This window comes from Hemitrygon akajei, chromosome 18, assembly GCF_048418815.1.
Source record: "Hemitrygon akajei chromosome 18, sHemAka1.3, whole genome shotgun sequence".
Taxonomy (NCBI): Eukaryota; Metazoa; Chordata; class Chondrichthyes; order Myliobatiformes; family Dasyatidae; genus Hemitrygon; species Hemitrygon akajei.
Window position 1 is genome coordinate 57,620,323 of NC_133141.1, and position 72,089 is coordinate 57,692,411.

The 72,089-nt window shown below is 41.7% G+C and overlaps 1 long non-coding RNA gene across 1 annotated transcript; it reads right to left on the reverse strand.

Annotated features, from left to right (window-relative positions):
• Positions 1-28,903: 28,903 nt before the first annotated feature.
• Positions 28,904-43,573, reverse strand: LOC140741609 (uncharacterized). Its single transcript, XR_012102093.1, has 2 exons — positions 43,292-43,573; positions 28,904-29,149 (listed from the first exon to the last, which is right to left on the reverse strand). It is a non-coding gene; the product is annotated as an uncharacterized lncRNA (long non-coding RNA).
• Positions 43,574-72,089: the final 28,516 nt, after the last annotated feature.

Sequence of the window (72,089 nt, forward strand, 5' to 3'; positions counted from 1 at the left end):
TGGCCCCGAATGAGGTCGGAGGTCAACGAGTACTGCAAGTCCTGCATATGTTGCACATGCCGGAAGACACTGCCTGTGCAGGCTGCTCTGTTGTCGCACTTGCAGGGTGCCGGGCCTTTGGACCTGGTGTGTATGGATTTCCTGGCCATAGAACCTGATACCAGCAACACGGCGAATGTCTTAGTCATCACGGACCATCACACCAGGTATGCTCAAGCGATCCCCACCAAGGATCAAAGGGCGACTACAGTGGCAAGAGTGCTATGGGAGAAGTATTTTGTGCATTATGGCCTTCCCCGGCGGATACATAGTGAACAGCGGCAGGACTTTGAGAGTAAGCTCATCTTTGAGTTACTGGATATGCTGGGAATTGAGAAATCGAGGACCATGCCCTATCATCCGCAGGGCGACCCCCAGCCAGAGAGGTTTAATCGAACCCTGCTAGACGTGCTCGGGATGCTGGAGATCAGCAAAAGGAGTCAATGGAGTCAACATATTGGATATCTGGTTCACTGCTACAACTGTACACGCAATGACACTACTGGCTACTCGCCCTATTATCTGATGTTCGGGCGTGAGGCAAGGTTGCTCATTGACCTCAGTTTTGGGACGGCCGCAGGTGAAGTATCGCCGAAACCTTACTTGAAGTGTGTGGCTGATATGAAGGAGCTGCAAAGGGCTTATGAGTTGGCTGGGGAGGCGACTGCCAAGCAGAATCGGGGAAATAAGAAGAGGTATGACCAGAAAGTGAAGTTCTCGCAACTTCTACCGGGAGATTGAGTCCTCCTAAGGAATCTGGGATTGCCTGGGAAGCACAAGCTGGTTGATTGCTGGTCGGGCATGCCCTATGTGGTGGAGAGTCAGTTGCCCAGCTTACTGGTCTTCCGAGTGAGGCCCGAGGATGGGAAGGGGCCCGTCAAGATTCTCCACCGGTATCACCTGTTGTCTCTGGGGCGAGACGTACAAGTTGAGTGGGAGCACGAGGTGCTGGCTCCACCTAGTACCAGGACTTTGCATCCATGCAAGGAGGAGGAAGAGCCCACACCGGGAGAGGCGGTCTCGGGCCCAGCCCCTGTGAGGGATACTGACTCGGAGGAAGATGACTTGGATGACTGGTACATGCTGCCGTTTGCTGATGCCCCCGTGGTGGAGGAGGAGACTCCTGGCCCTTCCCCCGCTAGGTTAGATGGGTTAAGGGGGGCTAGTGATGGGCAGCTCAGGGTACCACAGGGCATCAGCGGGAGGATGTGGGGCCTGAGCAAGAGATGGAGGGTTTTGAGGTGCAGAGGGGTTTGGGTGACCGCTCGCGGGAGTGTTCGCCTCATAGTTTCCATGAGTCTCCTGTAGTGTCCAAGGTGGAGGAGTTAGAGGAGGGATTGCGCAGGTCTCAGAGAAGTAGGCGCTCCCCAGATAGGTTGGCCTATGTAGCACCCGGGGAACAGGGTTTGATCTCCACTGCTTTGGGGAGTTATGTCACTGCTTTCTGCACTTGGGTTGGGCTTTGTGTTTTGCAGGAAGGGTTGGCAAATTATCTGAACGTCATGAGGGCATGACTAAATTCAGTAGGGGGAGAACGTAGGGTTCTCAGTACCAGTAACCGTGGTGTTAACTGTTCAGGCTAACAAAATGACTTCTCTGTATTTTATAATGAAATGGCTTCTCTGTAATGCTGTATTGGGATCCTGTGTCTCATATGTTTGGGTTATGGGTATTGATAAGGGGAAAACTAATCAATGGAGAATTGTTATACTATCTTGTCTGTGTAAGCTGAGCGGGAGTTCGCAGTCTTTTTCGGGAGGAGAGCGAGGAGGACGGATGTGTGTGGAGCGGGCAGCGATTCCAGAGCAACGGATGCTGGATGTTGGCGGTTCGGACGATGGCCAAAGGCTCAGAAGGTCATTATGGAAGGATCCGGAGGCGTGAGCTCCAACGTATTAAAATATGTGTACAAACTGACAAACTTATTATTACTTTGGTGCCTTTAGGTTATCTGTTTCTACTAACCCATCACTAAGAAATTACTATAAAGTTGCAATTATTTACTCGCTTTTGGGTATTGTCTGGTATTTGTATTGTGAGCGTGTACTGGGGGGGCATTACACCGTATTTGCACAGAAGTATTGCACTACTAGTGGGGCGACGGCGGTTTATCCTAGGTGAACGGGGGTCAACTGGGGGCACGGAGGCTACATAAGCAAAAAGCTAATAATGAGAGAACTGATTTAGTTAATCAATTAAAACAATTAGACCAGAAATATGCTTTGGCACCAGACCCTGAACTATACAAAAGACATATTGAAATTAAAACTAAATATGATCTTCTTATAACATATCCAATTGAAAGCCAACTTTTAAAAGATAGAAGCCAATTCTATATACTTGGAAAAAAACTGGTAAACTATTGGCTAATCAATTCAAGACCATTATATCTAAATGGCAAATAAAAGATATTTGTAAAACCAATGGTGATATGACAACTGACCATTTTGAAATAAGTGATACTTTCAGAGAATTTCATTCTGAATTATATAGTTTTGATCTTATTAAAGATAATACAGCAATGAACAATTTTTTAGATCAATTAAATATTCCTAGACTTTCGGTTGATAATCGAAAGCAGTTGGATCAACCTATTTCTCAGGAGGAAATCACTGAGGCTATACATTCATTGCATTCTGGGAAATCTCCAGGACCTAACGGATTCTCTGGAGAATTTTATAAGGCTTATTCTTCATTGCTTATACCTTATTTATGTTCTACCCTTACTGATTTCTTCAAGGTCGGTAGGTTGCCACAGTCTTTTTATGAAGCTTCCATTACGCTTATTCTTAAAAAGAATAAAAATCCCACTGAATGCTCTTCATACAGACCAATCTCTTTACTCAATGTTGATGCTAAGATCCTATCTAAAGTTTTGGCCTGTAGACTCAAAAATATTATACCTTCTATAATATCTGATGATCAGACAGGATTTATTAAAAATTGATATTCCCATTTTAATATACAGCGACTGTTAAATATTATGCATTCTCCATCCAAGGAAATATCAGAATGTGTGATTTCTTCGGATGCGGAGAAGGCTTTTGATCGAGTTGAATGGAATTACCTATTTAAAACCTTAGAAAAATTTAATTTTGGGCCCACTTTTATTTTACTTTATTTATCTCCCTCTGCTTGGGTCCTTACTAATTTTCAGATTTCTAAACCAATTAAATTCCAACGTGGAACCAGACAAGGATGTCTATTGAGTCCTTTGCTTTTTGATTTGGTGTTATAACCTTTAGCAATTGCCTTTCGAGAGTCTAAAGATATCACCAGTATCTTAAGGAAAGGTACTATTCATAAAGTCTTTCTTTATGTTGATGACCTATTGCTTTTAATATATAATGTTACAACTTCTTTACCCTTTTATGTTTCATTTACTGACTAATTTTAGTCAGTTTTCAGGATATAAATTGAATTTACAAAAGAGTGAATTGTGTCCTTTAAATAATTTGATGCTAACAGATATTAACCTTCCTTTTAAAATTGTAAGAAAACAAGTTACCTATTTGGGCATAATAATCACTAAGAATTACAAAGATCTATTCAAAGAAAATTTTTTAACCTTAATGAATTATGTGAAAAAGACACTTTCTAATTGGTCGCCTCTCTCTCTATCATTAAATGGTCAAATTAATTCTATTAAAATGAATATTTTACCTAAATTTATATACCTTTTCCAAGCCGTACTTGTTTTTATTCCTAAGTCTTTTTTTGATTCTCTAGATTTGATTCTTTCTTCCTATATATAGAAGAACAGAAAACCCTGATTAAATAAAGCCCACCTTCAAAAAAGCAAAAAGAATAGTGGCCTTGCTTTACCCAATTTTAGGTTATATTATTGGGCAATTAACATATAACCATATAACCATATAACAATCACAGCACGGAAACAGGCCATTCCGGCCCTCCTAGTCCGTGACGAACTCTTAATCTCACCTAGTCCCACCTACCCGCACTCAGCCCATAACCCTCCACTCCTTTCCTATCCATATACCTATCCAATTTTACCTTAAATGACACAACTGAACTGGCCTCTACTACTTCTACAGGAAGCTCATTCCACACAGCTATCACTCTCTGAGTAAAGAAATACCCCCTCGTGTTTCCCTTAAACTTTTGCCCCCTAACTCTCAAATCATGTCCTCTCGTTTGAATCTCCCCTACTCTCAATGGAAACAGCCTATTCACGTCAACTCTATCTATCCCTCTCAACATTTTAAATACCTCGATCAAATCCCCCCTCAACCTTCTACGCTCCAATGAATAGAGACCTAACTTGTTCAACCTTTCTCTGTAACTTAAGTGCTGAAACCCAGGTAACATCCTAGTAAATCGTCTCTGCACTCTCTCTAATTTATTGATATCTTTCCTATAATTCGGTGACCAGAACTGTACACAATATTCCAAATTTGGCCTTACCAATGCCTTGTACAATTTTAACATTACATCCCAACTTCTGTACTCAATGCTCTGATTTATAAAGGCCAGCGTTCCAAAAGCCTTCTTCACCACCCTATCTACATGAGACTCCACCTTCAGGGAACTATGCACTGTTATTCCTAGATCTCTCTGTTCCACTGCATTCCTCAATGCCCTACCATTTACCCTGTATGTTCTATTTGGATTATTCCTGCCAAAATGTAGAACCTCACACTTCTCAGCATTAAACTCCATCTGCCAACGTTCAGCCCATTCTTCTAACCGGCATAAATCTCCCTGCAAGCTTTGAAAACCCACCTCATTATCCACAACACCTCCTACCTTAGTATCATCAGCATACTTACTAATCCAATTTACCACCCCATCATCCAGATCATTTATGTATATTACAAACAACATTGGGCCCAAAACAGATCCCTGAGGCACCCCGCTAGTCACCGGCCTCCATCCCGATAAACAATTATCCACCACTACTCTCTGGCATCTCCCATCTAGCCACTGTTGAATCCATTTTATTACTCCAGCATTAATACCTAACGACTGAACCTTCTTAACTAACCTTCCATGTGGAACTTTGTCAAAGGCCTTGCTGAAGTCCATATAGACTACATCCACTGCCTTACCCTCGTCAACATTCCTCGTAACGACTTCAAAAAATTCAATAAGGTTTGTCAAACATGACCTTCCACGCACAAATCCATGCTGGCTACTCCTAATCAGATCCTGTCTATCCAGATAATTATAAATGCTATCTCTAAGAATACTTTCCATTAATTTACCCACCACTGATGTCAAACTGACAGGTCTATAATTGCCAGGCTTACTTCTAGAACCCTTTTTAAACAATGGAACCACATGAGCAATACGCCAATCCTCCGGCACAATCCCTGTTTCTAATGACATCTGAAAGATCTCCGTCAGAGCTCCTGCTATCTCTACACAAACTTCCCTCAAGGTCCTGGGGAATATCCGGTCAGGACCCGGAGATTTATCCACTTTTAAATTTCTTAAAAGCGCCAGTACTTCCACCTCTTTAATTGTCATAGGTTCCATAACTTCCTTACTTGTTTCCCACACCTTACACCATTCAATATCCTTCTCCTTAGTGAATACCGAAGAGAAGAAATCGTTCAAAATCTCTCCCATCTCCCTCGGCTCCACACATAGCTGACCACCCTGATTCTCTAAGGGACCAATTTTATCCCTCACTATCCTCTTGCTTTTAATATAACTGTAGAAGCCTTTCGGATTTACTTCCACCTTATTTGCCAAACCAAACTCGTAACTTCTTTTAGCTTTTCTAATCTCTTTCTTAAGTTTCCTTTTACATTCTTTATATTCCTCGAGCAATTCCTTTACTCCATGCTCCCTATATCTATTGTAGACATCCCTCTTTTTTCGAACCAAGTTTCTAATATCCCTTGAAAACCATGGCGCTTTCAAACCTTTAACCTTTCCTTTCAACCGAACAGGAACATAAAGATTCTGTACCCTCATAATTTCACCCTTAAATGACCTCCATTTCTCTATTATATCCTTCCCATAAAACAACTTGACCCATTCCACTCTCTCTAAATCCCTGCGCATCTCCTCAAAGTTAGCCTTTCTCCAATCAAAAATCTCAACTCTAGGTCCAGTCCTGTCCTTCTCCATAATTATATTGAAGCTAATGCTATTGTGATCACTGGACCCGAAGTGCTCCCCAACACATACATCTGTCAGCTGACCTATCGCATTCCCTAACAGGAGATCCAACACTGCCCCATCTCTAGTCGGTACTTCTATGTATTGTTGCAAAAAGCTATCCTGCACACATTTCACAAACTCTAAACCATCCAGCCCTTTTACAGAATGAGCTTCCCAATCTATGTGTGGAAAATTAAAATCTCCCACAATCACCACCTTGTGTTTACTACAAATATCTGCTATCTCCTTACACATTTGCTCTTCCAACTCACGCTCCCCATTAGGTGGCCTATAATACACTCCTATCAGTGTTACTACACCTTTCCCATTCCTCAATTCCACCCAAATAGCCTCCCTAGAGGAGCTCTGTAATCTATCCTTCCAAAGCACCGCCATAAGATTTTCTCGGACAAGCAATGCAACACCTCCTCCTCTGACCCCTCTTACTCTATCACACCTGAAGCAACTAAATCCAGGAATATTTAGTTGCCAATCACACCCTTCCTGCAACCATGTTTCACTAATAGCTACAACATCATAATTCCAGGTATCAATCCACACTTTAAGCTCATCCACCTTTCTTACAATGCTCCTAGCATTAAAATAGATACATTTAAGATACTCTCCACCTCCTCCTCTCTTTTCATCCCTAGCAATGCATTCAAATTTATTATCCTTTTCTTTCTTCTCCCCTACAACTTCGGGCTGAGCGCATCCCTCCTCCATCACCTGCCTGTCCTCCCTCACACACGGTCTACTTACTTGCTCTACTGGTGAACTAACCTCCTCTCCCATAGTTTCCTCAAATTGATTTCCGCCCCCCCATCTTACTAGTTTAAAGTCTGCCCCGTAGCCCTAGCAAACCTCCCCGCTAGGATATTGGTCCCCCCAGGATTCAAGTGTAACCCGTCCTTCTTGAACAGGTCACGCCTGCCCCAGAAGAGGTCCCAATGATCCAGAAACTTGAATCCCTGCCCCCTGCTCCAATCCCTCAACCACGCATTCATCCTCCACCTAATTCCATTCCTACTCTCACTGTCGCGTGGCACAGGCAGTAATCCCGAGATTACTACCTTTGCGGTCCTTCTTCTTAACTGCCTTCCTAACTCCCTATACTCTCGTTTCAGGACCTCTTCCCCTTTCCTACCTATGTCATTGGTACCTACATGTACCACGACCTCTGGCTCCTCACCCTCCCACTTCAGGATATCTTGGACGCGATCAGAAACGTCCCGGACCCTGGCACCAGGGAGGCAAACTACCATCCGGGACTCCCGATCACCTCCACAGAACCGCCTGTCTGAACCCCTGACTATCGAGTCCCCTATTACTATGGTCCTCTTTCTTCTATCCCTACCCTTCTGAGCTACAGGGCCGTCCTCTGTGCCGGAGGCCCGGCCACTGTCACTTCCTCCAGGTAGGCTGTCCCCCCCAGCAGTACTCAAACATGAGTACTTATTGTCAAGGGGTACAGCCACTGGGGTACTCTCTAGTACCTGCCCCTTCCCCTTCCTGACCGTGACCCACCTATCTGCCTCCCGTGGCCCCGGAGTGACCACCTGCCTGTAACTCCTCTCTATCACCTCCTCACTCTCCCTGACCAGGCGAAGGTCATCGAGCTGCAGCTCCAGTTCCCTAACTCGGTCCCTCAGGAGCTGCAGTTCGACACACCTGGCGCAGATGTGGACGTCCGGGAGGCTCGGAGACTCCAGAATCTCCCACATCCGACACCGAGAACAACAAGCTGCCCTCACACTCATACTTCCCGAATAACTGAAAATAACAAGAACTAAAAGATAAGCCTACTGTGCCCTCTTCCGCCTAAGCCCTCTGAGCCCAAGCCCTACACTCTGCTCCCGGCTCACTCCGCTGCCCGCAAACGAAGCTGCCCGCTGCTTAAGGCTGCGTTCTTTTTATATCTTCCCTCCTTCCCAGGCCTCCTTCACGCGCCTGCGCAGTCCCGCCTCTCAGAACTCCGATCTGAGAAGCAATTTGAAAATGGCCGCCGCCGCACTTCTTCTCAAAGCCTCGCTGTCCTCTTCCAAAAGAGAACTGCCTCACTCCTTCTCTCCTTTTGAAATCTTACATATGAAATCTTACGTTCTGGTTACATTATATTAATCGTGAGGAATGTCCAATATGGGTCTTTTTGGAAGCTAATTCTGTTACAAAATTTTCTATTATTTCTCTTCTTGGATCATCTCTTCCTTTATCTGTAAATAAATTAACTGACAGTTTGGTGGTTAAACACACTTTGAGGATCTGGCTACAGTTTAGGAAACATTTTGATTTATTGAGATGTTCTCTTTCCAGTCCTATTTTTTCTGATTTTTTTTAAACCATCTACGACCGATCTGTGTTTTAGAGAATGGGATAGGTTAGGCATTAAACAATTTCAGGTTCTGTTTGTTGGAGGGAACTTCTCTTCTTTTGAGCAGCTTTCAGTGAAATATAACCTATGAAATACCCACTTTTTTCAATATCTACAGATTAGAGATTTTTAAAGATCTAAACTACATATATTTCCTACTAGCCCGGATAAGGACATAATAGACGTAATTTTTAGTTTGAAACCTTTTGAAAATGGCTCAATATCTTATATTTATGGTCTGTTGTCAGGATTGAGAATGGCTCTTTTAGATAAAATTAAAAAAGATTGGGAAAAGGATTTACAGACTTCATTATCTGATGAGACCTGCAGGGTTATTTTTAAAATGGTTAATTCTTCATCATTATGTGCTCGTCATTCCCTCCTACAATTCAAAGTAGTACATAGGGCTCATATGTCTAAAGACAAGCTCTCTCGTTATATTGCAGATGTATCTCCTTATTGTGACAGATGTAATAATGGAGAGGCTTCATTAATTCATGTTTTGGTCATGTTCGAGCCTTGAAAAAATATTAGAAAGATGCATTCCAAACTTTTTCTGTACTTTTTAAAGTTAGTTTTAAGCCCAATCCTTTGACTGCCTTATTTGGTATTGAGGAAAGAGTTATAATTTTGGAGCCTTCTCATTTGCAGGTACTGGCTTTTATTTCTCTTATGGCTAGGAGGGCAATCTTGCTTAAATGGAAGGAGGTTGCCCCCCCTACACATGCTCAATGCTTATGTGATGTTATGTCATGTTTCAATCTAGAGAAGATTCGTTGTTCGATTTCTGATTCTAACCGATATTTTCAAATGTTATGGGGACCCTTTCTGAACTATTTTAAAAATCTTTGAATTGTTATTAAAATATAGATCTGGGCTATTATTATAAAACACTATATGGTAAAGTACTCTTTTTTTCTCACCAAACAGCTTTGTCTTGGTAGAGGGTGTAGATTTCTTTTACAATATAATTAGCCAGACTATTGTATTTCATAATTCAATTTATTTTATTTGATTGATCATGAATATGGGATACCGTGATTGTATCAGTATGATTTTATGTAGTGCATTTTGTGCTATCTTATTTTGATTTATAATAAGTATCCTTATGAATTCTGTATTTGTGCATATGAAATTCAATAAAAATATTGGAAAAAATACTGGGTCCGTATTTTATTGGCTCTTTTCTCTCAATCCCATTATTTTTTATATTGCTGATCAGCTTGCCATGAAGGAACTTGCCAAATTCCATATTATTACCTACTTGCACTGCAACAAATGTTCTGTAGTTATCAACCTTTCTGGTATTCGTCTCAAAACTTTAATAAATTCATACATACAGTTGGTGTTGGGATTGACCATGAGCCAGTAAGATAGACCAGAAGAGGGGGAGGGGAAGCCGTTAAGTGGCTGTAGTGACGTCACAGAGAACTTGCTTTGTGTGCCGGCAAATGGGACATGTAGCAAGGAACTGCTGGAATAGACATGGGAGGGTAAAGGGGATGATTTGTTACAGCTATGGCCTCTCAGGCCATGGTTGGAGAGAGTGTCCTGAAAAGAGAGCAAAGTGTGAGAATCACTCTCCAAAGCAGGCAGAATCCACAGTAGAGAGAATCCTCTCTTTCTGATCTGACTGCTGACCGGATTATGGAGCTGGTGAGGTCAGACAAACAGCTGATGGCAGCCGCTATGGCCAGTGGTGGTCATCCACGGATGTACACAGGAAGTTTATCAGGGAGCGAGCAATGTGAGATGTTAGTGGCCACAAGATCATCAGTATCGATAACTGATATACCCTTGGCCACGACTGGAGAGATGATGTACATTGCCAGTGCAGGAGGTGAAACAATGAGGGTGGAGAGAAGTCAGCTCCAGGTGCTTGAGATTGAGGGAGAGCAGCTTCCTGTCGATTTCTGGGTGAGCCCAAACAATGAAGGTACTATCCTGGGGATAGACACACTGAGTAAAGCAGGTGTGATCATAGACTCAGGAAAAGGAGAAATAACATGGACAAGACAGGGACAGCAAATGTGTGTGACCCGCAAGCCAGCTAATATGGCCCACAGAGAGACAGCAGCCCCAAGCAGAAAGGAGAGACAGGGCAATGTGTGAGAATCATGTCAGGAGGTCCCAAGGGTTGGGCCAGGCACAGTCAGGAGCTGTTAGAAGTAGTGCAGCTGCCTGAGGAGGGAGCAGTGATTAAAGTAAAGGCTCACCAGAAAGGGGATAGTAAGGAGCAGATAGGGAATGACTGGGCAAACATCAGTGTGAGGAGGGCAGTGAAAGAACAAGCAGCAACAGAAATTACAAGTATAATTTCTGCCAATTTAGTAAGATTACATGAAGACATGAAGGACCACTGTAACCAGGGTAAAGTGTTGAAGGACTGAACAAAATAACAGCAGCAAATCGCTGATCAGAGAGAGCCAGAGGGAAAGGAGATGGTCCTCCCACAGCCTGGTGACCAAGTCATGGTGAGGGAGCTCCCTGAAAGGGCAGGGTTTGCTCCCAGATGGACAGGAGTACAGATGGTACTTTTAACAAATGACACTTGTGTCTGGGTGCAGACTCAGCGAGGCAGTCAGTTAAATTGCATGAATCACCTTCTTGTTGCCCTCACAGACAGAGTGGAAGACCAAGAGTACCCAATAACAGTGTAATTACAGAGAACCCAAGAGATGAACACCAGCCGGCTGCACCAGACCTGACCACAGATGATGGAAGCAGACCCACAGGAAATACAAAGGCAGAGAACACTGAAAGAGCGTGACAGAAAGCCGTGACTAGCATGCTAAGGTGCAATGGTAATGGAACCATGTAATGGAGGCTGGTTGCTGAAGGTGGATAATTAGTTGTATAGCACAGAATAGAAAAGATAGATGGGAATGGATCCAACTTGCAGCAGGGATATCAGGTTCTACAACTTTGGCATGGCAGACTGAGAAAGAGAAGAAATTGCACATTGCATCTGAAGGCAGTCACCCCCAGCTCAATGGGGATTGAATACTAATGAACTGGGCCCTTTCAGTGATTCAATCATACATTTACCTTGCTGGTGCCCCTGGAAAGAGAGATTTTAGCTATCAGAAAATGAAGGGGTGAAGATAAAGAATGTGATTAAACTGCAATCGGCCAGCAGGGAATGCGACAACAGGCATACAAATGAAGCTACATTTTTAAAGACTGTTGTTCAGATTTTTGGAACAATCTCTCTGCTTTGCGTCTTGTAGGTAGCCATTAGGGATGAGAGGGTAGATGTAGATGCACATAAAATAATTGGGAGGAATTCCGAAGCAGGATGTTTTTGCTGCCCTATTTGAGTTGATCCTCCTTTAGGTTGTCCATTTCTGGTACAAGTTTATTTTTGTCCAGGAGGGCCAAGAGGAAGGACTGTAAGAGTAATTTTTGGATTAGCAAATAGCTTCAGCTATCAATCTTCAAATATGAATATAGACTGTAGATTAAATTTAAAATGCAGCTCTGAACAGTGAGTTGCTAAAAGCCACGAATCACAGTTAATGGGAAGACCAGTCAATGCTGATTAAAAGTGCATTTAGTTGTTTGTGGTGTGGGTGAGAATAGGAAGTTGTGAAGTTTGTGTGTTGTTCAAAAGAAGCATTATGGATACACTGTAAATGTGGAATTGTCCTTTGATCTTTAGCACATAAAATATCATGCAGTGTTGGGTAAGGCAGGATTTTTTCCTCCAAAACGAGTCTCAATATGACGCCTGTTCTGTCTCATTTTGTCGAATAAAGAGACTGCTTCATATCTACCAGCACTTTGGTGATTTCATTCATGTGACAACAATACCTTCCTTGTGATGGCACTTACGTGCTGGGCCCAGGATAGATCCTCTGATACATTAACACTAAGGAATTTAAAGTTGCTGATGCTCTCCACTTCCGATTCCCTAATGATAACTTTAAGACATGGATGTCTTGCGTCTTCCTTCTGTAGTCAGTTTTGCTGACATTGAGTAGGAGATTATTGTTGTGGTACCATTCAATCAGATTTTCAATCTCCCTTCTGAATGCCAATTCATCACCAACAACAGTAGTGTTGGCAGCAAACGTAATTATGATATTGGAACTGTATTTAGCCACTAAGTCTTAAGTATAAAGTGAGTAGAGCAGAGGACCAAGCACACAGCCTTATAGTGCACCTGTGATGATGGTGATTATGGAGAAGATATTGTTGCCAATCCATACTGACTGGGTTCTGTCATTAAGGATATCAAGGATCCAATTACACAGGGTTCTTAATACAACAAATTAACTTATAACTAGGTATGGAATTTGTCTTCTTTTAAGTATGCTAAACCTCTTAATTCCCCTCTCATGTTTTTTACCAATGCAATATTTAACACGCCTTCTTCTTGTATATAACTTCTGCAATGCCCCATGCATTTCCAAAGGCAGAGTCAAAGAATTCATTCGGTATAGACTCAATGTCATTCAACTCTATGCACACCATGCATTTTGAGTCTCGAGTAGATCCATTTCTTTTCTGCTTACTCTCTGGAAATTTCTGCATTCATACAAGCTTTGAGTGATAGTTGATTTCATCTGTCAGTACTTTATCAAGCTTCATCTATTCTCCACTAACTGATATGGGTTCTAAATTTGGAACTCTCATATACTTTATTTGTGGGAACATACCATTCTATGACTCCCTCTCTGTCTCCTTCTTGGAAGCTTGGAACTCCACTGATGCTGATATACATTGAATCATTTGTTTCCAATGCAATTTTTTCACAATCACATCATAGTCTGGTAAAGTTGGACTTCCGCTGTTGAGATAGCCAACCTTTATTTATTTCCAGTACTATGTTAAATCTAATAGAATTACAATTACCACTCTCTGAATGCTTGCCCACTGCCAGCATTTCCACCCCAAAAAAATCCATTCCATAAATCCAAACCTAGAACTGCCTTCTCTCTTTTTGGACTGGTTAAAATGTTCTGTTGAATGCAGTTCAAAATTTCTGCTTCTTCGAAACTTTCCACATGGATTTTATCCCAGTTAGTGCTGGGATAATTTCAATCCCTCATCATCACAATCCTATTGCTTTTGTACTTGATCCCTCATATTTGATCTTCATACTCTCTATGACTATTGATTCTTCCCAGATTGTCTGGTTAGCCATATACAATAGTCTAATTTAATTATCCTTCCAATGTATCATCACAGATGTAATAGTGTCCTTAATCATTTTTATTCACTCCTTTTTATTCCTGTTTCCATCTCTTCTGAAAACTCCATAACTAAGAGTTCTGAGCTTTCCCATCATCACATTTTAGTAACAGTTATGAAATCAGAATTCTGGGGTCTGCCATAATTAACAGAATTACATTGAAATTGGCATTGCCAAACTCCTTGTTTGAAAGTTTTCCGCCTTTAGTTTTTATGTTCCAAAATTTCTAATTAAGTGAATTAATTTGTTTTTCTCCTTGGAAATTTACGCACAGTCATTGCATTGCATTTCATTGCACCTACTTCCTGATATGTTCTGCAGCTCCCCAACTAATCTCTTCTGTTGTTCGTCACTTATTCTCAAATGAGACAATGACAGTGTTGCAACGTGGTTGGTGATGGCTGATTAGACTAATCCAGGTTTAAGAATTCCTTTAAGACTTTACAGAGGTGTAAAGATGCTGTGCATCAGTAGATCTAGAAAATAACCCAGTGACAACATTGACTCTTGCCTTGTTCAAGTACAACCTGTCCAGCTTTTACAGGTTTCATTTCCCTTAGAAATGGTTACATTGTCACAGCAATCTAATTGCTTCCCCCCAGCCTTACTACACTGCAATTTTCATTCTATGCTCTCTGAAGTGTGTACTGTAGGTCAGATAGAGTGTAATAATGCTCCAGCTCTCTCAAGTCCACATGCAGCAACATTTTTCCTGATCTGCCCTTATCATTGGTACTGAATTAGACTACGATTTTTGGGAGTTCATCCTTCCACTCACAACATTCTTCAGCCTCTTTGTAACACCCTTGAACCAGAAGTGTGTTAAGCTTATTGGATTTTGGTGAAGCAGTTATTTTCCTTCTTTTCCGATGACATAGCAATTTGAAACTGGTAAGTGAGAGAGTACTGTGAACACAAACTCTGATAAAGACTCCTGCAACTGGGATAGCTGAAGAAAGTTTTGTTCACAGCTATCATGTTGAGTTCAGTCTCTTAACTGGAGGCCTTTATCTGTTCTCTTGGCATTCTGCCAGGAATGCTTAACTGTGATTCAGGCTGATCCTGGGGTCCTGAGAGAGGGAGGCACAGCTCCAGATCAGCCTGGCATTCTTTCCACAATTGTCTAATCGGAAGAGAAGAACAGTTTAGTCTAACACTACTAAGCAGATTAGAATGTGACTGGGTAGAGATAAATAACTGAACGAATAAGCAGTCAAAATACCATTAACATTTGTTGTACTTCATTGCAACATAAGAACTAACTACAATAATATCAATAAGATTAACTTCAAAGTTAAATATATAGCTGCATGAGTACTATAACCCATTAAGTACTCAGGATGTATGACACTTAAAAGCATGACACATTCTCTATCTAACCTGGTTATTTTTATACTAAAGTTATAACTAACAAATAAACATTTTCAATATATTTATTTTCTAATTCTACATCCCCTTCTTACTCTCCTTGTCACTTGGGCATGTCCTTGGAAGAGATACCATTGCTGTCTGGATTTAAATTAGATACAAAGTTTGCCTTTGCTTTGAAAAGCATCCTTGTCTTCTCTTGTGATCATGTTACTTTTTTCTTTTTATCTTTTAACCAAGCCACTCCAGCCTCAATGCTCGGGCTATGGAGGAACGAGATAACAAGATCAGCAAGATGAGCCAATCAATAGCCCATACCAAACCCAATTGTTCCAAATACTCCTGTTTGAAACGCAATAGAAAATCTTGGAAAGACTCAGCGGGTCAAGCAGCACACACTTGGAGGAGAAACAGTTTGAATATTTTAAGTTAGCAGCCTTTCACTAAACTGTTCTTGCTCTATTACGGTGCAGGAGAATGTTAGAACTACTTTTGTGTTTAGCACATTTCCCTTTAGCAAATGGCTTTGTTCTACAAGTCTTCACATTTGAATATATATTGTGGATTTAATTTGGAGTACAGCTCTGAACAATGGGTTACTAAAAGCCGTGAATCTCAGCTCAAACAATGCTGATTAGAATTCATTTGGATGTCTATGGTGTGCGTGTGAATATGGAGGCGTGAAGTTTGTGTAGTTTCAAAGCAAGCATTGTCCATACTTTGTAAATATGGCATTGTCCTATGATGTTTTGCACATAAAATACCGAGTGCCATGTTGGGCCAGCCAGACCTTTCGACAGAAAGCGTCTCCGTATGATGCCTGCTGTACCTTGTTTTGTTGAATGAAGAAGCTGCTTTGTATCCACCAGTAATTTTCTCCAGTGGCTTCATTCACGCAACAACAGTGAATATGATGATAAGATTGGAACTTGCAATGCTTAATTCTAAAAATTAAACTCTTCAAAAAATTACGGATGTAATAAAACCACGATGCAAACAGAGAAGGGTCAAACTGATTATTATGTCTGTATTTCCATTTAATGGAATAAAATCTGAATTTACAGCATGAAATACTTAATATTTTAATAAAAAATGTGCAATAATTAGGTAAGCAACATCACTGTTAGAGAAGGAATGCATTTACCTTTGTTAATCCTATGGAAATTTGGAACTCAGGACAGAATCAGAGTCAAGCACCATGTCAATAGGCTCATTGCTCTGACAAGAAAGCACCTGTGCATACTAATTCGACTCTAATTCCATTATATTCTCCACACAGTCCCTTGACCCTCCCCACAGATAAGTTGCCACCAACCCTGTGCAGTTTAGTTTTATTTAATAATCTTGTATTGCATCATCATATTGAAGTTCTTCTGAACTTTCAAATAATTCTTTTTCTATTACAGTCGGCCCTCCTTATCTGTGGGGGATTGGTTCCGGGACTCCCGCGGATACCAACATTCGCGGATGCTCAAGTCCCTTATTTAACCTGGCTCAGTGCGGTGGTCTTTAGGACCCAGCAGAACCCCAGACTTTATTTAACTTGTCTCAGTGCGGTGGACATTAGGACCTGGCACAGCTCTGAATCTGCGGTGTTTCTGTTCACGAAAGTAATCACGATCACGATTGAAAATAAGGTGGAAGTAATAAAGCGATCAGAAAGAGGTGAAACGCTATCAGTCATTGGAAAAGCATTAGGCTACAGTCCGTCAATGATCAGAACAATTTTAATGGAGCATGTGAAAGGCCCTGCCCTGATGAAAGCTACAATTATTACTAAACAATGCAAAGGTTTAATTATTGAAATACATATGTTTCTTAAGTGTTTAGGGAATACTTAAATTGTATTAAATTGTTTAGGGAATAATGACAAGAAAAAATAGTCTATACATGCTCAAACAAGTGCTGGAGAGAGAACTTCCAGGTTTTCCTGATCCACGGTTGGTTGAATTCGCGCATGTGGAAACCGCGGATAAGGAGGGCCGACTGTACTTATTCTGCCAAGAACAATTTCAAAAGATCCAAAAGATATGTCAGGCTTGGTTTCCTTTTCATCTTTGTTGATTCTTCCCATTACTACTTTAGACTACATCTAAACTGGACCCCTACTATTCGCCTGTTGACACAGCTGATTGATAGTTAACGCAATAGCCACAGCTCTACACATCTTCCTTACACATGTGGAGAAGAAGGATGCTAATGTGACAATGCTGTTCTTGGACTACAGTTCAGCATGCAACACTATATTCCCTCCAGGCTCAACAAGAAGCTCAGAGACCTCGGCCTTCACCCTGCCTTGTGCAGCCGGATCCTGGACTTCCTGTCAGATTGCTGGCAGGTGTTAAGAGTGGCAGGTGGTAAACTCTGCCCTTCTGACCCTCAACACAGATGCCCCTCAGGCCTGTGTCCTAAGCCCCCTTCTTTACTCTCTGTATACCCATGACTGTGTCACCACATACAGCTCCAATCTGCTAATTAAATTTGCTGATAATATTACATTGATTGGTTATATAGGTAAGTGTATGGTGCATGGGTAGGTGTGTGGATATGAAAATTGGCACGGCAGGGAAATGGTTAACAATTAGGAATCTATGGGCCTGTTATGTTGTTGGGCAGATTCACCCTTGTTACTAGATAAGGGGAGAACAATATGTGACTCTGGTCTACTGGATTACATGCCTGAGAGCAAGCTAAAAGTGCTGATTTGTGTAAAAGAAATTTGTGTCTCTGAAGAATGTTTTTTTTACATTGTTTGGTTGTAAGATAAATAGGATGCATTGTAACGAAACCGTGGCAACCCACTTTCTGTGCAGGCGAACCGGCTCACAAATAGCCAGCGCGCGGGGGGAGACTTTGGTAATGCACATCTGATGTCATTTCCGCCCGGAGAGGGCGAGCGCTAGGGATTAAATGCCAGCGCCTTGAAGTTTGAATAAACTAGTCTCGAAACGACTTACCGACTGCGTGTCATCTCTAGCTCTGTATGTAGTAAATCGCTACACTGGTGACCCCGATGGTCCAAATGGGATTTGGACCAAAGATGACCGACTCTTCATCTGTTCACGCAGTTTCACTAAAACTGCCAAATTTCTGGACGCTGCGACCACGCGTGTGGTTTAGCCAAGCACAGTTCCAGATTCGGCAGATATCCTCTGATTCCAAGCGTTACTACCATGTGGTGAGCACCCTTGACCAGGAGACGGCCGCCCAGGTTGAGGATTTCATACAGTCGCCCCTGGAAGAAGGCAAATATGAAGCATTCAAAGCGCTGCTCATTGGGACCTTTGGCCTCTCACGGTGTGAGCGGGGTGCCCGCCTGCTTCACCTGGACGGTTTGGGAGACAGACTGCCGTCAGCATTGATGAACGAGATGCTGGCCCTGGCTGACGGACACAAGCCCTGCCTCATGTTTGAGCAGGCATTCCTAGAGCAACTGCCCGAGGACATACATCTGCTGCTGGCCGACACAGATTTCAGCGACCCCCGGAAGGTGGTGGCCCGGGCAGACGTGCTGTGGAAAGCCAAGAGGGAGAGCGTGGCATCCGTCGGTCAGATTACCAGGCCACGCGCCCAACAGCAGACCAGACCAGGCCCAGCAGGGGGGCGCACACAACACAGAGGCAGGAGTGAGGAGGCCAGTGAACAGTGGTGTTTCTACCACCAGCGGTGGGGCACAGAAGCCCGCCGTTGTTGCCCAGCCTGCAAGGGCCAGGGCCAGGGCCAGCTGCCGCTAATGACTATGGCGGCTGGCCACCAGGACAGCCTCTTGTATGTCTGGGACAAACAGTCGGGACGCCGCTTCTTGGTCGACATCGGAGCGGAAATCAGCATCTTGCCCATGATAGGGTACAACACCCGCAACAGGAAGCCAGGACCCACCCTGACGGCCGCAAACGACAGCACAATATGGACCTACGGCACCCGCACAGCGTGGCTGCAGTTCGGCGCCAGCCAGTTCACGTGGGACTTCACACTGGCCGCCGTGGCCCAACCACTCCTGGGGGCGGACTTCTTGCGAGCTCACAGCCTGCTGGTCAACTTGCAAGGGAAAAGACTGATACATGCCGAGACTTTCCAGACGTTCTCCCTGGGTGAAGCCAAGTTGCCGGCCCCAAACCTGGACTCCATCATGCTGTCGGACAACAGATTCACCAGAATCCTGGAGGACTTTCTATCGATTCTGGCACCGCAGTTCACGGCAGCCATGCCCAGACACGGGGTTCAGCACCACATCCCGACCCAGGGACCACCCCTCCACGCCCGTGCTCGAAGGCTTCCCCCGGAAAAGCTCTGCCTGACAAAGGAAGAGTTCAAGAGGATGGAGGAATTGGGGATCGTACGGAGGTCCGACAGCCCATGGGCCTCCCCCCTGCACATGGTGCCCAAAGTAGCCGGGGGTTGGAGACCATGCGGCGACTACCGCAGACTGAACGAGGCTACCACTCCAGACCGCTACCCCGTGTCGCACGTACAGGACTTTGCAGCAAACCTGCATGGGGCAAGAATATTTTCCAAAGTAGACCTCGTCCGGGGATACCATCAAATCCCGGTGCACCCTGAAGACATCCCCAAAACAGCAGTCATCACCCTGTTCGAGTTCCTCTGAATGCTGTTTGGCCTGAAGAATGCTGCACAGACGTTCCAGCGGCTAATGGATGCGGTGGGACGTGACCTGGACTTTGCGTTCATCTATTTGGACGACATCCTTATAGCCAGCAGTAGTCGTCAGGAGCATCTGTCCCACCTCCGCCAGCTCTACTCCCGCCTGAGTGATTTCGGCCTCACGATCAACCTGGCCAAATGCCAGTTCTGTCTCGATACCATCAACTTCCTGGGCCACAGGATTACCAAAGACGGGGCAACACCTCTGCCCGCCAAGGTAGACGCGATCTGCCACTTTGCCCGGCCCAACACGGTCAAAGGCCTGCAGGAGTTCGTTGGTATGGTGAACTTCTACCACTGTTTCCTCCCCTCAGCAGCCCGTATCATGCACCCTTTGTACACCCTGATGTCGGGTAAAGGCAAGGACATTACTTGGGACGAGGAGGCCGCGGCCGCTTTCGTTAAAGCCAAGGAAGCCTTGGCAGATGCCGCAATGCTGGTGCACCCCAGAATGGACGTTCTGACCGCACTCATGGTGGACGCATCCGACACAGCAGTCGGTGGGGTGCTGGAGCAGCTCATCGAGGGGCACTGGCAACCCCTGGTGTTCTTCAGCAAGCACCTATGACCACCCGAACTCAAGTACAGTGCTTTCGACCGGGAGCTGTTGGCACTGTATCTGGCAATCCGGCAGTTCAGGTACTTCTTAGAAGGCAGGCCGTTCACCGCGTTCACGGACCACAAACCGTTGACCTTCGCGTTCACGAAGGTGTCCGATCCCTGGTTGGTTCGCCAACAGTGACATCTGTCCTACATCTCCGAGTACACGACAGACATCCAGCATGTCTCGGGAAAGGACAACATCGTGGCGGACGCACTCTCCAGACCAGCTATCCAGGCCCTGTCCCTGGGGGTGGACTATGCAGCACTGGCAGAGGCACAGCAGGCAGACGACGAGATGCCCAGCTACAGGACCGCAGTCTCGGGTTTGCAGCTGCAGGACTTTCTCGTAGGCCCAGGTGAGAGGACCCTCTTGTGCGACGTGGCTACCAGCCAACCTCGCCCCATCGTCCTGGCAGCCTGGAGGTGGCGAGTTTTCGACTCCATACACGGTTTGGCGCACCCATCTATCAGGACAACCATCCGGCTGGTCTCCAGCAAGTTCGCGTGGCACGGACTTCGCAAGCAGGTCAGTGAATGGGCCAGAACGTGCGCGCAGTGCCAAACAGCCAAGGTGCAGCGGCACACTAAAGCCCCGCCGCAGCAGTTCAAACCCACCCACCGGAGGTTCGACCACATTCATGTGGATATCGTGGGCCCCCTACCAGTGTCCCGAGGAGCGCGGTACCTCCTAACTACGGTAGACCGGTTCAGGAGTTGGCCAGAGGCGGTCCCGCTCACCGACACATCTGCCGATTCCTGCGCCCGAGCACTGATTGCAACCTGGGTAGCACGCTTCGGGGTATCGGCCCACATTACCTCCGACAGAGGCGCCCAGTTCACCTCCAGCCTGTGGTCGGCTGTGGCCAGCCTGTTGGGAACGCAGCTACACCACACTACTGTCTACCACCCACAGTCGAACGGACTGGTGGAACGCTTCCACCGTCACTTGAAATCGGCTCTCATGGCCTGCCTGAGAGGACCTAACTGGGTGGACGAGCTTCCCTGGGTCCTGCTTGGAATTCGCACAGCGCCCAAAGAGAATCTGCACGCCTCGTTGGCCGAGTTGGTGTACGGCGCACCCCAGCCGTCCCAGGAGAGTTCATACCAGCCCCAAGAGGGCAAGAGGAAGAACCTGCAGCTGTCCTGGACAGACTACACGAAAGGCTCGGCAACCTGGCCCCCGTACCAACTTCACAGCATGGATGGACCCCGACCCATGTACCCAAAGACCTGCAGGACTGTAAGTTTGTGTTTGTATGAAGGGGCGGTCGTACGAGGGGCCGTTCAAGGTGATCAACAACAACAGGTCCACGTACGTTCTGGACATTGGGGGGAAAGAGGAGGTTTTCACAGTGGACCGACTCAAACCAGCCCATGTGGACTTGGTGCAGCCGGTTGAGGTTCAGGCACCGTGGCGCAGAGGCAGACCTCCCAAACAGAGGCTGATCCAGACTGTGGACATTGGGGGGTGTATCGCCGGTTCTGGGTGGGGTTTATGTGGTGACCCACTTTCTGCGCAGGCGAACCCGCTCACAAATAGCCAGCGCGCGGGGGGAGACTTTGGTAATGCACCTCTAACGTCATTTCCGCCCGGAGAGGGCAGGCGCTAGGGATTAAATGCCAGCGCCTTGAAGTTTGAATAAACTAGTCTCGAAACGACTTACCGACTGCGTGTCATTGTCTCTAGCTCTGTATGTAGTACATCGCTACAAAACCCAATTTCCCTCGGGATCAATAAAGTATGTTTGTCTATCTGTCTGTCTGTCCCTGAGGGGGCAAAGGAGGGTTGTTACAGATCACCTGACCGTGTATGTGCAGGTATGGAGGATTATGTTGGCTTAATACGGGGCCAGGACTTGGACTGGCCCAAGTTAGGGTTGTGTAAGCATCTGATTGGATGCCTAGCCCCTTCCAGCTGGACTGGGAGGTGGCGATAGTGCTATAAAGGTGGGAAAGCCCATTCTTGGGCAGACCACTTGCCTGGGTCCCTCCTTCAGGTCAAGCAGCTGAACCAGAACCAAGGACTCCCACCTTAGCCAGTCCACAGTCGATCGCCTGCTTCAGGGACCATGCAGACATTGCTAAGTATACTCAGCGGTGTAGACTACTAGGGGCTGCTTAAGTTAGCACTACCTGTTAGTGGTGTAGGTGGTGTATAATATAAAGCATTTCTCGCAACTCTCTATTTTCTTCTCTGTATTAACAATAAAGTGAGTCTCGGAGGAACTAACAAGTCTGGATCCATTTGTTCTAGCAAAATCAAATAGTCGCAGCATCCACCCGTCATGGTTATTCTTATTGGGTATCAGTTTTGTGGAACATTGGCCTTATCTCAAACAATAATGAGACAGCCTACCAAGAAGAAGTCATCACAGAGATGTCAAGGAAACAACCTCTCCCTCAATGTCGCAAAAACAAAGGAGCTGATTGTGAACTACAGGAGGAATGGAAACAGGCTAATCCCTTTTTGATATCAGTGGACCTGGGGTTGAGATGGTAAACAGCTTTAAGTTCCTTGGCAGACACATCACTGAGGATCTCATGTGGTCTGTACATACCGGCTGTGTGGTGAAAGAAGTTTGGTATCGGGCCTCAGGTCTTAAGAACTTTCTACAGGGGCGCAATTGAGAGCATCCTGACTGGCTGTATCCCTGTCTGGTATGGGAATTGCAATTCCCTCAATTGCAGGACTCTGCAGAGAGTGGTGCGGACAGCCCAGCGCATCTGTAGTTGTGAACTTCCCATGATTCAGGACATTTACAAAGACAGGTGTGTAGAAATCATTGGGGACCCGAATCAGCCCAACCAAAAACTGTTCCCACTGCTCTCATCTGAGAAACAGTACCGCAGCATAAAAGTCAGGACCCACAGGCTCCGGGCAGCTTCTTCCAACAAGCCATCAGGCTGATTAATTCACGCTGATACAATTGTATTTCTATGCTGCATTGACTGTCCTGTTGTATGTACTATTTATTATAAATTACTAAAAATCTGTGATAACTCACACACTCTTGATCTTTTCAATGATTTCATGTTTCCTGGCTCCAGTCATCTTATTTTCGCCATGGACATCCAGTCCCTATACACCTCCATCCCCCACCTGGAAGGCTGCAAAGATCTCTGTTTCTTTCTGGACACCGGACCCAATCAGTTCCCCTCTGCCACCACTCTCCTCCATCTGGCAGAACTTGTCCTCTCTCAATAATTTCTCCTTCAGCTCCTCCCAGTTCCTTCAAACAAAAGTAGTAGCCATGGGTACTCGAATGGGTCCCAACTACACTTGCCTGTTTGTCAGTTACATGGAACAGTCTACATTTCAAGACTACACTAGTATCATTCCCCAGCTTCATCTACATCAACAACTGTATTGGTGCTGCTTCCTGCACCCATGCTGAACTCATTGACTTCATCCACTTTGACTCCAGCTCAAATTTATCTGGTCAAATTTCGAACACCTCCCTCCCCTTTCTCAGTCTCTTTGTCTCTAACTCTGGAGCCAGCTTACCTACTGATATCTTTTATAAACCCACAGCCTCTCACAGCTACCTGGACTATACCTTGTCCCATCCTGTTGCTTGTAAAAATGCCACCCTCTTCTCTCAATCCCTCTGTCTCTGCCACATTTACTCTCAGGATGAGGATTTTCATTCCAGAACTAAGGAGATGTGCTCCTTCTTCAAAGAAACATGCTTCCCTTCCTCCATGATCAATGTTGCCCTCACCCACATCTCTTCCATTTCATGCTCATCTGCCCTCACTCCACCCTTCCACCAGCACACTAGGGATAGGGTTCACCTACCACCCCACCAGCCGCCACATCCAGCACATAATTTTCCATGGCTTCCGCCATCTCCAATGGGATCCCACCACCAAGCACATCTTTCCCTCCCTCCCCCCACTTTCTGCCTTCCACAGGAATCACTTCCTACAGAACTCCCTTGTCCATTGTTCCTCCCCACTGATCGCCCTTCTGATACTTATCCTTGCAAGCGTAACAAGTGCTACACTTGCCTCTGCACCTCCTCCCTCAAGTGGTCTTTGTAGGTGAGGTGACACTTCACCTGTGAGTCTGTTGTATCTGGTGCTCCCGGTGTGGCCTCCTGTATATTGATGAGACCTGATGTTCATTGGGAGACCACTTCGCTGAGCACCACTGCTCTGTCTGCCATAAAAAGTGGGATCTCTCAGTGGCCACCCACTTTAATATCACTTCTCATTCCCATTCCAACATGGCCATCCATGGCCCCTTCCACTGTTGTGATGAGGCCACACTCAGGTTGGAAGAGCAACACCTTATATTCCATCTGGGTAGCCTCCAACCTGATGGCATGAACATTGATTTCTTGAACTTCTGGTAATGAACCCCCCCCCCCCCCCACTTCTCCTTCACTATTTCTCATTCGCATTTCCTTCTCTCACCTCATCTCTTTACCTGCCTATCACCTCCCACTTCACTTTCCCTTTCTTCCATGGCCTTCTGCTCTCTCCTATCAGATTCAGAGATTAAGGTAATGGAGAAGGCATGGGAGAGAGGTTAACTAGATTAAATTCCTGGGGGAAGAAACATTTCAGATGATGTGAAGGGAGGCAACTGAAAACAGAAAGGTCTGGAAAGGAGATGATGAGAATTTTAATATTGACCATTCACCTCAGCTCACCTGGGATCATGTGCAAATTGGTATTGGTTTATCATTTTATTTATTTATAAATACAGTGCAGAGTAGACCCTTCTGGCCTTCGAGCCATGCAGCCCCAGCAACCCCACAACACCCTAACCTAATTATGGGACAATTTTTTTGCAATGACCAATTAACCTAGTCTTTGGACAGTGGGAGGAAATTAGAGCACCCTGGGAAAACACACACATTCCAAAGGGAGGATGTACAGAGACTCCATGTATACCATATACAGTGGAAAAACTTCTGTGTTCCACCAAGGCCTTATACATGTTCATTGAGATGGTGAAAGAAAACAATGCAGAATAGAGTTTAGCAGAAACAGAAAAAGTGAAGTACGAGTAAACAAATGAAGTTCAGTGGTCACAATGAGCTAGACCAGCTGATGAAAAAATCATCCTTAGCATGTGGGAGATGTGGTGTGCACGTTGGGCTGTGCTGTGTTCACAACTAACTGCAATTTCCTGTGGCCTTGCTATGCTAAGTTGTGATGCATCCACATAGACTGCTCCGTATGGTGCGCCTGTTACATTTTTATTAAAGAACCATCAGGGACCTGTGATTGGAGGAGGGAGGTGGAAATTGCAAGTCATTCTCTCCATCAGGAGATCCAGTGACTGAAGCTCAATCCTGACCTCCAGTGCTGTCTGGAGCTTGCATATTCTCCCTCTGACTGCATGGGTTTCTTGCAGATACTCCAGTTTCTTCCCACATCCCAAAGATGTATAGTTTGGCAGATTAATTGGCCACTGTAAACCATCCCAACTGGCTGTGGATGGGAGAAGAATCAGGATGATGCTTATTGACAGAGAAGTGTTTACAGGGAAATAAGGGAAAGGATATTGATGGAAATGCTCTCAGGGCTGGCATAAACTCAAGGGCCAGAATGGTCTTCATCTGTGTTATAAAATAATTTGAGGGAGGTGGAATATTAGGTATTAGTATCAAAGCATGGAGATGTATTTCAATTCTTGTTGCTGAGGGCCAGCAAATGATGGGACATTGTAAGGACAGTGGTTAGTCTGGTGGCAGTAGGTGTGGTCAGAAGCAAGGATGGCCCTCCATGTCCTCTTTCAAGCATTCCAGCATCAGTGAAGCAGGGACCACTGGAGTGCCTCAGAGTGCACGGTCATCAGCAGGTTCGCACAGTAGGGCCTGCAGATCTGATTCTCAGGGTCTAGGTGGCTGGAATGATGGATAAAGGATCGATCTCCACTTCAACTGGATCAAACTATTGTGACAGATTGTCCACCTTAGTGTTCTTGGATCCTGGTCAGTAGGAGATGGTGAAATTGAATTACTCAAAGAAACAGGCCTAGTGAGCCTGACGTAGGTTGAGTTGGTGGGTCTGTTGTATGGATACGAGGTTCTGGTGGTCTGTCCACATCAGGAAGGGCTCAGTGTTTTCCGTCAGCCATCGTCTCCATTTCTCCAAGGCTCATTAGATGGCAAGCAGCCCCGTCTCCTACTTCATAACAGTGATGTGTCGAGTTGAACTTGCATGAGAAAAAAAGCACAAGGGGGTATCTTCCTGTCTGTCACTTGTTGGGAGAGGATGGCCCCAGAGCACATTTCAGATGCATCTACCTCTATCACAAAAGGTCCGGAGGGATTTGGATGGTGGAGAATGGGAGCAGTGGTGAAATGTCTCTTCAACTCACTTTTGAGGAGCAGACCAGATTATCTCAGAGGTAGGTGACTCAGTGAGGGAGGTGAGAGGAGCGGTGATTAGGCTGTACTTTCTGATGAACTGGTGATGGAAGTTGGAAAGCCCAAGAAGCATTGCAGCTGTGTGAGGGAATGTGGTTGGGGCCATTCAACTAAAAGCACACTATTTTCTGGGTCCATGGTTATGCTTTGGGGTGAAAGGATGCAACCCAGGAAGAAAATGACTGGGCTGTGAAACTGGCATTTTTCTAACTTGCAGTACAGTTGCTTTGAGGAGATGCTGAAGGACTGATTGGACATTATAGGTGCAGTCTTGGTGGCCCTTGGAGAAGATGTTGCCAAGATAGACAACCGTATACCTATGTAGCATGTCTCAGAGGATGTCATTTATGAAGGTTAGAAAATGGCTGGACTGTTGGAAAGTCTAAAAGGCTCATCAAGTATTTGTAGTGGTCAGTGGGTGATAATAGGCTGATTGGCAGGAGGTAAGGAGTGGGAAGAGTGCCTTTTCTGATTGGCTGCCAGTGACTAGTGGTGATCCACAGGGGTCTGTGTTGGGACCAGTTCTTTTTTGTCAATGATTTGGATGAAATTGATGGCTTTGTGGCCAATTTTGAGGACAATATAAAGATAGGCAGAGGGGCAGATAACATTGAGGGTGCAGGGAGGCTGCGGAAGGACTTAGACAGATTAGAAGTATGGGGAGAGAGATGGCAGATGAAATACAGTGTCAGGAAGTGTATGGTCATGCACTTTGACAGAAGGAGTAAAAGTGTAGACTATTTTCTAAATGAAGAGAAAATTCAAAAATCTGAGATGCAAAGGAACTTGGAAGTCCTTGTGCAGAATACCCTAGAGGGCAAGTTGCAGGTAGAGTCTGTGGTAAGGACAACAAATGCATGGTTAGCATTCACTTCAAGAGGACTGGAATATAAAAGTAAGGATGTAAAGCTGAAGCCTCACTTGGTGTATTATGAGCAGTTATGGGAAGGATGTGCTGACATTGGAGAGGGTTCAGAGGAGGTTCATGAGAATAATTTTGGGAATGAAAAGGTTACCATATTAGGACTGATTGATGGCTCTGGGCCTGTACTCACTGGAGTTTGGGAGACCCTTCATCGAGCATCTATGCTCCATCCGCGAGAACAAGTTGGATTTCCCAGCGGCCACCCATTTTAATTCCACTTCCCATTCCGATATGTCCAACCATGGTCTCCTCCACTGTCATGATGAAGTCACACTTAGGTTGGTAGCCTCCAACCTGATGGCATGAACATCGATTTCTCCAACAAAAATGCTGCCTGACAACCCCCCCTCCATTCCCTATCCCCCCTCTCATCTAATCACCTTGCTCGCCCATCGCCTCCCTTTAGTGATCCTTCCCCCTTTTTCTTTCTTCCATGGCCTTCTGTCTGTTTCACCCATCAACTTCCCAGATTTTTACTTTATTCCCTCCCCCTCCTGGTTTCACATATCACCTGTTGTTTCTCTCTCCCCTACCCCCACCTTTCAAATCTACTCCTCAGCTTTTTTCTCCAGTCCTACCGAAGGGTCTTGGCCCAAAACGTCGACTGTACTTGTTTCCATAGATGCTGCCTGGCCTGCTGAGTTCCTCTGGCATTTTGTTTGTGTTGCCCAAATTTCCAGCATCTGCAGATTTTCTCTTATTTAAGATTACAGATAGTGACAAATATCACTTTGAGCAGAATGCTCAAGTCTCAATCTTGTATGGGGGAAAATTGATGCCACATTCAAGAAAACTCACTTCAATGATTACATGAGAAAATTGTTATAAATAGATACACTACTATCTAATGATGGTGTGTAACTGACTTTAATAAGAGGAATTAATAGAAATTAGTCTGTGTTTGTTGTTACTGTACAAACAGCCTGATCTGTTGCACAATACATTTTTATTCCATAGTTTAGCAATATGTGATAAATAATAAGAGTTACTATGTATGATTCCCAGTAATTATGAATAGTTTTTGCTATAGTTTCTATTGATTTGACAACAGCATCAGCTTCAACATTATGCTGGCATACTTGAGATCCATGTTCCATCAAATAATTTAGTTATTTGACCTTTAACTTGCTTATGCCATAAATTGGAATATCATGCTGTGATGCTGAAGGTTAGTTTCAGTGAATGTTCTGTACTGAAGAGAAATAAAGGATTATCAACAATGAATTCAAAGGATTTATTCTGCTGAGCAGTTCTGATGATCTCAAACTTTGGGAAAATAAAACAGGTTTTTTATATTTATGATTTTGTCCCCTCCTTGACCTTTGCAAGGAGATAGTTCTCTGGCTTGACTGTTTCCTGGTAGCTCATCCAAGTATCCAGACATCATGTGCGATGGGAGCACTTGTAGGCTGTTCCACTGTGGAAGATGCCCTTTTGTGCCCTCCTCTGGCTTTCAGGTTTTCCAGCTAAATTGGAATAATCATGAAGAATAGCAGCTATAAATTATCTTGACTATATTTCACTTGAGAGACTGACTAGTTCGAAGTTACAGAAGAGTTTCATGTGTTCCATTAATTATATCACACAGTGGCATGCTTGGGTGGTGGCATCCAAACTTCCAGATGCAACTATCCCATGGGAAACTAATCAACAAAGTGCTTCAATCACTTCTTGCTCAGATTATTTAAAACCTGACTCTCCTCCATCAGATATGGTATTAATAATACTGAGCAAAATGCTTCCTTTAGAGAAAGTAACATTGCCCAGGCAATCCTAGATCTTTTCCAAGGCCTCAGTATTGACCTGGGTGAGGTTCCTGCCCATAGAATTTAAATGACAAGAGGCCTTAATCAACCTTTCCTCTCTTCCTTTCTTAGCATTGCTCTGGGAGGGGCAATTAAGGTGAACATGGTGGTGGATCTCACTTGCTAACGTATAGTACAACCATCTGGGATAATTTAAGAATGGGAGGAAAGGATTGCAAGAACACCTCTCCCCAACAGCCTCCAAATTTTACAAGAACAATAACTGGGCACCTGACAGCTGCCTTGTAGATCACAAATGCATGTACAGCTTCTATCTCTGTTTCACAGGGCAGAAGCTATGGGTAGTTGGAGTAATTTCTGACTCCACCAGAGCTACATTAATGACCTGGGCCATCAAATTCAGACAACTTGATGGCTGGGTGTGAGGAATACATTTCTCCACTTAAGTCACCATAGTAAGGAAGTTAAAGTTACAATATTCAGACACCCAATAATGAAGTTGCAAACTATCTGGCCAAGCCTGTAAATCCAACATATACATTTGTAATCACATCCAGGTGAAATTGCAACCACAGGCAACATTGGCTCAGGTTTTTTTTGTGTGATGCATCTTTGTGTGGCTAATATTTGCTAATGATGTCACTGGTCACACACTCCACATTCCCTCCATTTCAGGCAGAACTTGCAGATATCAGTGGTAACTTTTAAACAAGTATATTCCATTTTAAAAAGCAGAATAAATATAATTCTGTTAATTACTTCACAACCAGTCAACCCTCAATCACAAGCACAGCGATTGAGAGTGCCATTAATTGGCATTTATTTAACTTGCTAGGTAGTGACTTGCAAGAACACTTTTGTTCCAGAAACCTTCACAGTTTTGTTCCAAACATGGATCAAGGAGCTGAATTCCAGAAATGAATTGTGAGTGAGTGCATTTGCTATTAAGACAGTACTGAACAAGTACTGAAAAGCACTGACAATCAACCAAAGCACACCTCAAGTATGCATGCTTAGCCACTGATGTACTCTCTACACTCATGTCTAGGAAGAGCGCAAATTGCTGGCAGGTTCATGGGTTTGATTTGCTGGCAATATCCTCTAGGAGAGTACAACATCTAAAATGCAATGTCATCTAGGAGAGTACATCTAAAATGCTTTATAAATGGTACTACTGTAATGCATTAGAACCAGTGGCAGGTGGAATGAATGTTTAGATGGTGCATGGGGTTGTACATGAACCTGGTAAACTGAAGTCAATGGGTATCTATGGGTATCAATGACTCCAAAAGCTGGGGTCATACTTTGTAAAATGAGGATGTTAACAGTTGTGCAAGAGCAATCATCCAAGGCAGGAGATGACTGCAACACTTCCTTATGGAATAATCCCAACTATTTTCATCTGCTTAATTATTGACTTTCCATCATGTCAGGAGCAGGGATGCTCACAGATGACTATGCTTAATTCCATTTGCAAACTCTGAGTAAAATGAGCCACGCAACCTCAAATATTGAGGCATTGGTTTAAAGGTGGCAAATAACATTGTTGCCCCAGAAGTATCAGGCAATAATCATCAAAAACACAAAAATAATCTAACCATGTACCCTGAGGCTCTCTGAGTCCCCCACCGTGAGGGTCATCGGTGACCTCAATCCAACGTGAGTCAGCCTCATAAAATACCATGTAAACAGAAGAAGATCCGAGCCTGACAAAACTGCAGTTTGTGGCTCAGCTCCTGATATCAAAGGTACTTTCACCATCTAGAAGGCACAGATCAGGATTGTGGTGGAATGCCATCCATTTACCAGGGCGAGTTCAACACTAACAAATCTCTGGAAGGTCAATATCATTAGAGACTGCACAGGGTCCATATGCTAGAACTTTCTACCCAACAGCTCTGTGGGAGTACCTGCACCATAGAACGGCAGATAGATCTGGCTCCAACCCTGGAGAGCTTAATAGAGGATTCTAATCCCAGGATAGCAGGGGTTACATCCACAGCCCAAGGGGATGGCCTGTTTGCTGATTCCAGGGATGATCTGAGTCACTGACTGTGAATCACAGTGGGGATCCTATCTCTAATCCTGAAGATGCTCTGATCCAGGTCCCTGTCTTTTGCATGTCATTATTGGCTTGGTGAAAAATAATGGTGTAGGGTATTGGAAATTTCTATCATATGTCTTATAGCTAAGTATCCTCTATAAATTCAGCTTGTTGTTTTCATGGTCAAATTCTATTTTTCCCACCAAACTAACCAATTAGTGAAGAACAAAATAAGTAATAAAGGTGGCTGCCCTGAGGCAGTGATTGGTCAGGGATGGGCTAAAGATGAATGGAACATTGAGGCAAGCATATTGACAACCTGCTTTCTGCAACCAGACTCACATTTTGTTCACCCTTTTTCCAGCAGTATATTTGTACAATGAATGCCTGGTTTACTAAATTGTATTGATTGATATTCTGAATGAGACAATATAGTACTCCACCATTGGATTAATCAGCTACCAAAGATCCTTGAACTGTTACAATGATTTACAAATCAAATATTAGAACAAAAATGCCCAGAAACTTTAACTTTTGAGTGAAGTCAATTAATTCAGAAAGTGTAAATAACCACTGTTCACCAAAGCCCCTGCAGAATCAATGGGTAGGTACTAAATTAGTGCAGGATCACAGTTGCTTTTTCATCAAGGGATGGGTCTCGTGTTGCATCACTGACAAGTTTTAAATGGTATAGAGCAACCTGCAAATTTATAACTTACATTTTCAGTTAGTTCAATAATTTTAATAGAATTAGAACTATTTTTAAATGGTAGCAATACACTCAGTGGCCACTTTACTAGGTACCTCCTGAACCTAATATAGTAGTCACTGAGTGTGTTTGTGGTCTTCTGCTGATGTAAGCCCATCTACTTCAAGTTTCAATATATTCTGCATTCAGAGATGCTCTCCTGTACACCACAGTTGTAATGCATGATTATTTGAGTTACTGTCACCTTCCTGTCAGCTTGAACCAGTTTGGCCATTCTCCTCTGACCTCACTCTTTAACAAGGTGTTTTCACCCACAGAACTGTCATTCACTGGAGGTTTTCTTTTGTTTCCCACACCATTCTTTGTAAACTCTAGAGACTGTTGACTAGACTGAACTCCTGCCTTAGCAAGGACCTGGACCCATTACAATTTGCCTATCATCATAATAAGTCAAAAGCAGATGAAATCTCAATGGCTTTCTACGTGGGTTTGGACAAAACAAACACCTATGTCAGGATGCTGTTCATCAACTACATTTAATCAATTGTTCATCAGCATTTAATATCATCATTCCCACAATCTTGATTGAGAAGTTGCAGAACCTGGCCTCTGTACCTCCTTCTGCAATTGGATCCTCGACTTCCTAACCAGAAGAGTACAATCTGTGTGGATTGGTGATAATATCTCCTCCTCACTGACTATCAACACTGGTGCACCTCAGGGGTGTGTGTTTAGCCCACTGATCTATTCTCTATATACCCATGAATATGTGGCTAGGCATAGCTCAAATACCATCTATAAATTTGCTGATGATAACAACCATTGTTGGTAGAATCTCAGATGGTGACAAAAGGATGTACAGGAGTGAGATATGCCACCTAGTGGAGTGATGCCACAGCAACAACCTGGCACTCAACGTCAGTAAGACGAAAGAGCTGATTGAACACATACCAATCCTCATAGAGGGATCAGAAGTGGAGAGAGTGAGCAGCTTCAAGTTCCTGGGTGTCAAGATCTCTGAGGATCTAAACTGGTCCCAACATATTGATGCAGTTATAAAGGCAAGACAGCATCTATACTTCATTAGGAGTTTGAAGAGATTTGGTATATCAACAAAGACATTTAAAAATTTCTATAGTTGTACCATGGATAGCATTCTGATAGGCTGCATCACTATCTGGTATGGGGAGGGGGTGGGGTGGGGCTACTGCACAGGACTGAAAGAAACTGAAGAGGGTTGTAAATTTAGTGAGCTCCATCTTGGGTACTAGCCTACAAAGTACCCAGGACATCTTCAAGGAGCGGTATCTCAGAAAGGCCTCCAGCACCCAGGGCATGCCCTTTGCTCACTGTTACCATCAGGTAGGAGGTACAGAAGCCTGAAGGCACACACTCAGTGATTCAGGAACAACTTCTTCCCCTCTGCTATCCAATTCCTAAAAAGACATTGAACCATTGGACACTACCTCACTTTTTTTTAATATACAGTATGTTTTTTTTACATGATTTTCAGTCTATTCAATATATACTATATAAAGTATACTGAATAAGATTTAGTTATTTCTTTTTTATTTTGTTTCTTCTATACTATGTATTGCATTGAACTGCTGCAGCTAAGTTAATGAATTTCACATCACATGCCAGTGATAATAAACCTGATTCTGACTGTTGTGCATGAAAATCCCAGGAGGTCAGCAGTTTCTGAGATACTTACACTACCTTGTCTGAAACCAATAAGCATTCCAGTCAAAGTCACTTAGAACACATACCTTCTCCATTCTGATGTTTGGTCTGAACAACAACTGAACCTCTTGACTGTCTGCATGTTTTTATTCATTGAGTTGCTATCACGTGATTGGCTGATGAGATATTTTGCATTAACGAGGTATACAGGTGTACCTAATAAAGTGGCCATTGAATGCATGTTCATGTGTTCTTAGGCACCTCCAGCAAACATTTTTTTTCCATACTTTATTTGGAAAAAATAAAGGTGAAGGTGCTGCCATGGCAATACTGTATTCCTGGTGATAAGTCTATTTTGACAAGTAGAATTTGATCAGAAAAAGGCAATGTAAATTTGTAAAGCATAACTGTATGTACATGGACTTCATTAAGATATTAAGTTTACATATGAGAAGATTGGTGATGAAGACAGAGCATGTGGAATTGGAAACAGCCTTGGCCTGGGTGGGGACTAGAAAGTGAGAATATAAGAAACAGAAGCAGTGGGCCATTTGACACTGCCTCCCTATTCCATCATTCAATAGGATCTTTTAACTGAGTGTCACTTTCCTATACTAAGCCATATCCTTTAATTCTCTTAATATCCAAGAGATTGGGATTGCAGCAGTAATGTGAGTACACTCCAAAGATATTTTGTGATTGGTTATATTTCCCAACAATCATCTGTCTTTCTACAATATTATAAGTGACGCAAGAAGCAAAGACTTTTGTATCAGCATGTACTGATGACACCACATTACTGTAGATTGATCCTTAGTAGTTCTCTTATTGAGTCTCTGAAGATACATTATTCAGGGAACTACTTATATGAACAAAGGGCATTTCAAATGTTGTATTATTGCATACAGTCTCCTTCCAGAACTTCTCATCCCTAAATACAATAATCCTTGAAAGGGGAGACAGCATTAAAGGAACAATTATTATTTACACACTTCCAGCCCAACACTATGGCTGACCACTGTTATAGTAAATGCCCCAGGAGTTTGAGAAGAGCTACCCCCATTCCCTCAGGACCGTTGATAATGGGCAGCATGTAAGGCCTTGCCAGCAATACCCACAATCCGAAGAAAATGTTAAAAGAGAAATCTCATTTGCCAAGCTGGGTCCACTACAAATTATACAATGGAAGGCTTAAGATCCAATGAAAAGCCTGAGTAAGTTATTGTGTATTGTAACATTTTTCAGTTTCAGTTTCAATTTTCACCCTCTTGAGGTTTAGTCGTTCAAGCTGTGTTAATATAACAAAAAAATCCAGGTGTTCCCACTGTTAAATCTTTTTATAGCTACTTGCCTGTTGAGGCGCATAATATTATTTTCTTTTGTCTTTAGCAAGCTTTGCACAATTTACAGCAATTGTAAAAAAGTCTGCAGAACATGTTGCAATGACGGGGGAGCAACAAATCTGTTATAGATTGTACTTGATGTTATCAATAAAATTGAAGTAAAATATGAAGGGAAACAAGTCAACACAACACAATAACACACGAGCTGAAAAAATTCCATGGAGCCTTGGAAATGATAGAAGCACTCGCACACCCTAACCAGCTCAGACAAGGCCACTACATGTGGGCTGAAGAAAGAACTCTTTGTTGAGTTTTTTTGATAAATACACTTTGGGGACATAACATTCCACTCCTGAAGTTAAGTGTAAAGCACAGGATGCAGATAACCCAGCATTTAATCTACTTGGCGGAACAGGCTCATAATAATTCATTTAAGTCTGAGTTGCTTAACCTCTTAAAGGATTGTGGCAGTCACATTTGTGTCCCATTTAAATCTATCATTTCATTTCCTGAATTCTCCAAATCTTTTACTTCCGGAAGTCAGCTCCAACTCAGATTAAAATGATATGTAGTGATTAAAACAGCAAGAGCAGAATTTGTACATGCCGTCACTTGTTTTGTGCCATTTCCTAACTGCACATTAAACTCTCACTTACCCAATGTTTATACATCCAGAATTCTTAGGCAACTGACAAAATATTTGAAGATTATTAAGTAATTTCATAAAAGTTTTTGAGAAAGTAAATTTGGCACACTGGGTTCTTTTGTCATTTTGTTCACACAATCTCCCATCAGCTCACAGCTCCACAACTTGCAGTAATGATATTTTATGGTATTAAGCATTATTATTTAAAAAGGAAAAGAGATGACATATAGGTCAGCAGTTACAGTAAAATGTTATGTGTGGAATACTGTTGTGTAATGTGCAATAACTTTTTTCAGCATCTCTCATGCTAATGGCAATTCCCATTCAACTGGTACCCATTATTTCCCATGGATGGCAGCTTAATGTTCCAGGGTTCCAATGTTTCAGACATGATAGAGGCAGAGGAATGAAGGATGGGGGTGGGGGGAGGTGGCATTGCTAGTCAGGGAAAATATTACAGCAGTGCTCAGGCAGGACAGATTAGAGGGCTTGTCTACCAAGGCCATATGAGTGGAGCTGAGAAGCAGGAAAGGTATGACCACATTAATGGGGTTAAATTATAGATCACCCAATAGTCAATGAGAATTGGAGGAGCAACTCTGCAGAGATAGCATACAACTGCAGGAAACATAAAGTTGTGATAGTAGGGGACTTTAATTTTCCACGTATTGTTTGGGACTCCCATACTGTTAAAGGTCTAGAGGGGTTAGAGTTTGTAAAATGTGTTCAGGAAAGTTTTCTAAATCAATATATAGAGGTACCAACTAGAGAGGATGCAATATTAGATCTCCTATTAGGAAACGAGTTAGGACAGGTGATGGAAGTGTGTGTAGGGGAACACTTTGGTTCCAGTGATCATAACACCATTAATTTCAACTTGATTATGGATAAAGATAGCTGTGGTCCTCAGGTTAAGTTTCTAAACTGGAAAAAGGCCAAATTTGAAGAAATGAGAAAGGATCTAAAAAGCATGGATTGGGACAGGTTGTTCTCTGGCAAGGATGTGATTGGTAAGTGAGAGGCCTTCAAAGGAGAAATTTTGAGAGTGCGGAGTTTGTATGTTCCTGTCAGGATTAAAGGGAAAGTGAACAAGAATAAGGAACCTTGGTTCTCTAGGGATATTGGAACTCTGATAAAGAAGAAGAGAGAGAGAGATATGACATAAGCAACAGGGAGCAAATAAGGTGCTTGAGGAGTACAAAGTATAAAAAGTGCAAAAAATACTTAAGAAAGAAATCAGGAGGGCTAAAAGAAGACATGAGGTAGCTTTGGCAGTCAAGGTGAAGGATAATCCAAAGAGCTTCTACAGGTATATTAAGAGCAAAAGGATAGTAAGGGATAAAATTGGTCCTCTTGAAGATCAGAGTGGTCGGCTATGTATGGAAACAAAAGAAATGGGGGAGATCTTAAATGTTTTTTTTTTTGCGTCTGTATTTACTAAGGAAACTGGCATGGAATCAATGGAAATGAGGCAAACAAGTAGTGAGGTCATGGAACCTATACAGATTGAAGAGGAGGAGGTGCTTGCTATCTTGAGGCAAATCAGAGTAGATAAATCCCCAGGACCTGACAGGGTATTCCCTCGAACCTTGAAGGAGACTAGTGTTGAAATTGCAGGGGCCCTGGCAGATATATATTTAAAATATCAATATCTACGGGTGAGGTGCCGGAGGATTTGAGGATAGCTAATCTTGTTCCGTTGTTTAAAAAAGGCTCTAAAAGTAATCCAGGAAATTATAGGCCGGTAAGTTGACATCTGTAATAGGTAAATTATTGGAAGGAGTACTAAGAGATAGGATCTCCAAGTATTTGGAAAGACAGGGACTTATTAGGGAGAGTCAACATGGCTTTGTGCGTGGTAGGTCATGTTTAACAAATCTATTAGAATTTTTTGAGGAGGTTACCAGGAAAATGGATGAAGGGAAGGCAGTGGATGTTGTCTACATGGACTTCAGTAAGGCCTTTGACAAGGTCCCACATGGGAGGTCAGTTAGGAAGATTCAGTTGCTAGGTATACATGGTGAGGTAGTAAATTGGATTAGACATTGGCTCAATGGAAGAAGCCAGAGAGTGGTAGTGGAGGATTGCTTCTCTGAGTGGAGGCCTGTGACTAGTGGTGTGCCACAGGGATCAGTTCTGGGTCCATTGTTATTTGTCATCTATATCAATGATCTGGATGATAATGTGGTAAACTGGATCAGCAAGTTTGCTGATGATATAAAGTTTGGAGGTGTAGTGGACAGTGAAGAAGGTTTTCAAAGCTTGAAGAGGGATCTGGACCAGCTGGAAAAATGGGCTGAAAAATGGCAGATGGAATTTAATACAGACACGTGTGAGGTATTGCACTTTGGAAGGAAAAACCAAGGTAGAACATACAAGGTAAATGGTAGGTCACTGAGGAGTGCAGTAGAACAGAGGGATCTAGGAATACAGATACAAGATTCCCTAAAAGTGGCATCACAGGTAGATAGGGTGGTAAAGAGAGATTTTAGTACATTGGCCTTTAAAAATCAAAGTATTGAGTATAAGAGTTGGAATGTTATGGTGAGGTTGTTTAAGGGATTGGTGAGGCTGAATTTGGAGTATTGTGTGCAGTTTTGGTTACCAAATTACAGGAAGGATATTAATAAGGTTGAAAGAGTACAGAGAAGGTTTACAAGGATGTTGTCGGGACTTGAGAAACTGAGTTACAGCGAAAGGTTGAATAGGTTAGGACTTTATTCCCTGGAGCGTAGGAGAATGCGGGGTGGTTTGATAGAGGTGTATAAAATTATGATGGGTACAGATAGAATGAATGCAAGCAGGCTTTTTCCACTGAGGCTAGGGGGAAAAAACAGAGGACATGGGTTAAGGTTGAAGGGGGAAAAGTTTAAAGGGAACATTAGTGGGGGCTTCTTCAGACAGAGAGTGGTGGGAGTGTGGAATGAGCTGCCAGATGAAGTGGTAAATGTGGGCTCACTTTTAACATTTAAGAAAAATTTGGACAGGTACATGGATGAGAGGTGTATGGAGGGATATGGGCCGGGTGCAGGTCAGCAGTACTAAGCAGAAAAATGGTTTGATATAGCCAAGAAGTTGCCGAAGGGCCTGCTTCTGTGCTGTAATGTTCTATGGTTCTATGATGCTGGATAGCAGAGAGAGTACTGTACATCAAAATGGAATCAAGTATCATTGACCTTGAGATTTGACAGTTAAACACATTGAAAAGAAGACTGGCTCTGTGTTAAGTACACTGATAACACTACTTTAAATAATTAATAACACCTTTTCCAAATAAGCTAATTACAGAATAAGGTACAGTGACATACTGAGCTTACGCAATGACCAATGGAACTTATGAATGAAAGTTCTTCAGTACACAGTTTATTGAATATTCACTGGCCCATTTCCACTTGGTGCTGTTAGCAAATGAGCAGAAAATATTCGTTTTAAGTCATGCAACCAAGCCAGATTTCAAATAAAATAATTGCTAGAAATACACAGATATTTGGCAAGAAGATATACAAAGATAAATAAATGCTAAAGTATCTCCAGAAATTCATCATTAAGACTCAATGGAAAGCTAGATTGTTTTCACAAAATTGGTTCATGATGGTTGGAAATAAAAGTCTCGCTCCCATATAAAGTTAAAGACCAGTGATATAAATAAGCAATATGACACGGATTAAAATCAGCAAGGATGATTTCAGCTCACACAGTGATTGTCCATGTGTGGAGATTCCATTGCCAGGGATCTGCTCAGCCTCATCCACTTTAAGGATACTTTTACATAAGTGGCCACACATTTATTTTCCAAAATCCTGGAAATGTGGCTAGATGCCACTGTATTCGTTAGGCCACTGGCTTCCCTGAGCATATCAGAACTAAAAGGAAAACTGTGGATTTATGGAGCTTACACAAAGTCTACATTTTTCTTTTGTGGTTGATTTTTCATTGAAATTGAAGTGCAAACCAATCTGATTTCTTGCCAGATAAATGCTGCCTGAGTGGAATTGTTTTACTTTTCTTTCTTCCTGTTATAATACTAGACTGTCCCAGTGGTGGCCTCTAACAAAGCCCATTACAGTGGGTACACACTTACACACAAGACTTATGGAATTCACAGAAAGTGTGTTTAGTTTATTCAAGGGTTCTTAACAGAGCATTTCTGGAACTTTCAATAAAATACTGTTGCAACTCAGTGGGTTTACACTCAGTGGGTTTAAGGACAGTAGGAAAAGTAAATATCTTGTGGATTCACAGTCCTTGTAAATGCTGTGTGATGGTGGTAGATGAGTGAGATGCTGAAGTGAGACCTAATAGAAGTTTAAGAGCTTATGCTAAGCATATACATGATAGACAGTCAGAATCTTTTTCCGAGGATAGAAATGCCTGGTACAGAGGATGTGTATTTATGTTGAGAGGTGGGAAAAAGGAGATGCACTGGACAATTTATTGATTTATTTATTTTAAAACACACAGACAGTTTTAGGTGCCTGGAATGGGGTGCTAGTGAAGTAAATATGTTAGTGGCATGAATACGCAGAGAATGAATGATATAGATTATGTACAGGCAGAAGAGAATTAACATAATTTGGTATCATGTTTGGCTGAACATTATGGGCTTAATGGCCTACTCCTGTGCTGAACTGTTCTTTGCTGTTTCTTGAATATTCCTATATTTATTGTTTCTACTTAGGTAATCTTTGCATAGTTTACTTATAAAATGCTTTCCTTAATGTTATTTGTCAAAAACAGAAATAACACAAAAAACACAAAAGATTCTGCAGATACTGGAAATCCAAAGCAACACTCACAAAATTTTGGAGGAACTCAATCAGTCACGCAGGGGATTATCAGTCAGTGTTTAGGCCCAAGACCCTTCATCCAGTCCTAATGATTCCTAATATTGACTGCTTATTCCCTTCCATAGATGCTGCTTAACTTGAGTTCCTCCAACATTCTGCTATTTGTCACATTTAGCCTTTTAAAATCTTTTTTACTTTCCCTATATTTTCTATTGTCCCCTTGACTTCCCTTTGTTTTAATAGGCCCTGTCTATTACAATATGAAAAGGGGGCAAATTGAGGCCAAGTCCCTAATTTTCCATTGACTTAATGACTGCATAAAAAAGGACTGAAAACTAGTCCCCCTACACTTGTCTCCCCCATCACCAACTTATTACAGTCAATCTCCACTCTCTGCACTGTTGCCTCCTCCCTAACTCAAATGCTTCCATTAGTGAAATATGTTCAGTTCGAGAGCTAGTAAAAGTGAGGGGAAGTGGAGTTCAGATGTCAGTCATAGCTTCATCTCCCTTGCTGGTAAAAAGGCTGCTAGGTTGTATTACACTATATCTGGAGATCATGCATAATGTGGCAAACTATTACAGATGTAACTTACACCCATCTTAATTCCTCTACCCTAATTACATTATAAGCACTCATGTGAGAGCACACAGACACAAACTTCACATGTAGACACACACTACAAATATGCACATAAGACACGCAAATGGACATTGACATATAAGCACACATATACATTCAAAAACATATACTAATGCATTCACTTAAATGCACATGAATACCACATTACATATATATAAACACAGAAATATGTACACTCAGTGGCCCCCATTAGGTACACCTGCTCGATGCAAGTATTGAATCAGCCAATCATGTGTCAGCAACTCAATGCACAAAAAGATGCAGAAATGGTCATGAGGTTCAATTGTTCAGACAAAATCATCAGAATGGAGTAAAATGTGATCTAAGTGACTTTGACCATAGTTGAGTATCTCAGAAACTGCTGATCTCCTGGGATTTTCAAGCACAACAAAGAATGGTTTCCACATAGAATGGTGTGGAAAACAAAAATAACCAGTTCGTGACAGTGCCATTGGTGAAAATGCCTTGTTAAGGAAAGAGAACAAGGAGAATGGCTAGACTGATTCAAGCTGACAGGAAGGCGACAGTGACTCAAATAACTGTGTGTTCTAACAGTGGTGTGCAGAAGAGCATCTCTGAATGCACAACAGATCAAGCCTTGAAGTGGATGGGCTACTGCATCAGAAGACTAGAGCGGGTTCCACTCCTGACTCTGTATATACTCACAGACCACACATACCCATGTGGATATATGGGTCCAACATATTGATTCAATTGATTCAACAATGAACGCATGTCAGCAGCTCTACTTTATTAAGCATTTAAAGAGATTCAGTATGTTGCCAAAGACTTAGAAGTGTCTATAGATGCATGGTGGAGAGCATTCTGACTGGTTGCATCACGTTGTATGGAGGCTCCAATGCACGGGATCGAAAGAGGCTGCAGAGGATCGTAGTATTTGCCATTTCCAGCATGGGCACCAACTTCCCCACAGTTAAGGACATCTTCAAGAGATAGTGCCTCAAGAAAGAGGCATCTGTCACTAAGGACCCTCAACATCTGGGATGTGCTTGCTTTTTGTTATCTTTGGGAAGAGGTACGAGAGCTTGAAGATCTACATTCAACAATTCAGAAAATTTGGCATCCTTATTTACAAAAGATAGGATTAAATATATAGGCCCTTTGAAGATAAAGTTATTAGCCATTTGAGGAAATAAATAAATACATATATTAAAGCTATTTTGAATTCCATGGAGCATGTGGGGATCTTCCAATATCCTGACAATCTTTCTTTCTTTCTTCTTTCTTCTTTCTTTTTCTCTTTTCTTTTTTTTCAGATAGGGATGTTTTCAGATAGGGGAGAAGGGTTAAGGGGATGGGGGGAAGGCTGATATTATACTCTATTATTCTTTTATTCTATTCATTCTATGTAATTATCTTAAAAATAAAAATAAAAAAATATAAAAAACAATTCAGTAGCAACTTCTTCATGCAGTCCATAAAACCATGCAGAATTGTATATTGTATTAATTTATTTGCACTATTTATTTATTTTTGTAATTTATGTCTTTGCTCTCTACTGCTGTCACTAAACAACAAATTTCATGTTATGTAGTTCAGTGATAATAAACCTGATTCAGTTTCAGATTCTCTCTCTCTCTCTCTCACACACACACACACACACACACACACACACACACACACACACACACACACACACACACACACACACACACACACACACACACACACACACACACACACACACACACACACACACACACACACACACACACACACTTACTTCCTGAAGCTGAAAGGACAAGTACACCTAAGTTCAATTTCATGCACTCTTAAATTGTTAATAGTCAGAACCATTCTTTCACTGCTTTGGTCTCTGCAAACAAAAAATCATCTTGATTTAAGCTGTGTATGATATAGGTTATATATTTTACTAAACAGAGGACTTAAGGGATTAGCATTAAAGGTCTCACAATCATAAACGCAGAGTGTTTATAGAGTAGGGCAATGTATCTGTAAGTACTTACATCTGTACTTGTCTCAAAATTGCACATATTAAATCAGCCTAACCATTTTACAGTTGTCCCTTGATACGGCTCCTCCATATAGTCGAAAAGTCTCTTGTTTTAATCCAGAAGATTTAACACAGATGCATCTAAGCATCTTAGTCAGAGAGATACAGCAGAATGCATCCACAAATCCATGATGAGTTTCTTTTGCTTTTATGTTTCATGTGCCATTAGGGAGCAATGATGTTTGCATCTTCATTGTTAAAATGAGCCTTGCCCTTGCTGAAGCAGTTATGAAGACTGGATAGAGCCTTTCAAGTCTGCAAGTCTCTAACTCAACTAATATAAAAGCTTTCTATTATTTTTGGAATCTTACCCAAGTTCAGACGTAAATATACCCAGATTAGAATCAGAATCAGGTTTAATATCACTGGCATATGTTGTGAAATCTGTTGTTTTGTGGCAGCAGTACAGTTCAATGCATAATCATAAAAACTATAAATTACAATAAGTATGTATAAAAATAAATCTGTAATGCTAAAACAGACAAAAAAAGAAAAACATGAGGGAGTCTTTATGGGTTATCCAATCAGAAATCTGTTTGTGGAGGGGAAGAAGCTGTTGAGTGTGTGCATTCACGCTCCTGCACCTCCTCCTTGATGGTAGCAATGGGAAGAAGGCATGTGCAGCACCACAGTAGAAATATACATTGGTGCAAACTGTGTTAGGTCACGTAAAGCACAGAAAGGAAAGAAACATTGACTGCATTTGTATTTATCCTCCAAGTTTAGGTGCATGCTGTTAATGAAGGCCAATGCTATCAATCCACAAGACGATTCTTGACCCTTCCTTCCCCCATGCCTCCACAGGATTTCCACATCTTCAGAGAGGTAGTGGGGCTGCTGAGTAGTTCTGAATTTATCAGATATCTGTTTTCAATTCCTTTATGCAACCCATTCCTTATTCACACATACAAATTATCTGGCCTGAATTGACACTTTGTCTGGGTTCGCTTTCTGCTTGTGATATATATACACTTTTTAAAGGCTGCATCAATGACCACAGTCATTAGACCTGGGGCATGTATGAGCAATATGATGCAGGAAATTAAGAGAGGAAACACAGAGTTACAACAGATCAAAAAAAAGGGTACAGTATGCTGGAGAGTAATAAAATGAAATCAGTGTTGAAATAATAAAGTAATGGAAGAAAGAAAGCAGGAGAAAGGAGGAAATAAGGGAGGCCAGATCAAATAGAACTTCTATTTCAAAATGTGGGTGAGTTCAGTTTATTTTTTTTACTGATGGCCAAAGGAAGAACTGCTGGTGGTTGAGAAGCAACGTAGATAGGACTGCCCATGAAGAGGGGGAGCAAAACCTATTCTTTCAAAGTAGGAATATAAGGAACAATATTCCTCCCTCAATATGCTCCAAAAATTGTTGAAATGGTTAGCAGAAGGGGTAATAGGTTTGTGCCTGCTGCACCATGTAAACTCAGAAAATGGTTAGAAAAACTCTGGGACACTTAAAACTATAAAATGTATTCTAAAACGTGACAGGTGTCCACAATAAATAGTTTCTGCTGACTGCAAATTCCTGTCTGGTTACCAGTGCATGCACCTCTTTCAATAGGGCAAGTATTACAGCAAATGCATACTTTCTGCCATATTTATGGATTGGCTTCAGAGAAATGGTCACTGCCTACTGAATTTCGAAGTTCACAATATTTTAGATATAACAGTTTTTTGCCCCGCCCCCAGATTTGGAAGTAATAATTGCCCAAAATTATATAGTTATTATGTACTTGTACAAACAGTTATGGGCTAGCCGGTAGTATAGTGGCATCAGCAGTGGACTTCGAGGTGGATGGTCGCAAGTTCGAATCCAGTCAGGTCCCAACCTGGGCAGCAGCAGTATCTGTGCGGAAGAAAGGGGGCAATCTACTTCCGTATCTTGGCACGAAAACCCTATGGACAACTACACTATCCATAGGGTTGCCATGAGTCGATGACAACACTTAACAACAATGACAAACAGTTATAAAAGTGAATGTCCCTTGGTGTTACTTACAAGAGATGTTTGTCAATATCTTGCAGGTATGTCATTTATACGAAATAAATGTTTGAACAAACTTCACTTAATATTTACAGTAAGAAATCTGAGTGATGTATTATGCTTTCTCACATTTCTTTTAACCTAGAGGATAACATTTTGCTCCGAAAACAAAATGGGAAAATTTGTTAACTTAATCTGTACATTGATAAAACCACAGAATCCTAATTTTACATCTCAGTGATATTATTCTGCAGTGGAGTGTATAAATACAGAGTTTCACGCAACTCCTTAATTTCATAATGGACAGACTTTTGACACATAGTTTTGGTGGAATAATTTGTCTTTCATCTGTAGAACTAATCTTCAGATGCAGGCAAATTGCTTTGGACTGACCTTATTTTATTATGACTGTATAAAATAAGGATTTAGTAGCCTATTTCCATAAAATAGAGTCCAGGATGGGGTGGGCTACATAACAGTATATAATTAAATCACAAATCACATGAAGACAAGAACAAACAAAAAATGGAGCTGGGGTAAAAGTTTCACAAAACTCCTGGAGACAGCTACGTGACATAATAAGGTCAAGGCCAAACTTGTACTTTCTGAGTCCCATATTTTTTAATTTCCTTGCCATCCAAAACCGATTGGTCTCATTCTGGAACTCATTCATGGATTGAACATTCACATCTCTCTGAAGCAGGAAGTTCTAAAGACATATATTCTCATATCTTCTCATCCAGAATGACTGACCTCTTACTCCAAACTTTATTCCTTCTGACTGAAAAGTGTAACATTATGAGATGGACGTTGGGCACAGTGCACTGGGGAACTATAGCATTAGGATTCCCCAGCAGAAGTTTTAACGTAAACTTGGTCTGATTAACATTTCAGATTAATAATTTATTAATCAAGAGGTGGTATTCTAAAACACCCCAGATTTCATACATTCACTTTCGTAAAGATGTTTCACTGAACTCTCCTTTTATTATTAAATAGGGCCTTACGGTAGAAAAAGCAAATAATTATGTTGAGTTATAGAAAGTCATTGATTCATACAGCACAGAAGTAGGCCCATCTATTCTAGCCCAATTTACAGGCATAGTCTTCTGAACCTTGGTGATTTAAGTGCTTGTCCCCATACTTCTAAAATGTTGTAAATATACCTGTCTCCACCATCCCTGGAGGAGTTTTCTCCCCATCAATCCCCTTTAATCCTCTTACATCTCACCTTCAGCCTATGGCATCTAGTTTTAGACACTGCCATTATGAGGAAAAGTTTCTCAAAATCACTATGTATGCTCTGCATAAATTTTGTATACCTTTAAAGTAGGGTGTCCCCAACCTACAGTCCATGGACCCCTTGCTTAAAGGTATAAGTTCATAGCATAAAAAGTTGGGACCCCTGCTTTAAAGTTATACAAATTTAGGAAGGGTGTACAGTGAAATAAGATTTAAATGTTTTCAACTAAAGCTAAGAACTAGCTTAGAACAGGTTAAATTATTTCTGTATTATCAAAATCATAGGATGAGAGATCTTATTGCTGCTTTAAGGTAGCAGTAACCTTTCACCAATTCACAAACAAAACCAAACTTATTCAAAGCAGAACATGGTTTGTACAATGCAATCACAAATCCCAGCTACTCTGAATCTTGGTATTAAATTTTCCTCTTTAAAATGCCATTTAAATCTACTGTCTCCCGAGGGTCATATGGCAAATTCTGTAGGCAAACCACTGGAAACAGGCAGTCTGGGCTAGCTGCTGAAATAATGACTGCTTTATGAACATATTGATGAAATGCAATGAGCTGAATATTTGAGGTTTGGCAAAAAGAGAGTTTCACAGGAGTTCAGTGAGGCTGCTCCCAAGACCAGCAGTGAAGATTTGCGATGCTCTTTACTTCCATGTACCAATACCATGGCTCAGCCAAAGGACAAGGAAATAATTGAAGTACAATTGCTAGTCACAACTAGTGAAGGTCTGTCACACAAACAATTGTCAGATTGATTCACTGAGCTAATGAGACAGCTCCCCCCCACCCCCCGATTGGAAAGCTGGGCAGTAAGTAGCAGGGGGCTTTGAATCCACACATCTAATGTTGCTGTAGGGTGAAATTTTTAGAACTGAGGCCTGTCAGAATTAAACAGACAGATTGAGGAGTAGGTCAGCCAGGATTTCAAGATGCAAGTTGTGAAGATAAACAATATGCCAAAATGGGGTAATGGTGGGTGGTGTGGTGGAGAGATACTTAATTTAACAGTCAATATGTACCTAAAATCACCCAAAATGGATTAAAAATGGAAACTATTAACATTATAGGGTAAATTCCAGAATTAAAATGGAAATATAATCATGTTTTTTTTGCTGTCTAATAGTTAATTTAGTTTCAAATATGCTTAAAATAACTAATTAGCAATAATAGAATACAGGACATTCTCAAATCATATTCAACTTTGGGAGAGAAATGCACGCATAAGTAAGAATATCTGGAACATACTGGTACATTGTGTCAAAGCAATGAAGGATTTACTGAAAATAAAGGAAGTCCATGTATTAGAAATCTCACATGAGAACCAGAAATGCTGGGCATGCTCAGTGGTTCAGACAACAATTGTGGAGGGAAAAACAGAGTTTGAATTTCTGGTTGAAGAATCTCTAGCTGAATGGAATGAAAGAGTCGAATTGAAGTGAATAGGAAGCACAATGGGAAATATGCTAAAATTACCAATTAATTAAATTAACAAAAAAAAACAAAGACTCCAATTATCTTAGTGATTGATTAAATTGGCAGCTTGAAAACATATTCACCATGGGTCAAAATTGTGAGGAGTCTGAAATTACTGAAGGTAGTATAAAAGAAAAAAAAAGAGATCTGAAGTACAAATGGCTCTGCACAAGTCGATAATTAATTATGGAATTAAGCAAGAGAATTGAATGTCTAAAAGAGATAATTTGATTAAAGATGTGGTACAGTTAGACAAGTTAGTGTGGCAACTTTGTTTTGGGCAATTTAAATGCATTGAGTGTAATAGTGAGAGTTAATAAGGACTGACACCAGGCAACATTTAACCCTATAAGAAATTCTGCAATGCTGGAGATTCAAAGTAAAGCACACAAAAGGCTGGAGGAATTCAACTGGTCAGGCAGCATCGATAGAGAGGAATGGAAAGTCGGCGCTTTGGGCCCTTCATTAGGATCCTAAGGGACCAAGAAATCTACCTACGGCATCAATGACATAGGTAGAAAAGTTGAGGAATTTCTGAAGAGAGATTTTAGGGAGCTAGGTAGAAAGCTGAGAAACTGTACCTCCAGGCTAGTAATCTCAGGATTGCTGCCTGTGCCATGTGCCAGTGAGCATAGGAATAGAATGAGGTGGCAGACAAATAAGTGATTGAGGAACTGGTACAAGGGGCAGGAATTCAGATTGGTGCTGCTCCCAAAAAGGGAAATTTGTAGAATGCCTACAAGATGGCTTTTTAGAGCAGCTCATGGTTGAATCCACTAGGGGATCAGCTACTCTGGATTGGGCATTTTGCAATAAACTGGAATTGATTAGAGAGCTTAAGATAAAGGAACCCTTATGATCATAATGTGATAGAATTCACCCTGAAATTTGAGAAGGAGAAGCTAAAGTCAGCTGTATCAGTATCACTGGAGTAAAGGGAATTACAGAGGCATGAGAGAGGAGCTGGCCAAAATTGAATAAAGAAGAAACATGATTCTATTGATACTTGCCTACCCCCTCTCAACGAAGAACAGAAGCAAAGTCTGCCAAAATGATTGGAGCAATTGACAATTAGGAAACTTAATTGTTGCTGAGACATACAAGGAAATTCTATGAGATTTGTTGAAGAGCTCATAGACAACCATGAAATGCTGTCCTCAGTTGCAGCCAATACCTGGAGGTTTATGCGTGGTGCAGTCGCATATCATTCCAGCACATGAGTGGAATTTTGATGATGAGTCACCAAACCACAAGATGATGTTAGAGCTTAGGAGTGAGAGAAATTGAATATGCCAAAGAAAGAAAAAGGAAAATGAAATGAAACAACCACGTCAACGGTGAAAATAAGTCTCTGTCACATAGATAGTGTTTTCCATGTGAGTAGTGCAGAGAAATAAATACAAATGACAAAATGTAAAATGCCTTCGACTGGAAGACAAGTATAAGCAATCCATGCCCAGTTTAAGTAATGAATATTTCAACTATGACCTCATATTAAATGCCTGATTATTAGTATTAGATATTGCAAGAAACACATTATACATATAGTAAAGGGTAATAAGGAGATTGAGCCAGGGATTTACTGTTTAAATAAATCTTTAGGGCAAACGATTCATCTGTAGGCTGAGTCAGTTATAGTAGAGACAACCTGATCTAAAGAAACCAATCAAGAGATACACTCAGTGATCACTTAATTAAGTACACCTACACAATGTAATTATCTAATCAGCCAACCATGTGGCAGCAACTCACTGCATAAAAGCATGCAGACATGGTCAAGAGGTTCAGTTAGCAGGGCGGGAGACTATGTACTTAATATATCTAGCTATGATTAGATCAGTAATTGATTATAGTTGTATTGCTTATGGTTCCGCTGCTACAGCAGTGCTTGGAAAATTAGTGCAGTCCAAAGCACTTAGACTCTGCTGTGGAGCTTTCAGAACAACATCAGTCCCTGCATTATGTGTGGAGATGGGAGAAGCACCTCTACATTTAAGAAGAGTTAAGTTGGGCCTGCAGTATTGGGTAAAACTAAATGGCTTCAATCACAGCTGTCCATCAAAATGTCTTTTGCAGGAGACGTCGGAGCGCCAAAGTAAAATTAAAAGATATCCATTTTTAGATTTGGTTAATATCTGGGCTGTGAAATTGAAACTGATTGAGGAAGACATAACTGACCAAATTTGCTTGCCACCCGTTCCTTTTTGGCTTTTGCCAGAACCAGAAGTAGACCTATTCCTCCTTTTTCAGCTTCAAGGAAACAGAGCAATTTCAACAGCATTGATTGTAAATGAATATTTAAATAATAAATGGGGATCTTATCTGAAGATTTTTACTGATGGCTCAGTGGACCCAGAGAGCAGTCAGGCAGGATTTGGGATGTACGTGTCTCAACTTGGAGCTGAGATTGGTCACCGGGTTTCAGATGGTGTTTCTGTCTTTACAACAGAATTATTAGCAATCCTCTGGGCCTTATGGTGGATAGAAGACTCTCGACCATGCAGGGTTATCATCTGTTCGGATTCTGCTGCTGCCTTGGAGGCTATAAAAGGGAATAAATCAAAAGCTCATCCTGACATAGTTATTGAGATTCTCTTAGTTTTGTTTAGAGTAGGGAAGATGGGTTGTGAAGTTAGATTTACATGGATACCTGGGCATGCTGGGGTGGAGGGAAATAAAATTGTGGATGGCATTGCAAAGTCTTCCTTACAGAGTGGGCAAGTAGGAATTAGAATACCCCTAGGCAGAGCAGAATTGAGAAGTAGAATTAAAAAAAGGCATAGAGAAGAACTGGCAAGAGGATTTGGAAAATGAATTAAAGGGAAGGCATTTATTTTCGAGTCACCCTCTAGTTAAAAAGGTCTCAGACTGTTAATCTTTAAATCATAGAGATATGGTAAAATTAACAAGACTTAGGTTGGGGCATTGTGGGCTAAACTATTACTTAAAGATAATAGGAAATATCCAACTGGATTATGTGACTGTGGTAGTCCAGAGACAGTTCAGCATGTTTTGCTGAGTTGTAATTGATACAAAATTGAAAGAAGAATATTGCTCAAGAGGCTGTCTGACTTAAATGTATTTTGTTTTTCTATTAAATCTTTGTTTAGCCACCAAGAGAATCGCCATCTGATTGAAGAGTTATTCTGTTTCTACGTGCGACTAGATTATATTTGAGAATTAGAGTTTCTCGAAATTCTGTAATTAACTGTACATCCTGTGAAGGGCAGTAATACGCCTAGATGTGTCTAAACTGCCGGAAATAGAAGCAGAACAAGAAGAAGAAGAAGAAAAGAAGAAGAAGAGGTTCAGTTCTTGTTCAGACCAAACATCAGATTGGGGAAGAAATGTGACCTAAGTAACTTTGACTGTGGAATGATTGTTGGAGCTAAACTGGGTGGCTTGAGTTTCTCACAAACTGCTGATCTAGGCACAATAGTCTCTGGAGTTTACAGAGAATGGTGGGAAAAACAAAAAAAAATCCAGTGAGCAGCAGTTCTGTGGACACAATGCCTTGTTAATGAGAGAAGTCAGAGGAGAATGGACGGACTGATTCAAGCTGACAGTAACTCAGATAACCACACATTACACAGTGGTGTGCAGAAGAGCATCTGTGAGCACACAACAGATCAAACTTTTAAGTAGATGGGTTACAGCAGCAGAAAAACACAAAGATTCCTCCTGTACCTTATAAAGAGGCCACTGAGTGAAAAAAGAATTAAGGAAGGCAGAGGGTTGTGGAGGGACAGGGATGGGTGGGGGAGGTGGAAGGTGAGGAATTTGAAAATAGTATCACAAGATTAGCAGAAGAAGGAAAACATGCTTATAAGGACATAGGGATAAGAAATTAATGTATGTACAGAATATTTAGAAAAGGGAGCCAAAGGGTTAAGTTGAAAGAGAACAGAATTGTAGTTGACGCTAATGATAATGTTGAAGATTAGCAGAAGGCTCTGATGAACTCAATAACTGATTAGTTTAGCAGTTTACCACACGTCTGAACTGGGAGCAGCTGAAGATAGCACCAGCAGAAGAAGACACACCACTTAAGCCAGTGCAAAAACTTATAAACGGTTGCAGAGTTAGAAGAGATCAACAGGACTTTGGAATGTATTTGAATAAAGTAGAAAACCTCCAGGGGGTTATGTCTGGTTTGATATAATCCAACTAACTGCATTAACAATAAAAGGAATGCAAAGAGTAAGAACTAAATATGCCACACATTTCACCCAGGGATTTAAGATTGTTACTTCTGTTTAATGCCCTAAATTCATAGAATAGTTTTCTTTTTATGTGTGTAATGACATAACACAAAATGGATGCCATAGCTTGGCTGCTTGATATTTGAACCCTTCACTTTATCTGTTCACGGTACTCTGGTCATATACTAGCACTTCTCTCCAGAGTCAAAGTCAAATGTATTGTCATCTGCACAAGTACATGTATGCATAATTCCAATGAAAATCTTACTTGCAGCATCATCACTGGCATTAGATGTACAACATTCATGTTTAGTTCATGTTTAATTTATGCACGGCATAAATTAACCATGAAATATACCAAATTATCCAAGAAAGAACGCAATTTAAACATGTTGCCTTTTACAGTTCAAGGTTGTACACAAGGCTCATATGTCAAAAACTAAATTCTCCTGGTTCTATCCTGATATTAGTCCCTGTTGCGATAAGTGTAAAGGGGGCAAGGCTTCCCTTATTCATAAGTATTGGGCTTGTCCTAGCTTGAAGGAATTCTGGAGAGATTTTTAAAACTTTATCTCATATACTTAATTGCTACTTGGAACCTAACCCTCTGATTGCTCTTTTTGGCACTTTGAGTTGACACACATCTGAGTTCGACTAAGTGTCGTACATTGTCTTTCGCCTCTCTTTTGGCCAGACGTGCAGTCCTTCTCGGGTGGAGAGATGCTGCCCCACCCACTCATGCTCAGAGACATTATGTCCTGCTTAGACCATGAAAAGATTCATTATTCACTTCTTAATTCGGACATAAAGTTCCAAAAGGTGTGGGGACCTTTTCTTGAATATTTTCCTAATTCCCATTTAGATTAAGGGTGCATCCCTCCCTTTTTTCTTTTGCATTTAAATCCCTTACTTCCAGCTTCTTTCAGTTAAGATTTACATTTTTTTTAATGTGTAAATATATTATAGTTTAGGTAGTAGGCAATATACCTTCCTTTTATAAATGCAGCTCTGTGGTGATAAAAGTTCTGATTAACTTTTTTATATATCGTAAGTTTGGCTTGGAGTTGGGTAGTGGGAAGGTGGGGTGGTAATTGACTTTATACGATTATACTATGGGTGCTTTTTCTTAATTGTTATGAACTATACGTTTGATATGTTTGTTTTGCACTGTATAAACCTCTTTTTTACTGTATTTTTTGTTTTGTCACATTGTAGAAACTAATAAAAAATTAATAAAAAAGAACATATTCTAGCTGTCAATGTTTTCTTTTCATTCCAAACTAAAATGGTTACTGACTAAGGTGGTTGTTGTGGCATTTTACACGTATTTGTTAGTTTTATTTCTGGAGCATACTGAAAATGAAAGCAAGCAATACCTTTCATGTATATAGTATGTCTTTCCCCAATGCCCTAGGTCCAAGCATTCTAATTTCAGAGGTAGGCAGAGAAGAAGATAACTTTTAATTCTATTTTAAAATGTCCTAAATGTCCTGGAACTTGCAGCAATCAAATCTGCAATGTCTAATAATATCATGCTGATGTTTAAAATCCAATGGGTGGCCCTAAAATAATTCATGTTTAGGTGAGAAATAATTTCACCCATACAAATGTTGAATTATTTATTAATGGCATCGTAGAATGTGCAGCAATGTGTAAATAGTACCCTGTGCGGTAATGAAATGATTTAGGGGATTTCATAGGGATATGAGAAATCTGGCACCAATAAGAGAGTAAGTGATAAAAATCTTAGTCAAAGAAGTGGATAAAAGGAAGAGAAGAAAGCAGAAGGGAAAAGAGATGAATGGTAATCACCGTGGAAATCAAGGCCATTCAGGATTTCAGTCTTCCTATATTCAGTTGCAGGAAAGTTCTGTCAGAATAACTGATAACGTTTGTTTCTATGGACTGTGTAGGCAATAAGATGTTTGAAGGAATGAAGGTGACCATTTTAGTGATTATGTAGAACCTGCAATTTGTCTTTTAAATGATACCGCCAAGAGATGGTATTTGGATGGGAAATAAAATGTGGCCAAAGTCAGATCTTAGGCATCTCCATTGATAATAGTATGAGTGTAGAAAGAGAAACCTGGCTACAGTTGGTAATTGGTTTATTATTTTCACATGTACCAAACTGCAGAAACATTATTTTTCATGCCATCCTTGCAGATCAGTTCAGAACATAAGTACGTTGAGGTAATACAAAAGGACAAACACCAAGGGAGTATAAAATCTAGTGTTAAGGTTACAGTTATGGTGAAAGTGCACAGCAGATAGACAATAAGGTGCAAGTTCCATGAAGAGGTATATTGTGAGATCAAGAGTTCATCTTTATTGTACAAGAGGCTTGTTCAGGGGTTTTATAACAGTGGGATAGAAGCTGCCCTTGAGCCAAGTGGCGTGCATTTTCAAATTTGATAAATAAGAATGGAGCTAAAAAATGGAAAAGAAGCATTTGGTTTGGAATGAAAATAACTAGCCAATAAATTAATGATTTCTAATTTATGTGAAGCCTTGATATGTTGGCAATCTCTGAGATTTTGGAGAAAAAGCAGATCTTCCTGATGTGGAGCATAACTTCAGATATTAAATGCAAATGCCAAATGAAGTAACATAATGTAATTATCAGAGAATGAATGCAATCCGAAAAGTGCAGTGGATTTGGCTGAAAGACAAGAGTTCATTCAAGTTCAGGTTTATTGTCATTCAACCAAACACATTTATATCACCAATCGAGACAATGTTTCTCCAGACCAAAGTTCAATGTTCAAAGTAAATTTATTCTCAAAGTACATATATGTCATCATATACAACCTTGAGATTCATTTTCTTGTCAGCATACTAAATAAATGCATAATAGAATCATTGAAAGACTGCATCAACTTGGGTGTTCGACCCGTGTGCAGAAGACAGCAAATTATGCAAGTGCAAAAAGAAATAAATAAAAATTATAAATAAATAGGCAATAAATATTAAGAAAATGAGACGAAGAGTCCTTGAAACTAAATCCATTTGTTGTGGGAACATTTCAATGATGTGGCAAGTGAAGTTGAGTGAAGTTATCCCCCTCTGGTTCAAGTTGATAGTTGAGAGTTAGTAACTGTTCCTGAACCTGGTGGTGTGAGTCCTGAGGCTCTTGTACCTTATTCCTCATGGCAGCAGTGAGAAGAGAGCATGACTTGGGTAGTGGTGAGGGCTGTCCCTGATGATGGGCGTTGCTTTCCTGCAACAACGCTCTGTGTAGATGTGCTCAATGGTGGGGAGGACTTTATCTGTGATGGACTGTGTCTTATCTACACTTTTTGTAGGATTTTTCAAGGGCATTGGTGTTCCCATACCAGGCTGTGATTTTAACCAGTCAATATACTCTTTACTACACATCTATAGAAGTTTGTCAAAGTTTTAGATGACATGCTGTATTTTTGAAAACTTCTAAAGAAGTATGAGTTCTTCAGGGTAGAGGTGCTACTGTGCTTTCTTCATAATTGCAATTCCATGCTGGGCCCAGGACAGATCTTCCAAAATGATAACACCGAGGAGTTTAAAGCTGTTGACCCTCTGATGAGGACTTGCTCATTTAACTCTGGTTTTCCCCTCCTGGAGTCAATAATCAGCTCCTTAGTTGCTGCAGACATTGAGTAAGAGGTTGTTGCTATGGCACCACTCAGCCAGATTTTCAATCTCCCTCCTATTCATCACCACCTTTTATTCTGCCTACAACAAGGGTGTCATCAGCAAAACTGAATATGACATTCGAGCTGTGCTTAGCCACGCAGTCATAAGTGGAAAGCTAAGCATACAGCCTTGTGGTGCACCTGTGCTGATAGAGATTGTGGAAGAGATGTTGCCAATCCAAACAGACTGATGTCTACAAGTGAGGAAATCAAGGATCCAATTGCACAAGGGGATACTGAAGCCAAGGTCTTGAAGCTTATTGATTAGTTTTCAGTGGATGATGGTATTGAATACAAAGCTGTAGTTGATAAAGAGCATCCTGATGTGTGTATCATTACTGTCCAGATGTTCTAGGGTTAGGGTTGAGTGAAGAGCCAATGAGCATCTGCTGTGGACTAGTTGCTCCGGTAGGAAAACTGGAGCAGAACCAAATCACTTGTCTGGCAGGAGTTGATATGTTTCAAAACTAACCTCTCAAAACACTTCATCACAGTGGATTTAAGTACTACTAGACAATAGTCATTGAGGCAGGTTACCACATTCTTCTTTGGCACCGGTATAAGTGAAGTCTGCTTGAACAACATAGAACATAGAACATAGAATAGTACAGCACATTACAGGCCCTTCAGCCCACAATGTTGTGCCGACCCTCAAACCCTGCCTCCCATATAATCCCCCACCTTAAATTCCTCCATATATCTGTCTAGTAGTCTCTTAAATTTCATTAGTGTATCTGCCTCCACCACTGACTCAGGCAGTGCATTCCACGCACCAACCACTCTCTGAGTGAAAAACCTTCCTCTAATATCCCCCTTGAACTTTCCTCTCCTTACCTTAAAGCCATGTCCTCTTGTACTGAGCAGTGGTGCCCTGGGGAAGAGGTACTGGTTATCCACTCTATCTATTTCTCTTAATATCTTGTATGCCTCTATCATGTCTCCTCTCATCTTCTTTCTCTACAAAGGGTAAAGCCCTAGCTCCCTTAATCTCTGATCATAATCCATACTCTCTAAACCAGGCAGCATCCTGGTAAATCTCCTCTGTACCCTTTCCAATGCTTCCACATCCTTCCTATAGTGAGGCGACCAGAACTGGACACAGTACTCCAAGTGTGGCCTAACCAGAGTTTATAGAGCTGCATCATTACATCGCGACTCTTAAACTCTATCCTTTGACTTATGAAAGCTAACACCCCATAAGCTTTCTTAACTACCCGATCTACCTGTGAGGCAACTTTCAGGGATCTGTGGACATGTACCCCCAGATCCCTCTGCTCCTCCACACTACCAAGTATCCTGCCATTTACTTTGTACTCTGCCTTGGAGTCTGTCCTTCCAAAGTGTACCACCTCACGCTTCTCTGGGTTGAACTCCATCTGCCACCTCTCAGCCCACTTCTGCATCCTATCAATGTATCTCTGCATTGAAGCAGGTGGGTACCTCAGACTGCTGAAGCAAGAGGTTAAAGATCTCAGTGAACACACCGGCCAGTTGATCAGCACTGGTCTTTAGTACATGACCAGGTATCCTGTCTGGGCCAGATGCTTTTCATAAGTTCACCCTCTTGCAGGTTGCTCACATGTTGACTTAAGAGACTGAAATCACAGGATCACTGGGGGCTGTGGGAGTTCGTGATGGTTCCTCCATGATTTGATGGTCAAAGCAAGCATAGAAGGCATTGACCTCATCTGGAAGAAAAATCCTATTGTCACTGATGTCATTTGATTTTACAACTGGCGAGCATCCTTAGTTTGCCATGGCTTTCCAGAGATTGTACCTGGACCTCTTGTAACTTTCTTGGTCACACAGTTGAATGCCTCTGACCTGGCAGGCTTTCCTTATCTTAGTATAACAGAGGTCTCATGTGCGGGTACCTCTGGTGCTACAAGTTATATGCAGGTGGTAATTGAGCATGGTTTTCTTCAAACAAGCCTGGTTGAAGTCCCCGACTATAATTTGATATAATCTATATTTTCATTTATATTTATTATTATTATTATTGTTATGAGCAGAGATACAACATCTGCCGGAAGTAAATTCCTTGTATGTGCATAGGTACTTGGCAATTAAAGTCTGATTCTGATTCTGATTCTGATCAGGATGCATGTTTGAGGATGACATTTTGCAGTATCTCAAGCGCTTGATTATAATTAGCCACTGATAGTATGTAAAGTGCAGTCAGGATTATGGAGAACTCCCTAGGTAAATAGAATGAATGGCATTTGACCTTTAGGTGCTCAAGGTTGGGAGAACATGATTTTGACAAAAACACCACAAGGTGCAGAACACAATACATATAGCTCACACACATAACACATAAAGTAATATTACCACAAATTAACAAAGAATAAGTTACATATACAATATGTGTTAAAAAGTAAACAGTATGACGCTTCATACTTGATGAGACCTGGATGGTGGTAGGGAGTTCAGTAGTCTTACAGCCTGGGAGAAGAAGCTGTTCCCCATCCTAACAGTTCCCGTGCTAATGCTAATGTACCTCCTGCCTAACTGTCAGGGGGGTGAGTTCAAAGAGATTGTTAGACAGATGGGAGGGATCTGACAATGTTAAGGGCCCTGCATACACAGTGCTCTTGATAAATATCTCTAATGGGTGGAAGAGAGACCCTGATGATCTTCTGAGCAGTCCTCTCAATCCTTTGTAGAGTCTTGCGGTCAGATACCTTGCAATTCCCGTACCAGATGGTGATGCAGTTGCTGAGGATACTCTCACTGGTGCTCCTGTAAAAAGTGGTTAAAATGGTGGAGGAGGGGGGATTCTCACTCACCTCAATTTCCTCAGGAAGTGGAGACACTGCTGTGATTTCTTGACCAAAAATGTGGTGTTGAGGGACCAGGTGAAATGGTCTGTTTTGTGCACTGCTCGAAACTTGGCACTCCTCCCTCCACAGAGGAGCGGTGGGTGTGTAGTGAAACAAAGAGGTGTGCAATGGTAAGATGCAGATATAAATTATTTACAGTGCAGGACCTAAATTGTTGAAACTTGCTCTGTCTCCTGATTGGAAGTTGGAAACAAAAATGTTCAAAATAGCTGTTAAGAATGTTGCCATCATTGCCCCCATAATGTACAATCCTGGCGTTGGGATAGTAGAGTACAGTTGAGGGTGTGGATAATTGTAAATTAGCTAGAATTCCTTCCTCTGCAGTGGAGACAAGAGACTGCTCAAGAAAGCCATTGTGCTGGAACATCTCTCAGTGGAATTTCTGCAACGGAATGCCTTAGTGCAAATGGCAAAATTGGCTGAGGCTAGAATGCCTAATGAAATCTGGGCTCTGGATTCAGATCCATGATTGAAAATGTTCAAGGTAAGAAGAGTGGAGGCAGAAGTATTGAAAACATAAAAATGAGACTTCAGTTGTATATTGTTAAAACCCCTGGAAAAGTCATTGAAAGCAAATTGAAAAATGCGGAGCAATAGAGAAGACATAACATTGATATTATCACACAACAATGGCAATACAGAAGGAAACAATGAGATGATTTTATAATCTTCAATCAGCATAATGAAATTAATGGTCTAATTAAGGCAGCATGACATTAAAATTATATGAGGTCAGTGATCAATGCAGTCAGAGAGTTTATAGATTTTGTTATGTACTTACCTGATACCAACATGAGTCAATGATGAGTGAATGTTTGCTGTGGTATTAGTGGATGGCTTAAGCTTACTTCAAGGTAAATGTACTGAAAATTAGGATTGGGTCACCTAGATAGTTTAGTTTTAAAGCAACACCCACAATGCTGGAGGAACCCAGCAGGTCAGGCAGCATCTACAGAAATGAATGAGCAGTTGGCATTTTGGGCTGAGGCCCTTCTTCAGGACTGGAAAGGAAGAGGGAAGACACCAGAATAAATTGATGGGGAAGGGGAAGGAGGACAGCTAGAAGGTGATAGGTGAAGCCAAGTGGGTTGGACAGATAAAGGGCAGGAGAGGAAGGAATCTGTTAGGAGAGGAGAGTGGACCATAGAAGAAAGGGAAGGAGGAGGGGACCCAGAGAGGGGTGACAGGTATCTGAGAAGAGGTAAGGGGCCAGAGTGGGGAATAGAAGAAGAGGGGAAGGAGAGGAATTTTTTTTACCAGAAGGAGAAATCAATATTCATGGCATCAGATGGAGGCTACCCAGATGGAACATAAAATGCAGCTCCTTCACTCCTTCACTCCTCATGGCACTAAAGGAGGCCGTGGACCAACATGTTAGAATGAGAATAGGAATTGGAATTAAAATGTTTGGCCATCACCAAGTTTTGCTTCTGGTGGATGGAGTGGAGGTGTTCGATGAAGCAGTCCCCCAATTTATGATGGATCTCACCAATGTAGAGGAGGCCTCACTGGGAGTACAATAGATGACCCCAGCAGATTCACAGGTGAAGCATTGCCTCACTTGGAAGACTGTTTGGAGTCCTGAATGGAGGTGAGGGAGGAGGTGAATGGCAGGGGTAGCACTTTGGCCACTTACAGGGATAAGTGTCAGGAGGGAAATTGGTGAGGAGGGATGAACAGACAAGGGAATCACAGAGGGAGCGATCCCTGGGAAAAGCAGAGAGTGGGCAGAGGTAAAGATATGTTAGCGGTAGGATCCGTTTGGAGATGGTGGAAGTTGTGGAGAATGACATGCTAAATGTGGAGGGTCATGGGGTGGTAGGTAAGGACAAGAGGAACTCTATCATTTTTAAAGTGTCAGGGAGATGGCTGAATGCAAGTGTTTGGGAAATGGAGCGGATGTGGATGAGGGCAGCATCAATTGTGGATGAAAGAAAACCCTGTTCATTGAAGAAGGAGGACATCTATGATGTCATGGAAAGGAAAGCCACATCCTAGGAACAGATGCAGCAAAGATGAAGGAGCTAGAAATGGGAATAGCATCTTTACAGGTAACAGGCTGGGAAGGGGTTTAGTCAAGATAACTATGGGAATCCGTAGGTTAACAAAAGATGTTGGTTGACAGTTTATCTCCAGAGATGGAGACAGAGAGATTGAGAAAGGGATGAAGGTGTCAGAAATAGACCAATTGAATTTAAGGGCAGGGTGTTTATAGAGTCATACAGTAATCAAAAACTACAGCACAGAAACAGGCCCTTTGGCCCATCCTGTCCATGCTGAACCATGTAGTCTATGTGGTTCTATGTAGTCCATAGAACCATAGAACCATAGAACATTACAGCACAGTACAGGCCCTTCAGCCCTCCATGTTGTGCCGACCCATATAATCCTTAAAAAAGTACTAAACCCACACTACCCCATAACCTTCCATTTTCCTTTCATCCATGTGCCTGGTCAAGAGGCTCTTAAATACCCCTAATGTTTTAGCCTCCACCACCATCCCTGGCAAGCCATTCCGGGCACTCACAACCCTCTGTGTAAAAAACTTACCCCTGATGTCTCCCCTAAACTTCCCTCCCTTAATTTTGTACATATGCCCTCTGGTGTTTGCTATTGGTGCCCTGGGAAACAGGTACTGACTATCCACCCTATCTATGCCTCTCATAATCTTGTAGACCTCTATCAAGTCCCCTCTCATTCTTCTATGATCCAAAGAGAAAAGTCCCAGCTCTGCTAACCTTGCTTCATATAACTTGTTCTCCAATCCAGGCAACATCCTGGTAAATCTCCTCTGCACCCTCTCCATAGCTTCCACATCCTTCCTATAATGAGGTGACCAGAATTGAACACAATTGTGTCCTATTAGTCCTATTGGAGTTATGCAACAATGCAAATCAAAATGCTAAAGCTCATTTCTTATTCATTAACAAGAATTACTCAGTAATATAACATCATAACTGTACCTGTAAACAGCAGAGAAAATAATTTCAGTATTTTGAGAGCTTTAATCTGGCACTGAGTCTGTGGATTGAACATTTGTCTTAGTTTAGATACAGTTGCATTTTATTATCAGGTTTAAAGAAATCAAATGGTTTACATTATGATCAACTTTTTCCTTCTACTTATTATTTTAGAAAGGAAACAATAATTAGAAACTTAGTTTGTGGTTTCTTTTTCAATGTCAGTCATCAGCAAAATGATGGCAGGAGTCATCAACAGCACTATCATGTGGTGCTTATCAATAACCTGTGAACTGGTAGTTGGTCTGGTTTCCATCAAGAACACTTGCTCACAGACATTATTACACTGATCCAATTATGGAATAAAGAGATAATTTCCAAAAGTGAGATAGGCATGATGATATTAAAGCAGCAATTATAAGAACGTGGTACCAAAGAACCTGGTTAAACTGGAACTATCAAAAATTTAGATTAAAACTCTATAATAACTGAAGTGTTATCCAGGATGGCTGCATACATTAGCCTTTGCAAGCACAGGATATTACTTAGGAATTGGTCAGAGTCTCACTCTAAGCCATGCCTTGCAATGAGTACAATCAAGTAACTTGTTACCTCCAGATGGTGAAACTTCACCAGAAGAATAAGCACAAAATATTCCAAAGTTCTGTTCTGAAAAGTGGTTCCTCAAATCATTGAAATCTTATTGATGTTACGGGAGTCCTTCAAGAAGAAGGCTGAAAGGGCTGGGTTTGCTTTCTTTGGTGTGGGAGGGAGGTTAAGGGGGCAGCACTGATAAAAGTATACAGCATTATGAGGAATAGAAACAGGGTAGATTGTAGGAAACTTTTCCCTGAGATAGAGCTGCTTAAAACTAAAGGACATCAATTAATGGTATGAGCAAACGTGTTTAGAGGGGGTATGAGGAAGGACCTTTTCCAACTAGAGACTGGGTGGAATCTGGACTGTGCTGCCTGTGGAGTCGGTGGGGGGCAGGTGTTCTCACAACCTTCAAGACATATCTGACTGAGCATTTTACTTACTCAGGCTGTAGACCAAGAGCTTGTAAATAGGAACAGCACAGATGGTTATCGATAGTCAGTATGGACACCATGGGCCAAAGGGCCTGTTTTTGTGCTGTATAACCTTGTGATTCCATATGAGTAAATGCTAGCTATTGGATGGATTTCATTACTACCTATTTAGAAGACTAATTTAAAGTAACAGACGATCAGCATTGAGTGCTATTGAGCTGAATGCTTTCAACAACTCTGCTTCCACAGAAAGGATAAAAAATTATATTGTGGGTTTATGTTCTTCACAAAATGCTAGAGCACAAGATCCAGGGTGATTCTCCACTCTAGTACTGAGGGGGTGTTGCAGTATTAGAGGTGCCACCCTGTGGAAGAGACAAATCCCTATGTTCTCTCAGGAGGTAGTAACGCATCACATGGCATTATTTAGATTTTGGGTGGAATTTTATCTACAATATCCTGACTAGCACATAAAAAACTTTTTGTGCAATGTTGCTGAACCAATGTTACAATAGTGCAGGAGGACTTCACTCGTTCTACAGTTGTCTATATATCTGAAAGTCATAAAAGACAAGAATTGTAACAAGGGGTCTTCAACATGAAACATTAACTGTTTCTTGTTCCACAAATATTGCCTGATTTGCTGAGTGTTTCTAGAATCTTTCACTTTTATTTTGATGCAATAAAGCAACTGGTCAGATTAACTGAAGCTATGTTATACATGTCACAGGATGTGAACAAGGTTTAAGTCACCTTGCAGTGTGGATGTTAACTCAGTTAGAGTGATTTTTGGATTTAGCACATTTAGCAAATAACTTCGGCCACCAGTCTTCAAATTGGAATATAGATTGTAGATTTATTTTAAAATGCAGTTTTGAACAATACAAGCCTTGAATCACAGACCAGATAGACCAGGAAAAAGGCACTTAACCGATTATCTACAAATGCATGAATCCAATTAACATCCCACTGTATGGATATCACAGTAATTGACACTTGTGATGGGGGGAAGATCCAGACATTTGAAACTGTTCATGTGTAGTTCAAGAGAGCGTTGTAAATATTGATTTATTTGAATTGTCCTGAATTTTCTTTGATCTTTAGCACATAAAATATGCGTGGTGCTGGGCATAGTCAGACCCTTCCATCGAAAGCATCTCCATATGATGCCAGCTGTGTCTTGTTTTGTCGAATAAAAAAAGCTGCTTCACAGCTACCAGTACTTTTCTCCGGTGACTTCATTCACACAAGAACAACTCCATGAATTCATTGCTGGAGGAGGGTGAATCTGTTGACTTCTTTGTACTTTTAAGGATAGAAAGGTTGATTTCAGTGGCTAAAATTAAGCTCTATGTGAGGGTGTAAATTCAGAAGGCCTTCTATTAAATATAGTAATCATTATGAAATGTGTATCTTTAAACTATCATTAACATACATTTCAGTTTCTTAAGTCTGGAGCATATCATAAATGCAGCAGATAGTAGAGAATGAATAATAGGTTTGGAATTTAATCACTGGGTTCATCAAAAATCTCTCAGCTAGAGAAAAAATTGCAGCTTTACTGCTCGGTTTCAACCATCTCAGAAATACGTATAATTTGTGCATGACACCACCTTGCATCACAAGTTCTCATTACAGCAAGGAAAATAATAAAATAGCTTTTCCTGGTGCCCAGATTGTTTGTCCAAGGGCAGCATTGGAGCCACAAAGGCACAAGAGGGATATCAAACTGAATGTTACAACATCAGTTGAGATCAAATGCTCTGAGTGTAACCAAATCTCTCCTTGCTCAGAGCTTCACTACAGAACAACAGCAGCGAAACCTCAGTTTGATAGCTGAGTGTTCTGTCAGTATAAGTTGATGACTCACAGAAATTTCCAAGCTGTAAGTACAGAGATGCTAATTTTCTCCTTTAATCACCAATAATATGCCCAATAGCTGGGTGAGTATAGTAACTATACAACAGTTACAACTATTGTAGACACTGATCCAGATTAGCCAAATCCCTGTGGTAATAATCCAGCCCAACTAGAAACAGTGGTGGTAAGGGAAATTTGTTGAGTATAAGACCTAAGTCCTAGGACCAGAGTTAGGCCTTCCAGCCCATTAAGTCTGCTCGCCACTCGATTCTGACTGATTTATTATGCCATTCAACCCCAATCTCTTTTCTTCTCCCTGTAGCATAAGCTACCCTTACTAATGAATAACCTACCAACCTCTGCTTTAAAAATGCCTAATGACTTGGCCTCCACAGTCATCTGTGGCAATGAATTCCACAGATTCACCACCCTCTTGCTAAAAAAATTCCTCCTCATCTCTGTTCTAAAGGGATGCCCCTCTATTCTGAGGCTATGTCGCTATAGGAAAAGTCCTCACCATGTCTACACTATCTAGGCTTTTCATGGGAGGGGAGTGTGGAGAAAGATAAGGGGAAGGAAAATAATTTTTTTAGAAAATCTCTACTGCATAGTTGGCATCCTGTTCATAATGAGATCACTGTCTGTGAAACTTTCAGTAGCCAATCTAGTTGCCTCTTTCCAACCTTTACAAGTTCTATATTCTATTTTCTGCTCACTTTATTAGGAAATCCTGTCACACTTCCTCCACAGGCCAAGTTCTTGGAATAACCCAAGCCATGCATTTTTTTCACCAGCTGTTGTTCACACCATGTTGTGGTTAACTAATAGAGTAGAGTTTCTATCTGGATGAGCTCCTTTTTGCAAAGTTTGCTGTTCTCCAATGAATACAGAACTGGGTATGTACGTTTGTATAATCAGCTTCTAAAATACAAAGCCCATAAAATAAAGGCTACTGAATTAAAGTTACAGATTGTGTTTTCTTAGGTTGGAGATCTAAGATAAGATCTAAGATCATCATTGATCATTTTCTATTTATTAAAAACCTTGAAGTGGAATTATCTATTTTTATATAGTAATGCTTTTGTGCAATATATTTTTTCATGTTATTATTGACTTATTTTTAAAGATTACACGTTTCATGTGAGGGAATGGAAAAGTAAAATGTAGTTCTGCTTTGGTAAATTGCTGGCACTCATGTTCTTGAAATTTGTCCAGGGGACATTCATTAAAGGACTTGGGATCAAAGGAAAGGTGTCAGTGGGGGTAGGAGGAGGGAGAAGAGGACTGCAACAGTAACAGTATTCTCACTCATCTCTCTCTCACGCACTTCAAGAAACGTGTCAAGGCGATCGATAAAATATATCGAAAAGGCAAAAGAATGATTAAAAGCACAGATACGAGAGACTGCTTCCCCAGTTTTCTATTGCCTCCTCCCCCGTATACCTCCCCTCTTGGCAGAAGATAAAGCTGGCAAAACATCAAAGGATTAAATCAAGTCAGCTCTGTTCATGCATCCTGATTTCAAGCGGGTTGGTTGTGTTTGGTGGTAAGCATTTGTAACACTGTCAAAATTCGAATAGATTTCTTTTTCTTTTGAATACTTTCTGGGTTGCAAAACAGAAACAAATTTTAAGCCATCCGCAACTGTCATTCACTAAACATCATTCCCATCAACTATCATAAATCAAGTTTAATTTTTCATTCGTTGCTTTTAATTAAAGGGAGTTTGATTGTCTGCTCCTACAACTATACCAACTGAATACTATCTATTAGTCACTTTTAATGATATTTCTCAACCAGTGAAGAAAAGGGGAAAATGCTCCATACATGATCTGTTAATCCAAATAGTATGTATCATTTCTACATAAAATGTTTGGGTTGATTGAAGTGATAGACTGTTACCTTATGGATGGGACAATGCAGGTCATATTTGGTGACAAACATATATAGATACATATCTGGTAATTAATAATCAACTAGTAGAGAGTAATCTTTCCATTAGTCACCATTAGTCACTCAATTTTTCTTTAGTAGAATTCAAAGTCTTATTAAAAACCTGTTATGTTTCGTAACTTCAAAACACTAAACTAATTCAAGGAAGACACAGGAGTCCTAAATGTGGGTCTAACTTTGTGCTTGAGCGAGGTGCTCACATATCACGTGGTACCCTGATGACATAATGCAGTTCATTATTTATTCACATAACCCGTATTGAATTATTTAAAGAACAAGAATGCTTACTCAAACAATATATTTCCAATATTACTCAAATACTTCTGAAATATTAAATACACAACACTCCTTCCTGCTTAGCTATAAACTCCAACTCAATAAAGAATACATCTCAACTATATATATAGTGTACTATACAATCCAAGTTATATATAAAGACATCCACAGAATAGTAAATTTTAAATTGTCCCATTCAGGTCTAGAGATTTAATCGCTGTGGAAAATTTCTTACTCTAGTAGGATAACTTCTTTCCTGATGGGAGTGGCAGAGAGGGTCACTCTGCTTGGCAGGTGAGACTTGTGGCTGTGAAAACAATCTCAGGTTCTGGGGCCATTTTCTTGGTGGTTGTAGGAATTGACTCTGAGATTGCAGAAAGTGGTTTTGACAGCTCTGGACACCTTTTGTCTCTTTTCCTTTTCTTTTTCTAGTTTGTGCATCTTGATCTTGGGAAGGTTCATTAAGTTCACTGGAGTATTTTCTTATTAATCTTTCTATTGCTCCCTTTATGATCTGATCTCTCCTTCTGGTTTCCTCATTTACAACATCGACTGAGGAATCCTCTGTTTTTGTATCTCCTTTGACTCTTTTCATTCTGGCCTTCCATTCATCCAGCTGGGCTCTGGTCTTTGCATCTACTTTTACAAGCAGGTTTTTGCCTTCCACTTGAAGTTCATGCAATAACCTTACTGCATACAGGGTAGATTCTGGTTCTTCATACTCATAAAAGCTGAATGCTTGCAACTTTCCTGAAGCTCCTTGAAATCTCTTCCATCTTAAAAGCAAGACATATTTCACATGCAAACACGAGGAAACCTGCAGATGCTGGAAATTCAAGCAACACACACAAAATGCTGGTGGAACACAGCAGGCCAGACAGCATCTATAGGGAGAAGCGCTGTTGACGTTTCGGGCCGAGACTCTTTGTCTGGACTAACTGGCCCATGATCCTTTCTCTCCTCCAGCTGTGTATCCCCTTTGCCAATCAACTTTCCAGCCCTTAGCTTCATCCCTTCCCCTCCTGTCTTTTCCTATCATTTCAGATTTCTCCTCCCCCTCCCACTTTCAAATCTCTTACTATTTTTTCTTTCAGTTAGTCCTGACGAAGGGTCTCGGCCCGGAATATCAACAGCGTTTCTCCCTATAGATGCTGCCTGGCCTGCTGTGTTCCACCAGCATTTTGTGTGTGTTGCTTGAATTTCCAGCATCTGCAAATTTCCTTATGTTTATATTCCATCTGCCATTTCTTTGCTCATTCTCCTAACCTAAATCCTTCTGTAGCCTCCCTACTTCCTCAAAACTACCTGCCCCTACACCTATCTTTGTATCATCTGCTATCAATTCCATCAATCAAATCGTTTACATATAACGTAAAAAGAATTGGATTGGTTCCAACACAGACCCCTCCGCAACACCACTAGTCACTGGTAGCCAACCAGAAAAGGCTCCCTTTATTCCCACTCTTTGCCTTCTGCCAATCAGCCACTGCTTTATCCATGCTGCAGTTTTCCCAGTAATACCTTGTTAAGCAGCCTCATGTGTAGCATCTTGTCAAAGGCCTTCTGAAAATCCAAGTACACAACATCAACTGATTTTCCTTTGTCTATCCTGCATGTTACTTCTTCAAAGAATTCCAACATTGTCAGGCAAGATTTCCCCTTGAGGAAATCATACTGACTACAGCCTATTTTATCATGTGCCTCTAAGTACCTTGAGACCACATCCTTAATAATCAACTCCAACATCTTCCCAACCACTGAGGTCAGACTAACTGGCCTATAATTTCCTTTTTTCTGTCTCTCTCCATTCTGGTCTTCCGGAATCATTCCAGAATCCAGTGATTCTTCAAAGATCATACTAATGCCTCCACAGTCTCTTCAGCTACCTCTTTCAGAACTCTGGGGAGTACATCATCTGGTCCAGGTGACTTATCTACCTTCAGACTTTTCAGTTTCCCAAGAACCTTCTCTCTAGTAATGACTCTCTCTAGACTTCACACACTTCATGACCCCTGACATTCTGGAACTTCCACCATACTGCTAGAGTCTTCCATGGTGAAGACTGATGCAAAATACTTATTCAGTTCATCTGCTATTTCCTTGTCCCCCACTACTACCTTTCCAGCATCATTTTCCAGCAGTCTGATATCTACTCTCATCTCTCTTTTACACTTTATGTTTCTGAAGAAATTTTTAGTATCCTTTTTAATAATATTGGCTAGCTTACTTTCATATTCCATCTTTACCTTCTTAATGACTTTTTTAGTTGCTTTCTGTTGGTAATTAAAAGCTTCCCAATCTCCTAACCTCCCACTAATTTTGGTCTATTATATGCCCTCTCTTTGGCTTTTATGTTGGCTTTGACTTGCTTTGTTAGCCACAGTGTGTCATCTTTCCTTTGAGATGTACATATCTTGTGCTTTCCAAATTGCTTCCAGAAATTTCAGCCATTGCTGCTCTGCCGTCATCCCTGCCAGTGCTCTTTCCCAATCAATTCTGGCCAACTCCTCTCTCATGCCTCGGCAATTCCTTTTACTCCACTGTAATACTGATACATTTGACTTTAGCCTCTCCCTCTCAAATTTCAGGGTGAACTTGATCGTATTATGATCACTGTTGTCTGATCTATTCTGGTTCATTGCACAACACCCAATCCAGAATCGCTGACTCTCTAATGGGCTCAACCATAAGCTGCTCTAAAAAGCCATCGCACAGGCATTCTAGAATTTCCCCCTCCTGGAATCCAGCACCAACCTGATTTCCCCAATCTGCCTGCATACTGAAATCTCCATGACTATTGTAACATTGCCCTTTTGGCATGCATTTTCTATCTTCTGTTGTAATTTGTAGGCCACATCCTCACTACTGTTTGGAGATCTGTATATAATTCGCATCAGGGTTTTTTTACCCTTGCAGTTCCTTAGCTCTATCCACAATGATTCATCACCTTCTGACCCTATGCCATTTCTTTGTGATGATGCAATTTCATTTTTTACCAACAGAGCTAGGCCTCCACCTTTTTGCCTATCGTTTTGATACAATGTGTATCCTTGGGCATTAAGCTGCCAGCTATAAACTTTCAGCCATGATTCAGTGATGCCCACAACACCATACTTGCTAATCTGTAACTGTGCCACAAGATCATCTACCTTATTCTGTATACTGCGTGCATTCAAATATAACAATTTTAGCTCTGTATTCACCTTTTTCGATTTTGTCCACCTTTTGCATTTTGTAATTTTGGCCTATCATCAGCTTCTATTTGCTAGGAGTCTCACTACACATTGCCACTGTTTGTAAACCAACTACCTCATCTTCTGCACTATCACTCTGGTTCACGTGCTTCTGCCAAAGTAGTTTAAACCCACCTTTACAGCTCTAGTAAACTGCCCGCAAGGTTATTGGCCCCCTTCTGTTTCAGGTGTAAACCATCTCTTTTGTACAGGTCGTCTCTTCCCCAGAAGAGATCCCAATGATCCATAAATCTGAACCCCTGTCCCTTGCACCAGTTCCTCAGCCACACACCCACCAGACAAATCATCCTATTCTTACCCTCACTGGCATGTGGAACAGGCAGCAATCCAGAGATTACTACCCTGGAGTTAGTGTTTCTCAGCTTTCTACCTAGCTCCCTAAAATCTTTCTCCAGGATCTCTTCACCTTGTCTACTAATTTCATTGGTGCCAATATGTGCCAAAACTTCTGGCTGCTCACCCTCGCCCTTGAGAATGCCATGGACCAGATCCGAGACATCCCTGATCCTAGCACCAGAAAGAAAACATACCATCCGGGTGTCTGTATTGCTCCCACAGAACCTCATGTCTGTTCCTCTGATGAGGGAATCTCCTATCAACACTGCAGTCCTCTTCATCTCTCTGCTCTTCTGAGCCACAGCTCCAGGTGCCCAGTCACTGTGGCCCCCCTTGGTAGGTTGTCCCCCTCAACAGTATTTAAAGCTGTATACCTTAACGGCCACAGGGTTACTCTGCATTGGCTGTGCATTTCCCTTTCTTATCCCGACAGTCACCCAGTTACCTGTCTCCTGCATCCTAGGGGTAACTACTTCTTTGTAGCACCTGTCTATCACCTCCTCATTCTTCAGTATGAGTTAAAGGTCATTGAGCTACAGCTCCAGTTCCTTAACACGTTCTCTCAGGAGCTGCAGCTCAGTGCACCTGGTGCAGATGTCTTCAGCTTGGAGGATGGAGGTATCCCAGACAATCTATCTCACCCAAGGATGATCTCACCTAAGCCTAATGAGCCAAAGCCACTCTAAAGACTGGAACACTCACAATAATGTCCACTCCTCTTGCATTTGTATTACTTCCGGTTGAAGGTGGCGCTGGTAAAACACAGTGACGACTTGATGGCAGCAGAAACAACGAATAACTACTTTATTAATCACACTTTCTCTCTCTCTCTCTCTTCCCCCCCACCCCCCTCTCACTGGCTGTTTCTGGAGGAAGGTGCCTACGAATGAATGGTCCCTCCCACCCTCTCGCTCGATGCTACTGGAGTCCGTAGGGCTTGGGCAAAATTTAATCAATGCAGTGTTTGGATTGGACTCTAGTTCATGTTATGATGTGTTTCTGGTTTCTGGTCACTCCCTTTTTCGTTGCTGTTTTGTGGCAGCCTGGTGCCGTGGCCTGCAGATAGCAAGATATGCGTTGCTGGATTGAACTGAACTGAATATGCCTAGACTCTTTCAATGTTTTTTTGATTTGGTGCTTTGTATTCTGTGTTTTTTTGCTTGTTTGTTTCTTCCCATTTGCATGATTTGTTCTTTATTTTGCGCGTTGAGGGTTTGATGTATTTCTTTAAGCATAATCCATAGTTTTTCCTTGTTTTGTGGCTGTCTGTGGGAAGATGAATCTCAGGGTTGTATACAGCATACATACTTTGATTATAAATGTACTCTGAATCTTTGTATCACCCTGTAATCTTTGACATCTGTATTGATCAAGAACCTATCAATCTCTGCTTTAAATATACCCAATGACTTGGCCTCCACAGCTGTCTGTGGCAATGAATTCCACAGATTCACCACCCTCTGGCTAAAGAAATTCCTCCTCATCTGTTTTAAATGGACGTCCTTGTATTCTGAGGCTGTGCCCTCTGGTTCTAGACTATCTCACTCTACCTTGGCTTTTCAATATTTGATAGGCTTCAATGAGATCCCCTATCATTTTTCTAAACTTCAATGAATATAGGCCTAGAATCATCGAACGCTCCTCATATA